At 41.3% G+C, this 72089-nt stretch overlaps 2 protein-coding genes across 2 annotated transcripts; both read right to left on the bottom strand.

The window, feature by feature from the left end:
• Positions 1-29397: 29397 nt before the first annotated feature.
• On the bottom strand, positions 29398-39393 carry LOC309552968 (olfactory receptor 10A3-like; the record flags this gene model as incomplete). Its single annotated transcript, XM_082253874.1, has 2 exons — positions 29398-30347; positions 39228-39393. The coding sequence occupies 2 exons, from the start codon at positions 39391-39393 to the stop codon at positions 29398-29400; spliced, it is 1116 nt and encodes a 371-aa protein (XP_082110000.1).
• An 8721-nt stretch (positions 39394-48114) lies between these two features.
• Positions 48115-49050, bottom strand: LOC309552967 (olfactory receptor 10A7-like; the record flags this gene model as incomplete). Its single annotated transcript, XM_082253873.1, has 1 exon — positions 48115-49050. The coding sequence occupies one exon, from the start codon at positions 49048-49050 to the stop codon at positions 48115-48117; it is 936 nt and encodes a 311-aa protein (XP_082109999.1).
• Between the last annotated feature and the right edge of the window lie 23039 nt (positions 49051-72089).

Genomic DNA, 72089 nt, shown 5'->3' with positions numbered 1-72089 from the left:
AGGCGGTCTTGTAAAATTCGCCTGTGAGGCCATCTGGACCCGGGGCCTTATTGGGAGCGAGTTGTTTTATAATGTCCCGAATCTCCTCAAGGGACACCGGTGCATTCAAGGCATCTAGTTGGGCAGGGGAAAGATTAGGAAGGGAGACATTGTCTAGGAAGAAACGAGCCTGTTCAACTTCGAAAGGGTCTGGGGAGTACAGGGATGCATAGAAGTCTCTCATTGTCCTTTTAACTTTGGTGGGGGTGGAAACAGTCTTGCCCGACGGGGCCTGGAGTGACGCAATCTGTGTAGGAGTTTAAGGTGCCCCACATAGCCTCGCCAGTAATTTACCTGCCTTGTTTCCAAATTTATGTAAGGTGGCAGAGAAGCGTGCACTCCTAATATTTTCCAACTTGTCTGCCCAAGTGTCAAAAGCCTGCTTGGCTAGGGACCATTCCTGTTGGTTTGCGGGAGAATCTGCGGACAACAACAATCTTTGAGCCAGGCGGAGACGCTCACTGGCCTGGTAATAGCTTTTAGATGCGTTTTTATTATATGCCGAGGCGTAGGATATAATTTTGCCACGCAGAAAAGCCTTGGCTGCCTCCCGAAACAAATTGGGTTGAGAAGCATGCAGAACATTTGCCTCTGAATACTCTGCCCATACCCTAGCCAAGTAGGCCTGAAAATCTGCATTATTGTATAAGTACCCCGGGAATCTCCACAAACTAGTGTCTGCTCGCTTGTCAGGGGGGTCTAAGGTCAGGGATACAGGGGCATGGTTGGAAATTACAATTTCATGGATCTCTGGGTCCTCAATTCTCCTCAGGACAGTGGCCGAAGCAAAGAAGTAATCTATCCTAGTAAACACATTGTGGGGGTGTGAATAAAAGGTAAATTCCCTGTCGGCGAGGTGATGCAGACGCCATACATCTATGAGTTGGAGGGATTCTACTAACTGAGCTAGAGGACTAGAAGTGGGCATACCGGGTTTATTCGGTGTAAGTTTAGACCGAGATTTATCCAGGAGGGGGTCCATAAGGGAGTTAAAATCGCCGCCTATGATGTGCGGAACCTGAGGGTATGTAAGCAAGTGAGAGGACAGGTCTTTATAAAAGGACTGGTCCGGGATGTTGGGAGCATATACATTTGTCAGTAGTATTTCGCTGTTGTTGATCTTCATGTGTGCTGAGACAAAGCGACCGCTAGTGTCGGTGGAGAGGGAAAGGATAGTGCAGGAAAGTCGCTGTGGATCAGGATCAGAACTCCGGCCTTTCGGCCCAAAGCTGCCGATCCCACCACCGTGCCCACCCACAACTTCTTCATCCGAAAGAAGTCATCTGAAGACAAATTGGATTCCTGTAGCAATGCAATGTCCTTTTTAAGCCTCTTGAGATGTCTCAATACCTTCATCCTTTTGATTGGGGACCGCAAGCCCCTGACATTCCATGACAAAATCCTCATGGAGGGTCCGTCAGATGAGGGTATGGAGCATGACAATACAGCTGCTCATGAGTGTATACGGCAGGAGTGTGTGCATGTATTATCACATATGTTATGGACATGTGCCTATAATTTGCTGAACACTGATACCACTGGGGAGCCGATTCCAACCATGGAATCGAATAGGTAGGAGGGGGAGAGGAGGGGGCAGACATGGAATGAGAGATTAAGGAGAGGGAAACGAAAAACAGAAAGGCATCTGGAAAAAAATACATCATGGACCTCACTTTTTTCCGAATGCTGTAACTGTGTTAGGCGACAAGTCCCTTGATACGGACGTCAGCAGGCCTGTTAACAGTACCAACCCAAATCACCTCTATAGAAAAAAATAAGAATAGAGGGGGGTAAGGAACCTCAAACCCCTACTCACAATAGGGGAAGGAAGCGCCCGGGTCCTCCACAGTGACAGCAGAAAACAGTATGAAAACTCATCAGCAATAACAAGTATTTGTATATAACTATAACCAACGAGCAGAACACAGACTAACAAAACATAATAGTGCAAAGAAAGATGGGTCAGAAGTAACTACCCCCAAAACCCACATCTTTCCGGTGACAACCTGAAATGGGCAAAAGCAATGCAGAAGAAAAAATACATTACGTGTCCACAGGGTCTCCTAGGAGGAGGTAGAAATTACAAATGGCGGTCCATGTCATGTCAACGATGCGGAAGAGAGCGACCTCCGCTAACTGCTTCAGAGTATTTTTGCCTTTTAGGAGATTCTTTACACGGGCTCCTTGGGATCAGGGAGCGTTGGGCTGAGGTCGACTTAGTGGACATGGGGTCAGACCCGTCCATACAGAGTGATCGTATGAAGCCTTCCGCCTCCGAGGGGTCTTGGAATGATAGTTGTTCACCTGAGGGTGCCCATAGCCGAAGGATTGCTGGGTATGCCAATGTAAATTTGATCTGGGATTGATGCAGTTGCGAGCACACTGCCTGGAATGCCTTTCGTTTCTTGGCCACTTCAACAGACTAATCCGCAAAAATCAGGACTTTTGTACCGTCTATCTGGAAAGATTTGGATTGCCTGAATTTTTGGAGAATCGCCGATTTATCGGCGTAGTTCAGGTATTTTGATATAATCTAGAGCGTTCTGAAGAGTGTATCCCCATACGATGGGCCTGTTCGATCACGCAGATTCCTGTCAGTCCCAAAGTCTCCGGGATCTGTTTGGAGCACAGGTCAGGGATCGCAGAGGGTGGCACAGTCTCCGGTATCCCAATAAAGCAGAGGTTACTCCTTCGTGCCCTGTTTTCCAAATCCTCCACTTTTTGGAGCAAGAATTGATTTGTCTTTTCTTGTGCCTGCTCAAATCCATGAGAGCTGTAGATTTCCTCCTCCACATTAGCCACATGATGTTCAACCTCCTGCAGCCTGTGGGAATGGTCGGTGAGCTGCTTTTTGATGTCCTGCATGCCTGCCGCCACTGCCGTTTTCACAGCTGCTGTTATGGTGGGGGATAACAGTGCCACCACAGTCTTTGCTATGCAATCCGACTGGGGGTCACCCAGAGAGGGCATTGCAGGAGCCGTGGAAGCCGCTGTATCCATGCGTCCGCCTCGTCCGCAGTGAGGGCCGAGACCGGGGCCTCGATTTGCGGCGGACCCGGCAGATTGTGCGGGCCGCCTTTCTCCAGAAATTTGTCCATGGCGATAGCAGGATGACACCAGGGGATCGCCCGGGGGTGGATGGACCAGTAGAGGACCCGAAAGAGGTGGGTTAGCAGGTTTTTTTAAGCCGTTTTAATGCCCGATCGAGGGAGCCGACGTGGAAGGTGACTACCGCATTTGGCGCCGGAACCGTAAGTGCTCCTGGTCTCTAGTACTGACTGGGAAATGGCAGGACCAATCGTATGCCTACTGTGATAGCCAATTACAGGGGTCACATGAATAGGCAGACTTTCCTGCCCCCCCCCCCAGGTGTAATAGTACAGTTAAAGGGAAGCTGTGGCTAGATGAGAAGGAGTTAATTACAGCAGTAAGTTCATTTTTTTAAGTGGCAGGGCAAGCGACTTGTAAACATGCCTTTTAGGATGTTGAAATAGAAAAGGCAATCAACATTTGGGATTGGGAATGACAAATCAAATTATAAAGAAAAATTCTCACTTCATTGTAATCATTCTTGCCTCCCCTGTATGTTTGACCTGAACACTGTCTCATCTTATAATAGCCCTCATGTTTATCTCTTGGGCTCATGATCAAGGTCAATAAAGCTAGAATGTTTATTCTTATCTTTTGTCAGTGAACAAAATTGCTAATTCTGCCAGGGCCAGTGACACCCCTTTTTAATGGCTCATGTAGATGTGTAAAGTAAGAAAATCAAATGCAAAGATCTTGGAAATAACTTTTTTAGATGATAAAATTAGCTGTAGATGTTCTGTCTCATTGGCCTCAAGACAACATTAGAATATATGTCTGGAAGGGCATAAACAAAATGTGTTTTTTTTTTATTAATAAATATATTATGTAGGAATAATAAACAATCATTCTGAATATATCTTTAATTGGGTCTCTGAAGATTTTATGATGCTAAATAAAATATAGAAGCTTTCTGGAGGATTCATTTTTTTATTATATAAACCAACTGTTCTAGCAGTACATTTTAATAAATTATTTTATAGAATGTGTGATAGTGTGAGCCATGGAGAACAAAAAAGGGGTAACATGTTATTCTTCTTCTTGACTCCTAATATATTTTTATGTTTTTAATTTTATTTTATTACTTGCTTTCTGTAATTGTGGTATTCATTGAACGTTGGCTATTGACTAAGCAGAGGTGTGTGAAACACGTCTGCTGAATTGCTCTTTAAGCTGGATATGCTGCCACCTTTGCTCTCTTTTGTCTCCACGCCATGGTTGCATACTCTGGCAGGCACCCAGAACTCTACAGACAGTTACCTGGTTCCACCTATGGTGGTGAAACTTTTGATTGTCTGCCTTGAGGGGTGCAAACCCTATTGCTGTCTCTTGGCTATTACATTCTTCATTATTATTATACTGAGATTTTAATTTGGGTATGTAATTTAATATTTTTACTTCAAGATAGCTTTTAGAAATCTGCTCTCCATACAGGGGAGGACTGGACCAGGGGGTAGGGGGGCAATTGCCCCCTGGGCCACCCTGATTCCCTGTAAAAATGCTCCACTACTTCTGCCACAGACATACCTAAATGATTCCTGGTGAAGAGAAGTAAAAATAAAAAGTTCCTGCTGCTGACCTACTGAGTGCAGGATGAAGACCAGGTCAGAGCGCAGGCAGCCCGACCCCCCCCCCCCCCATCCCAGCATGGATGGTGTAAACTGTGTCTGATCAGAAGCCAGTTCCATGCCCCACTGGAGACTCTCCTCCGGCCAGCCCTAACCAAGCTGTCCCAACTACCCCCAACCACCCCCAGATGGCAATGGTTGGGAACCAGGATGCGGCCAGTGGGTAGATAGTACCTGGGGTGGGGCTTCAGCCTGGAATGGGGGTCAGAAAGAGGCCGGGAAGAGGGAGAGGGGGAGGGGGGGGGCGAGTCACTGCACCATGGGCCTCTGGATTGTACTTGCCCCCTGGGCCGAAAGTTGCCAGTCAGCACCTGTTTCCATAGATGGGATGAGAGGATGTAAACTAAAGATATCTAGGTTCATTCTTAGTATGTCCACTCCTCCTGATAATTACAAAAAGAAAATAGTTAAATTCTACCTTAGATCATGCTTAGTTTAAGTACCTAATCACTTTCAGGTTTTAAAATTTACCAAAATCAAGTTGGGTACATAATTGGCAAATTAGGTAAGATAAAATAAAGGTAAAGCTTAGACAAATTGGCAACATTTTCTAGGTTTTGTTCAATAACAAAACATGAAACACTGCACAAAATTAATTAATTTAACAGCCCTCCCAGTAGATCTCTCCAAGTCCTGCTTCTACTGCCTGAAAATAATTTAGATTCTGTGTAGTTCACATAAACAGATAAGGCTCTTTGAAAAAGTTTGCTAGAATGAATTATTAACCTGATGACATCAATTTTTGTGCAAAATCTGTATAATGATCACATAAACACAATGAAAATGTTTTCTACTTTCAGTATTTTTGTACAGTAGAGGATAAAAACAACCAGACCTTCATTACTGAAGTCATTATTTTGGGATTCCAAATCTCAAAATTAGTTAACATTTGTATCTTCATTCTTCTCATTATGATTTACATTTTGACACTTTTCGGAAACCTTCTGATCTTCACACTGGTGGTCTACAGCAAGACACTCCAAACTCCCATGTACTTCTTTCTTGCCCAACTCTCCTTATGTGATATTATGATAGCCACAGATATTGCCCCAAACTTGCTTCATGTTTTACTCTACAAAGGTGCAACAATGTCCTTTAAATACTGTATTTTCCAATATTATATTTTTGCAATGATGGAAAGTTCAGAGTGTCTTCTTCTGACTGTTATGGCTTATGACCGGTATTTGGCCATCTGTAACCCTTTGCATTATTCTTATATAATGAATGAGTTGCTTTGCATAAAACTTACTATTTTTTCTTGGTTGCTCAGCATTTTTTCCAAGATTATTAGCACAATTACAATAGCCAGTCTTGATTTTTGTGGACCGAATATAATTGACCATTTCTTCTGTGATTTCTCTCCACTGTTGAAACTTTCCTGCTCAGATACATTCTGGGTTCATTTAGACATACTACTAAATAGTGTACCTTTTATTTTCTTACCATTCTTAACCATCATGATATCATATATTTATATAATTCTGAACATCTTAAAAATCCCATCCAATACTGAAGGCTTTTTCCACCTGCAGTTCTCACTTGATGGTGGTTTGTATATTTTATATAGCTCTAATTGTTATCTATGACCTTCCAACAAGTGGGCAGTCATTGACTGTAAATAAATTAGTTTCGTTGTCCTTTACAGTGGGAACACCGCTGATGAATCCAATTATATACAGCTTGAGAAACAGAGACATAAAGATTTCTTTTGCTAAGTTAATACACTGTTCTATTCACGTATAGGAGAGATGCCTTATTGACTATACCGTTTGGTTTTGATTTCCAATTTTCAAAACAGATGACAGATTTTTGGCATGCTTTATTAAGGCTCTTGCAAATATGTTACACATTGATAGCATGCAGATAACCAGTCGTATCCTAGCAGTACTTGCCTACAATATGCACAGGTATGGCATGCTTAGGCTGTAGAATTCACATTGTGAAAAATGATTAGCGAATTAGTTAAAGTAAGACTCCTCCCGAGTTATAATATTCAATAATATATTCCCTTAACCCAAACTTTTGAAAATGTATGGGAATTTGGATGGTTAGTTTTGAACCTTTAGAGAAATGTCAGGCAAGTCTTGTCCCTCAAGTTCCATGGGAGAGCAGTCATTGGTGTGGGGGCTTTTGAACAAAAGCAAATATATATATATATATATATATGTGTGTGTGTGTTTTTTCAGTAGTAAAAAGTGTGTTTTCATCAAGTAATAGGTCAACTTTGAGTGGAAGAGGTTGTAGCCCTAACTGTTCTAAATGCAGATTAAGAAGTCACAGGCATCTGTTTGTAAGCTTCCTTTATTTATAGAAAAAGACTACACTGTTTTAAAAGTTTTTAAAAATGTATCTGTGCACAAAAAACACTTCACATTGCCCACCTTACATTCCCCACAACCTCTTATCCATAGTCTTTGCCACTTTTTCTAACAAAATTAGAGAAACAGTCCTCACATATGGTTGGGCACCAGTTGGGGCACTTGCATACGGAAGGGAGAGTGCAGGGATGACAACACCATTTAATAATACATAAATAGTGCAGCTCTAAGGCCCCGTTCACATTGCCGCGATCCGACTTGGGGGGGCGACCTCCGAGGTCGCGGTGCGACCTCGGAGCGGCCGCCACGGACTTCATAACATTGAAGTCTATGGCGGTCGCCTCCGGGTCGCCCCAAAGAAGCTCCGGACCCTTTTTCTAAGTCGGAGCGACTTGTGTCGCTCCTATTAGAACGGGTCCGCAGCTTCCCTATGGAAGGCCTCACAGGTTGCCTTAGTGTGAACGGGGACTCAATATGTGAATGAAATGTGTACAAATTATGCATGAACGAATAAAGACAATTATTCAAAAACAAAGAAGAAAAAAGTCCAATAAGTCCATAAAGGTATAAAATGTGATTTGAGAGGGTGATGAATCCCACAAAAAAATGATGACTGGAACAAGTGATAAATCCCACACCAAAGGAATAAGGATATGCTCACCAGATGGCATGGACCAATAATGGTAAGTATCCTCGAACTGCTCCACATGGAATTGCCTAGGAGTCCCCACTTATGGAATTGTATGAAGGGATAAACCAAAAAGACACCATAGCGTAATACTGTATGGGCAATTTATTTGTAGATAAAAGAAATATACTTACAATTTGTCAGACGGTAAGAAGCATTCAGTGAAAATAGGCACTCATGATACTCCTAACGTGTTTCCTTAAAAATAACATCCTCAAAGGAATTAGCCTGGTGCCTGAATCAACATACAGTAAACCCCCCTCCATTGCGGGTGTTACGTTCCGAACCCAGCCGCGAAAAGTGAAATTCCGCGAAATAGAAAAACCCTATTAAAATGCATTGTAGGCATTTTTTTTTTACGGTCACTGTACGTGTAAAAGCATTTTAAGGTCTTTAAACACACTTTTAAAACAATAGAAACTCATTTAAACACATAAAATATACTAAGAGACAGAGCAAGAGCAATGGAAAACACAAAAATATTTCATTTTTAATGATTTATATAGTAAAATAACATTACAAAAAAAACGCGAATTACCGGGACCGCAAAAACTGAACCGCGATGGAGCGGGGGATTACTGTACCTTGTATTTATAATCTTTAAAGTCCGGGGAAACAGCTGATGGGGTTGTAAACTGATAGCACACAGCGCCATTTCAATATGGCGCCGGCGTGCGAGTCAAGCCTCTCTTTGGATGACCAAACCGGGGCAGCTGCGTCACTATAGGTTGCGCTAATCACAACACAGCTCTACCCGTGAGGATTTAACCGTCTCCCCGCGCGTCATCACAGACCGCGCCGGAAGTGACATTATCACATCATCAGAGATGGCCGCGATGATGCATTCAAGCCTCATTTTAGAAACCGGAAGTTCCAGAAGTAAACAACCGGACGCATCCACAGAAGATATGGACGGAACTCAGTGTCTGCACACTATGTTCTTTTACATTATGTGCATTATAGAAGATTGTAAGTGTTATATTGAAATATAAAAACAACCCTAGGAATTAAGGTGATCTCTCATAAGAATAATAAGGCAAAAAATTAAAAAATGCAAACATATGAATTAATCATATTGTAAGCACAATTAAAATTAGTATAAAAATATAAAATGGAGCAGGAACAAAAAATATTATAATAATGGTAAAAAGGATAAATTAGTTATAAACTAATTATACATTATTTAAAATTATTTAAAATTAAAGAGCAATCGACTAAGGGTGGAAAGCAATGAATGATATACTTTCAATATACATAGGACATGGTGACTGATATAGAGTGTCACAAAAAAGGAGAATAGAACCATAAATTCCGTAGAGGAACAACTACTAGAAAACAAAACAAAAGAATAAATTAGCAAAGAAACCAATGGGAATAATATTAAATAAGCAGGGGGGGGTAGGAAAAATAGAGGGGACATCAATGAACCTCACGAAGTGTTAATAAAGGCATTGATGTCCCACTCGACATTTAAGCCATACGGGATATATGTCTGTAAAGTATATATCCAGTAGGTCTCCAAACGGGAAACTCCACGTTTGCCAGACCCTCCCCTCCACGGAACTGTAAATTTGTCTATGATTTGAAACACAGTTTGTTTGATATATGGAGATGTCTACATGCTGGTGAAAAAGATTATTCCTTCTACCCCCCCCCCTCACCCCCCCCCCCCCAATAAGTCTTATTCCAGAATTGATGATATGTTTATTGTTGATCGCTTTACTCTGCCTTCTGTGACCTCCTCGACTATTGAAACCATCACCTGGTCAGATCACACCCCAATATCCATTCAATTTTCTGGGGATGGCCCCCCAAAGCTCCAGCTCTATGGCAACTTAATAATTACCTGCTGGCCAATCCCCAACATAGCTCAAAACTTGCTACAGAACTAAAACACTATTTTGAGATTAATGATAGCCCCGATGTGAGCAACTTTACCGTTTGGTCTGCTCATAAAGCCTTCATGAGAGGCATACTAATCAAACTGGGGGCCAACGAGAAAAAATGTAGCAATCATAAATTTGATGATCTGACCGGGGAGATCCAAATATTGGAGGAGGCCAACAAGCTAGATCCATTTACTGCCAGAGCGGCCACACTTCTTAAACTCCGTAATTAACTCTGAGAACTACTGTTATATGACAATGATCGGTCTATTAGATACTTCAAAACGGCCACTTACGCCCTGAGTAATAAACGTGGGGCCTACCTGGCCAAACGCCTAAAACAAGCACAAGAAGCCGCACTAAAATCCCAACTCCGCTTAAACTGCTCTCCAAAAGACCTGAGACTGGGACGGAGATTTGTCTTCCAACAAGACAATAATCCAAAACATAAAGCAAAATCTACAATGGAATGGTTCACAAATAAACATATCCAGGTGTTAGAATGGCCAAGTCAAAGTCCAGACCTGAATCCAATCGAGACTCTGTGGAAAGAACTGAAAACTGCTGTTCACAAACGCTCTCCATCCAACCTCACTGAGCTTGAGCTGTTTTGCAAGGAGGAATGGGCAAAAATTTCAGTCTCTCGATGTGCAAAACTGATAGAGACATACCCCAAGCGACTTACAGATGTAATCGCAGTAAAAGGTGGCGCTACAAAGTGTTAACTTAAGGGGGCTGAATAATTTTGCACACCCAATTTTTCAGTTTTTTATTTGTTAAAAATGTTTGAAATATCCAATAAATTTTGTTCCACTTCATGATTGTGTCCCACTTGTTGTTGATTCTTCACACAAAATTACAGTTTTATATCTTTATGTTTGAAGCCTGAAATGTGGCAAAAGGTTGAAAAGTTCAAGGGGGCCGAATACTTTCGCAAGGCACTGTATGCAACTAATCCAAGATGGAATTTACAAATCACAGATACAGCAAGACATATACCTCCTTTTTACTATGAACACCAATAAAGAATTATCCTCATTAAATTTCTGGAAATGTCTGCCAAACGATAATATTCTTCTTGGTATAATCTCACATCCAAATTAATATTTCAACTTGGCATTTAGACAAGAGATGATTCAGCAATACTTATGCAATACTTATGCGCATCAAGCTTGCCAAAACATTATAATGGGGATACACATGCCTTGTAATCTCCTTTAATATTAGAGGAGTATGTGATCTCAGCCAATAAAATAAAACCAGCTAATACATCAGGACCATATGCCTATACCCTAAAGCACTTTAAAATATGCCACTGAATCCTTTAAGTCCACCTTGGGTAAAAATAACCCTTCCATTGAATACCCTTAAAGTGCACAGAATGGTAATACTCGGGATGAGCAGTTGGTTCAGACAGAACTTTGACTATTTAGGCATTCGGGCATTTGACTGTTTGGGCATCCAGAGACCGTTCCTATGGGTACATTGGTGTGGTGGGTCCCTGGATCCCTGTTCTCCTTACATCTTGAGGACCTCTCTCCCCCTCATGTCAATACGCTGTTGCCCCATACTTGCACATTAGCTGTACGTAGTAGAGAACTGAGCAATGAAAGACCCCTTATTACTCAGTTCTCGGTCATAAGTGAGAGAGCTGCTGACCATTCTCTGCTCTGCCCCCCCCCCCCCCAGCACTCAAGAGTGGGAGCAGCTGGCTCAAGCCCTTAGTGCCATGCTGAGAGGTTGAGCCAGTTAGTGGTCAGGATTCTGGGCTGATCCAGACCATATGGTCAGGATCTTTTTAGAGCCTGGATCGGCACTCTGACGTCAGTTGACAGTGGGCTTTAGCCAGCTGTTGGCTGAAAATGTGTTACAGGAGTGCAGAACAGGTGCACTTCAGTGATCCACAGGTGAAGAAGGGCCAAAAATGCTTTGTTCCTACTTCTTCTCAAATTTCTGAAAGTGTGCCTTAACCACTTACAGACCGCCCACCATGTATTTATGTAGGTACTTTGACGTTAAATACTGGGTTTAAACTGCGGGCGGTTCGCTTTAACATAAGGGTGGTCCCAGTGGCACATTCGCCGTGGGATCACCTTTATGGGCGGCGGGGGAGGTTCCCCCCCCCCACCACTCCCGCCGCTTCCCAGACGTTTTCCCCGTCCGTAGCCCGGGAAAACGATCCAGTCCGCTGTCCCCTCAGGCAGGAAGTCAAGTGTGGGCAAGATGGCCCTCACTGGACTCTATGGCCTTGGAGGACCAGAGCGACGTCATACGCCACTTCCTAGCAACGGATTTAAAGAGTCAATTTTTTCATCTTTTTTAGTGTAGATGTGAGATGTGAGGTCTTTTTGACCCCAGATCTCACATTAAAGAGGTCCTGTCATGCTTATTTCTATTACAAAGGATGTTTACATTCCTTGTAATAGTAATAAAAGTGATAAAAAAAAACAAATAAATTAAATAGGAAAAAAAATTAAAGCACCCAGTCCCTGTCAGCTCGCGCACAGAAGCAAACGCATACGCAAGTCGCGCCCACATACAGTATGTAAACGGTGTTCAAACCACACATGTAAGGTATCACCACGATCGTTAGAGTCCTAGACCTCCTCTGTAACTCTAAACTGGCCACCTGTAGAAATTTTTAAAATGTCGCCTATGGGGATTTTTAAGTACCAATGTTTGTCGCCATTCCACGAGCGTGCGCAATTTTGAAGCATGACATGTTGGGTATCTATTTACTTGGTGTAACATTATCTTTCAAATTATAGAAAAAATTGGGCTAACTTTACTGTTTTCTTATTTTTTAATTAAAAAAGTGTATTTTTTCCAAAAGAAATTATGTTTGTAAGACCACTGCGCAAATACGGTATGATAAAAATATTGCAATGATCTCCATTTTATTCTCTAGGGTCTCTGCTAAAAAAAAAAAAAAAAAAATGTTTCGGGGTTCTAAATAATTTTATAGCAAAAAAAAAAAAAAAAGATTTTTACTTGTAAACAACAAGTGTCCGAAAAAGGCCTGGTTCAGAAGTGGTTAGGGGCAGCTCTTGCAACAGCATTGAGGACGGGATCTGTAGTTCGATATCAGTTTTTGCAGATGACACAAAATTGGGCAGGGCAATAACTGCACAGCATGAAGCAGATATCCTACAGAATGACCTGGACAAAATAACGGAGTGGGCAAAGACTTGGCAAATGAGGTTTAACGTGGAGAAGTGTAAGGTTTTGCACTTGGGGACTAGAAACATAAAGGCACAATACACATTAGGAGGGGAACCCTTGGGGGAATCAAAAATGGAGAAAGATCTGGGAGTCTTGGTTGATGATAGATTAGGCAACAGCATGCAATGTCAAGCGGCAACTGCCAAGGCCAGCAGAATATTAGCATGCATAAAGAAAGGGATGTATTCCAGAGATAAGACTATAATCCTTCCACTTTATAAAACTCTGGTCCGACTGCATCTGGAGTATTCTGTTCAGTTCTGGTCGCCAGTCCTCAGGAGGGATGTGTTGGAGCTGGAGAGAGTCCAGAGAAGGGCAACTAAACTAATTAGGGGATTGGAGGACCTTAATTATGAAGAACGTCTGCAATCGCTTGATTTATTCTCCCTGGAGAAGAGACGCCTGAGGGGGGACATGATAGCAATTTTTAAATATCTCAATGGGGATCTCAGCTTAGAAAATAAACTGTTCAGTCAAAGGGATTGCATGAGGACTCTAGGGCATACAATGCGATTAGAGGAGAAGCGTTTTAACCTCAGGCAACGTGGGGGGTTCTTTACTGTTGGGGCTACAAGATTGTGGAATTCTCTACCACAAGAGGTGGTTTCTGCGGGTAGTATGGTGGCTTTCAAAAGACTCTTGGACTTACATCTCAAGGATCAGAACATTCAGGGCTATGTGAGATGATTACAGCCACACACACCTACACAGTTTGAACTGGATGGACTATTGTCTTTATTCAACCTCACCTACTATGTAACTATGTAACTATGAGTTGTTCTGGAGTCCTAAAGATGGCACAATAACAAGGTGTCCCCTAGGCTCTGAAGGAAAAAATGCAGCCATTCAACACTTGCAGGGAGATGGGGAGATACTGGCTGATAAAAAGGAATACGCTCCTGGTTTAATCAGAATACAGCTTCAAACTAAACTTTACTTTTTTCTTGTTCATCCAAACACTGAATTTTTAACATGTCCAGCAGCAGTACTAGGAGTACACCTAGTGGTCTGTTTTCCTCCCGCTATTATACTGTATATGACAGCTTCCCCCTTCCACTGTCAGTGATTGTCAATGATTGTTATGGGAGCAATGAGTGACATAGCCCCAACCTATTCATTTCCTGGCTGGGAATCAAAGGAGGCATAACCGCCATATCTTTTTTTTAAGTCCATGATGCGCTTTTATCTAAAAGCATTCCTAGTGGCTGATTAGCCACTTCATTGCTTTTCCAGGTCCTATCCAGGCTCTCCATGCTATCATAGAGTTAACCGAGGGCCGTAAGGTCCCCTGACATCTCTGTAGGCTGAGAAACTGGAAAGATTTGTCAAAACTTCCCTTCCGGGTAGGCCATTTTTTTGGGGGAAAGCGTGAGATCTAGACCTTCTCTGTGCCTCTAAACTGGTAACCTGTAAAAGGCATCACCTATGGGGATTTTTAAGTATCATAGTCTGTCGCCGTTCCACATGCATGAACAATTTTAAAGTGTAACACATATTTATTGTGTTTTTTTTGCATTAGATATCATTAACCACTTGCCGACCACCCGCCGCATATATACTGCGGCAGGCTGGCTCGGTTGCGTGAATCGGCGTACCTGTATGGCGGATCGTGGGAGCGCTCCTAGGGGTGAATGTGGTGTGCACCCACCCCCACTAGGCAGCGGGGGTGCTGATCCATGGGGTCGGCGGCCGCAATTGCCGCCAGACACCCAAGATCGCTCCCAGCTGAGAGAGATCAACGGTCAGCTGTTGAACACAGCTGACCGTTGTCATCTCTGAAATGATCACAGAGCGCCTGTGATCCTTCTATATAGGATCACAGGTCTCTGTGTTCATTTCCCAAGTCCCTCCCCATACAGTTAGAAAACACTCCCCTAGGCGCACACTTAACCCTTTGATCACCCCTGGGTTAACCCCTTCCCTGCCAGTGTCATTATTACAGTAATAGTGCATATTTTAAGCACTGATTACTGTAGTTATGTCACTTGTCCCCCCAGAAGTGTAAAAAATGTCAGTTAGGGGTCTGATCTGTCCACCGCAATGTCGCATTCCCACTAAAAATCGCAGATCGCCACCATTACTCATACAAATATAAAAAAATAAATAAAAATTACATAAATCTTTCCCCTAGTTTTTAGACACAATAACTTTTGCGCAAACAAATCAAAATACGCTTTATAGGGATTTTTTTTTTTTACCAAAAATATGTAGCAGAACACAAATTGGCCTAAAAGGATGAAAACAAATATTTTTAAATTACATTTTTTTTTTTTGGGGGGGGATGTTATAAAGCAGTAAGTAAAAAAACAATATTTTTTTCAGATTTGTCGCTCTTTTTTTTGTTTATAGCGCAAAAAATAAATATCGCTCAGATGATCAAATGCCACCAAAAGAAAGTTCTATTTATGGGGAAAAAAAGGACATCAATTTTATTTAGGTACAGCGTCACATGACCGTGCAATTGTCCGTTAAAATAACGCAGTGCCGAATTGCAAAATATGGCCTGGTCATTTAGGGGGCAAATCCTTCCGGTCCAGAAGAGGTTAAAGTGTTTTTGTTCCTAAAAAACTGTTTTAAAAACTGCTGCACTACCCTGTGACATAAAGATTGGAACAACTTCCATTTTGTTCCCTAGGTCCTCTGTAAAAAAAAAATATATATATATTAATACAAGTTTTCTGTTGGCAGGCCACCTTACCCACGGCTGTGACAGTCACAGTCCCTGATGCAGAGGCTCCTATGGAGGCGAGTGCTAGTGGGGTGAACAGTGAGTCACAACCTGCTCCTCAGACCTCCACTGGAGAGAACTCTGCTCTCCAGACCACTGCTCCGGTCGTCAGACCAAAGGTGTTTATGCCCCGACCTACTGTGAGGGCCATCACAGAATGGACGGGCCCACCGATTAAAGGAGCCAATAAGGAAAATAAAAACAACAATAATAGGAATAGAAGGGGGGTGACTCGAGGAAACCTTCAACCAGTAGGTTTACCTACCCATAATCAGTATTCGGTCTTGGCAAATAGATCTAATGGGGGAATGATAACCCAGAACCGAGAACTCCCCAGAATCACTCTGGCCAGCCTTTTCTAGGGCGGGGCAGGGGGAGAGGGAGGCACCGGCCATACAATCGGAATCATCAACCCGACGGGCAATCCTACGGGGAAAATACTGAGGAGTACGGGCCGGACGAAGGCTACAGCGCAAAAAAACGAAGAAGGGACTGGTGAATGAAGGCATCTTTAACATCAGTAATGTGAGCCTGAATAAAAATGAACTCCATATCCTAGATCAAGGACTTAAATGTGCCCCGAAAAGGGTTATTAATAAGTTTAGTGTGTATGTGGACACACATAAATATATGAGGAAGTTGAATATTAAAAAAACATTTCCTAAACAACCCTATTACGTCCATTAGTAACACCAGGGGAGGTATGGTTGTCAACAGTGGATTACGCAATAAATCGGTATTAAATCCACCACCTCAGAGTAACCAGTGTCTGGATGTATTCAAAAACCTAGCGTTACGGGACCTTCAGGCTTTACAACCTGGATACGAAATAGAGAGGAAGTACAAACATATACAAGAGGGCCCAGAATCATTAGAGTCCAGAAAGGAGATCATCATACGCCCCGCAGATAAGGGAGGAGGTGTTGTAATTATGAACAAAACATTCTATCATAACCAAATACAGGCTATGTTAAGTGATGATCTCACTTATAATAAGTTATCAGGAGACCCTACCGCAAATTTTATGAAGGATTTGGTAATCCTAGTGGACCTGGGCTGGAGGGATGGAGTGTTAACTAAGAAGGAGAGGAAGTACTTACTCCCTAGTGCCTGCCACATTCCTATCTTATACACACTACCCAAAATTCACAAAAATCCAGAAAACCCACCTCCGAGGCCCATAGTGAAGGGGATTGGGTCAGTCAATGCCAGATTGGGCCAGTATCTGGACAAGTTCTTACAAACCAGTGTGATAAGAACTAATGCATTTCTTAAAGTATCCATGAAAAAGAGATGAATCCAGCCTTTCTAACCCTTGGAGATAATACTCCTTGCTGGGAAAGATGTGCAAATGCACTACAGGGGACTCCTCCTATATCCACTTGATGGTGGACACTGATTGAGTACAGGTGTGTGTGGGGGGGTGGGGAGGGTTGCTCAACCTCGATAGTCTGGTCAGACTTTCTTTTGCATTTGCGCGCTATTCTTTTTTAATATACATGTCTTTTGGTTCATAGCTGCAGCAGCTTTAGAAATACATGGGTATGCTCCCCCAAATTTTTTGCCTGTTTATTATGTATTCGGTCTGACCAGACTATCGAGGTTTAGCAACCCTCCCCACCCCCCCACACACACCTGTACTCAATCAGTGTCCACCATCAAGTGGATATAGGAGGAGTCCCCTGTAGTGCATTTGCACATCTTTCCCAGCAAGGAGTATTATCTCCAAGGGTTAGAAAGGCTGGATTCATCTCTTTTTCATGGATAGTGTAGGACCCACTGATAATGGGGTACTTTGACGCAGTAGTGGGCTTGAGCACGATATGGCCATATGGTGGGACCAAATCCCCATTTTTATTTATGCATTGTCTTCAGATTTGGTAGTAATTTCTTTTGCATTTGCGCGCTATTCTTTTTTAATATACATGTCTTTTGGTTCATAGCTGCAGCAGCTTTAGAAATACATGGGTATGCTCCCCCAAATTTTTTGCCTATTTCTTAAAGATACAGCTGACCTTCTCCTATCACTGGATGATGTGTTGTTGGGGGGCGACTCGTCGGCCTTCTTAGTGACGGCCGACATGTCGTCCCTCTACACCATCATCCAGCATGATGATGCCCTGCTGGCCCTGAATTGGGCTATGTGTCAGAGAGATGATCTGCCATGGGAGCAAAAGGTCTTTATAAGAAGAGCCCTGGATTTCTGCTTAGACCATAATTATTTTTGGTAAGGCAGCAATTTTTTCAGCCAGAAAACTGGCGTGGTGATGGGCGCCAAATTTGCCCCCAGTCTAGCCAATATTTTTATGGCAGAGTGGGAGGACAAATTTGTGTTCAATACCAACAGGCCAGAGCTGAGGTATTACCGTCGCTTCATAGATGACATCATCTTCATCTGGGAAGGATCTGAACAAAATCTCATGACCTTTATGCAACATCTGAACAACAACCAGAACAATATCAAACTGGAATACAACTATAGTCAGAGTGAAATCCACTTTTTAGATGTCACCATTAGGAGGGAGGGAAATTCCTTATCAACTAAGGTATTTTTTAAATTCACGGACAGAAATAGCTACCTTGCTATTCAGAGTGGACACCACCCCAACTGGCTTAAGAATATTCCCAGAGGCCAATTCTTACGCGTGACACGGAATTGTACATCTACTAATGACTACTGTGACCAAGCTAGAATTCTGAAGGAGCGTTTTGTGGCCAAGGGCTATGAGGAATTGGTGTTGGATAAGGAAATTACCAACATTTTGGAAGCACCAAGGCCTCTGAACCCTAGAACCAGAGACAGAGAACCAGAGAATGACCCCAAACAGTGGAGTTTCCTCTCTGACTTCTCTAACCACTACAAGAAGGTAGAGGGTATATTCAAACAGCACTGGCCAATATTGCTGATGGATAAAACCCTTGGCCCAGCTTTACCTAACAATCCATCCTTTATCTATTGCAGGGCCCCCAATTTTGGGGATCGGGTGGTTAAAAAGGTGATTGATCCACCTAAAATTGCCTTTTTTCCAGATCTGAAAGGGTCTTTCACATGTGGGAGGTGCAGGGCTTGTTCTCTTGCCCTGACCAACTTGAGAAGACGGGATTCCTTCTCTGTCCCTGCCATTGATAAGTCATTTAAGATTAAATCCCTTATTACGTGTGATACCACCCACGTCGTGTATGGGCTTATGTGCCCATGCAAATTGGTATACATAGGGAGAACCAAACGAATCTTAAAGATTCGTGTTGGGGAGCACATCACCAATATTATCAATGGTAAATGGGAACACAATGTGTCAGCTCACTTCAGACAACACCATCAGAGAGACCCAAGTGAACTAATGTTTTGGGGCATTGAACGAGTCACTCCATCCTGGCGAGGGGCTAATTGGGTCAGGGAACTTTCAAAATGCGAGACGAAATGGATCTTCCTGACCCAATCCCTTGCGCCTGTCGGTTTAAACATTGAACTAGACATTAACTGTTATATCAGTGACACCTAGTTTTAATTATTTATTCTGCGTTGAGACCGTTTTAACTCTATTCTGTCTGTTATATACCCCTGTATTTATGGCTTCAGGTATTTGCAGTGACATCTGCTATCTATCCAATTCCTTTTCAGGATATAGTATATGTTTTAATCTTTTGGTTTTAAAACATGTGATTTTAATTTTAAAATGCATTCTCTTTTATATTTTAATATGTCTCTTCTATATTTTAATGTGATTCATGTTAATATATGCTGTGCTGGTGTGCACAGGTTTATGCATTATTTGATATTGGTGTGTTATCGTAGCAATTTGCTCTGTGGATATATGGCACACTGCCGATCGAGTCATTGGCTGGTGGTTTAATCACTATCAGTAGGGCTCGGTCGAGCGTTTGTAACAGGTCACCCGATACCACAGCAATCTATATTGCAGACGTATGGTACACTGCCGATCGAGCCATTGAATGGTGGTTTAATCACTATCAGCAGGGCTCGCTCGAGCGCAGGCAACAGGTCACCCGTTCAGACTATACGCCTTGATGGGACGGTCCGGAATGTTGAGACCAATGGGTGGAGTTTCCATACGACTGGGTGTCTGCAAAGGAGGTGGGGGAGTAATTTCTGGGTGAACTCTCCATACTGTGTTTACCTTCCGGCGGAAGGCGGCATGAGGTCCTTCCGGTTGACCTGTTGGCTGTGCTATTGGTTGCGACGCTAACAATGCGGAGCATAAAAAGGGTTCGTTGTTCTGGCCGCGCCCCCAGTTGAAGTCAGGAAGTGACGAAACGCGTTGGAGCGTGGCCAGATGACGCACCTTATCGTGGATTACGGCAGCAAAAGGACTTCCGGGACTACCCGATCTGGCGTGGAGCCACATCTGAGTAGGAGTGGAGGCCCCGATACTGCCCTGTACTATGAGATGAGAGTGTTTTTACTGCATTAAAAGTGAGTGCTATGTATGATTATTTGGTTTGAATAAAATTTATCAGACATACTGCACTAGGGAAGATATCTCTTTTGTTTTCCATACATTTGGGAAAAATTGTAAAAAGAGGGCTACTGCACTGAAGTGGAAACCATCCCTTGCTCGTTTTTGACCTATCCTATGGTAACATGTGGATTTGTTACTGACATGCGAGGTGTGTTCATTTATGAGAGTAAGTGAGCATATGCATCCGGTGAGTGGGCATTTCTTACTTCCCCCTGCACTTGGTGGTGGACTTGTGGTGACCCTATCAGACTACACGAAGTTTCGGTGTATCTTTATATACCCAAGCACTGTAGTTAATAACACATGAGTCTTTCATGGTGATTGAAGATCTGGAAAGGGGATTGATGTTTACATTCACCTATCAATAGACCTATGGGGTCATTCGACTAAAGACTGTGAGGACTGATTTAACAACCGCACTGTCAGTTTGGTGGACATTTTTTAGATTGTTCCAGCGCTACTATCATTTCTTTACATATATATATACATATACATTATCTCACAAAAGTGAGTACACCCCTCACACTTTTGTAAATATTTTATTATATCTTTTCATGTGACAACACTGAAGAAATTACACTTTGCTACAATGTAAAGTAGTGAGTGTACAGCTTGTATAACAGTGTAAATTTACTGTCTCCTCAAAATAACTCAACACACAGCCATTAATGTCTAGCATGTCTAGCATTAATTTCCGCTGGCAACAAAATTGAGTACACCCCTAAGTGGAAATGTGCAATTTGGGCCCAAAGTGTCAATATTTTGTGTGGCCACCATTATTTTCCAGCACTGCCTTAACCCTCTTGGGCATGGAGTTCACCAGAGCTTCACAGGTTGCCATTGGAGTCCTCTTCCACTCCTCCATGAAGACATCACGGAGCTGGTGGATGTTAGAGACCTTGCGCTCCTCCACCTTCCATTTGAGGATGCCCCACAGATGCTCAAGAGGGTTTTGGTCTGAGGAAATGCTTGGCCAGTCGGTCACCTTTACCGTAAGCTTCTTTAGCAAGGCAGTGGTCATCTTGGAGGTGTGTTCAGGACCGTTATCATGTTGGAATACTGCCCTGCGGCCCAGTCCCTGAACGGAGGGGATCATGCTCTGCTTCATTATGTCACAGTACATGTTGGCATTCATGGTTACCTCAATAAGGGCCTAGAAATGGTAGAAATATTATCTATGTAGTATTCATAATTTTCATTCATTTTTGCAAATCTTTAATGGTTGAATAACACAAGGTGTAGGTAGTAAAGTTTATATTGCCATTAAGGTTTGCATTTTACTGAAATGTATCATGAGTTTGATAAATAGATGTCAACAAAATGGTTATGGAAGTAAGCAGGGATTTATCTTCAATGGAGCAGTGTTCATTGGCATGAGTGGCAGTAGAGATAAGCATTCACTTTATTCTTTTTATGGTACTCTTTAATCCTTTAGTCTTGAACAGGTGGGAATTAAGCTTGGGGTTACTAAGTTGTCATGGTTAGGGTTCAGGCTTGTAGGCCAGTGGCTATAGCAGTGAAAAGACTCATGCAGAAATGAGCAGATTCCATTGGTGTGTGATGCTGGCTTACCCGAAGAACAGGTTCTAAACACTAACTGATCTTAACCAGGGCTCCTGATGGTGAAGATGGGTTTTGCTGTCACAGTCCTTCGGATTGCCCCACCAGAAAGTGAGCAAGTCGGGGGTGCAATAGCAGAAGTAGCAGGTAGGGATCAAGTAGAAGCGCAGCTGGTAAACAAGCCAAAGGTCGGTAACAAGTTGCAGGTAGGTATCAATCAGAAGTGTAGTTGAGGAGCAAGCCAAAGGGTAGTAACAAATGGTTGCACATTGGGATCAAGCGGAAGCGTAGTCGGGGAATAAGCCAAAGTTTGGTAACAAATGATAATGAAGATAAGGATGGCAGCGGGAGTATAAGGAGCAAGATATTGGCTGGAGAAGAGCACAATAATCCTGATAAGAAGATGTGCAAAGGCATAGCTTAAACAGGAAGTTCATGGGAGGAGCAGGGGGTTCAAAGTTCATATCAGGAAAAGAGCTGTCCAGCATCTCAGGTGGCTCAGCAATAAGCAATAGAGCTGGATGTAGAAGAGGTCCTGGGTTCAGGTTCAGATATAGGTGAATGTTTTTGTTGCTTGTCATCTGTAGGGGGGGAAAAAAAGAGAAGCATTGGAGTATAATAATGGTGAGGTTGCCCCAACAAGTTCTTGGCACTTTCTTTCATTCTATTCCTCCTTTTTATAATTGTTGCATTAACCACTTAAGCCCCAGGGGATTTGGCTGCTCAAAGACCAGGGCCTATTTTGCGATTCAGCACTGCGTGAATTTAACGGACAATTGCGCGGTCATGCGACGCTGTACCCAAATGAAATTGACGTCATTTTTTTCCCAAAAACAGAGCTTTATTTTGGTGGTATTTGATCTCCTGTGCAATTTTTACTTTTTGCGCTATAAACAAAAAAAGAGTGACAATTTTGAAAAAATAACAATATTTTTCACATTTTTTTATATGAAATCCCCCCCCCCCCCCAAAATGTAAAAATCAAAATGTTTTAACATTTTAGGCCAATTTGTTTTCTGCTACATATTTTTGGTGAAAAAAATTGCAATAAGCGTATTTTGATTGGTTTGCGCAAAAGTTATTGCGTTTACTAACTATGGGAAAGATTTATGTCATTTTTATTGTAGTATAGTAATGGCGGCGATCTGCGATTTTTTTTTTTTTGCGGGACTGCGACCTTGCAGCGGACAGATCGGACCCTTGATTGACATTTTTGACACTTTTGGGAGTACCAGTGACATTACTACAGTAATCAGTGCTATACATATGCATTGGTACTGTAAAAATGACACTGGCAGGGAAGGGGTTAACTTTATTAGAGATCCAGGGGTTAAGTGTGTCCCTAGTGGCGTGCTTCTTACTGTAAAGGGGCGTGGCTTTTGATGTAACCACAGAGACATACGATCCTACATAGCAGGATCGTATGATCTCTGCAGTTACACCAGGGAGAATGACAGGCGGCTTTGTTTACATCAGCCTCCTGCCTTTCTCCCTCTCCAACAGGAGATCGCGAGTGGCCGGCGGACATCGGAGCCGCCGGTCACTCGCACGGGGATGGCAGTGAATGAGCGGTGGCGGGAGCGCCTCCGGCGGCGCCCTTGCCCCCTATTGGCTCGCTGGTGAGTGACGTACCGAAACGTCACTTTGCCCAGGGGGGGGGGCTGACCACCGCAGTATATGTACTTGCGGCGGTCGGCAAGTGGTTAATCTTATCATCCACTATATCATTATCTAAGTCAGAAATATCATGTGTAATAAATATTGGGGCTTTTGACAACCTTTTATTAACCACTTGCCGACCGCCACACGACTATTAACTGCGGCGGTCAGCTCCTCACAGGCAAAGTGACGTAGAAAAACTTTGCTAGCCTGTGAGACTCTAGGGAGCAAGCGCGCGCCGCCGGATGCGTGCTCCCGCTCCCGCACGGACCCCCCCGCGCGCGTGTCCGCCGGGCACTCGCGATTGTCCGTTACAGAGGGAGAAAGGCAGGTGGCTAATGTAAACAAAGCCTCCTGTCATTCTTCCCTGTGTAAGAATGGAGATCATATCGTTCTGCTATGTAGGACCGTTGATCTCTGTTCTTTCACCTCAAGCCACATCCAATCACAGTTAGAGGCACGCCCCTAGGGATACACTTAACCCCTCCCTCTCGAAAAAAGTTAACCCCTTCACTGCCAGTGTCATTTTTACAGTAACAGTGCATATGTATAGAACTGATTACTGTAGTAATGTCACTGGTAACCCCAAAAGTGTCAAAAATGTCAGTCAAGGGTCCGATCTGTCCGCCGCAATGTCGCAGTCCCGCAAAAAAAATCGCAGATCGCCGCCATTACTCGTTAAAAAAAACAACAAAAATGACAAAAATCTTTCCCTTAGTTAGTAAACGCAATAAATTTTGCGCAAACCAATCAAAATACGCTTATTGCGATTTTTTTACCAAACATATGTAGCATAAAACAAATTGGCCTAAAATGTTAAAAAAATTTGATTTTTACATTTTTTGGGGGGGGAATTTCATATAAAAAATTTGAAAAATATTGTTATTTTTGCAAAATTGACGCTCTTTTTTTGTTTTTAGAGCATGATCAAAAAAATTGCACAGGTGATCAAATACCACCAAAAGAAAGCTCTGTTTGTGGGAAAAAAAAGGACGTCAAATTCATTTAGGTACAGCATTGCACGACCGTGCAATTGTCCGTTAAAATCACGCAGTGCCGAATCGCAAAATAGGCCCTGGTCAGGAAGGGGGTAAAATCTTCCGGGGCTTAAGTGGTTAACAACACAGTTTACTCTCTTCAGAACTGACCTGTGTTATTGTCTTCAGCTGTTCTTGCCCAAATTGACTTCGGCATGATTAAATGTGTGACGTTAAAACTGGTTCACCATCTAATAAGCACTATTAATCTACTGTATAAATACTGTTAAGATGCTGTGTGTATATACAGTGCCTTGCGAAAGTATTCGGCCCCCTTGAACTTTGCGACCTTTTGCCACATTTCAGGCTTCAAACATAAGGATCTAAAACAGTAATTTTTTGTGAAGAATCAACAACAAGTGGGACACAATCATGAAGTGGAACGAAATGTCTTGGATATTTCAAACTTTGTTAACAAATAAAAAACTGAAAAATTGGGCGTGCAAAATTATTCAGCCCCTTTACTTTCAGTGCAGCAAACTCTCTCCAGAAGTTCAGTGAGGATCTCTGAATGATCCAATGTTGACCTAAATGACTAATGATGATAAATAGAATCCACCTGTGTGTAATCAAGTCTCCGTATAAATGCACCTGCACTGTGATAGTCTCAGAGGTCCGTTTAAAGCGCAGAGAGCATCATGAAGAACAAGGAACACACCAGGCAGGTCCGAGATACTGTTGTGGAGAAGTTTAAACCTGGATTTGGATACAAAAAGATTTCCCAAGCTTTAAACATCCCAAGGAGCACTGTGCAAGCAATAATATTGAAATGGAAGAAGTATCAGACCACTGAAAATCTACGAAGACCTGGCTGTCATTCTAAACTTTCAGCTCATACAAGGAGAAGACTGATCAGAGATGCAGCCAAGAGGCCCATGATCACTCTGGACGAACTGCAGAGATCTACAGCTGAGGTGGGAGACTCTGTCCATAGGACAACAATCAGTCGTATACTGCACAAATCTGGCCTTTATGGAAGAGTGGCAAGAAGAAAGCCATTTCTTAAAGATATCCATAAAAAGTGTCGTTTAAAGTTTGCCACAAGCCACCTGGGAGACACACCAAACATGTGGAAGAAGGTGCCCTGGTCAGATGAAACCAAAATCGAACTTTTTGGCAACAATGCAAAACGTTATGTTTGGCGTAAAAGCAGCACAGCTCATAACCCTGAACACACCATCCCCACTGTCAAACATGGTGGTGGCTGCATCATGGTTTGGGCCTGCTTTTCTTCAGCAGGGACAGGGAAGATGGTTAAAATTGATGGGAATATGGATGGAGCCAAATACAGGACCATTCTGGAAGAAAACCCGATGGAGTCTGCAAAAGACCTGAGACTGGGACAGAGATTTGTCTTCCAACAAGACAATAATCCAAAACATAAAGCAAAATCTACAATAGAATGGTTCACAAATAAACATATCCAGGTGTTAGAATGGCCAAGTCAAAGTCCAGACCTCAATCAAAATCCAAAGTCCAGACCTCAATCAGTGCAAGACCACTTCATGAAAGGGCTTTCCTCATCTTAGCTGGTGTCTTCCCTCCTCTATGACTCACCACATGCTCTGTGGGGGGTCTCTCTGGCTTTTTTTCTGTGAGTTTTGTTCCGTTGACAGCCTTCCATTGACAGAAAGCACAATCCAGATTTCTTCTGAGAATATCACTTGTAAAAAGAGGTTCGTAAGTCTCCTGAAGAAGCTATGCTATCAAGGCGAAACTATGCTATAATGGCGAAAACATGAGCTGACACCACCACAAGTGTTTCTTTGCATTCCCTTTATATCCTTTTAAATGTTTGTATATTGATCAAATAAAAAGTTTCATGTACTTTATACATTGAGTTTTTCTCTATCAATTGCGTCTAGACTCTAGACATATTTATATTTTTTCTTGCACCTATAAAGTCCCAAATATCCCTATCAACACTTTTGTATTTACCTTGAGGGGATGTGGTGCATTTTTCTGCTCTCCAGCAAAAGAAAACTTTAAAACGTAGGTTAAGCTAATTTATAAATGAAAGAAAAAACAATGCGTAACCGGCTGTGGTCAGTGGTAAGTTAGTGTACCTGTATGTGTAAATGGTAAGAAGATTAAGCTTTCATCTATATTCTTCAGTTTGGAGATCTCTCTATCATAAATTCACAAATTGTTTAGTTTAACAAACTTTATCTTTACATTTTGCTCATCAAATTGAATTTTATCAGAATATTTTAGTGGAACCTGAACTCTGTACTATAGCAAATGTAACTTTTTTTAAAACTATATTTATTTTTCATTGGAAATGTTACATCGGCATACAAGAAATGGTAGTAACATGGTTCTTGGGTAAATACAGTATCGTTATAGTGAAAAAAGGTATAACAATATGAAAGTTTAGTAGTGAAGACAGACCCCAAAAAGATATTCATAAGATTTTACACAGAGGAAGATATTGCTGGTGAACAGATAATATTAACTTTTCCCTCTCTATCAGAAATTGGTAGTGAGGGGGCTCTTTATATGAAAAAGAAAAATATGATTTTTACAACAAATTACAGTTGTACACATATAGCACAGACAGGGTGGGGTTGATTTACTAAAACTAGAGAGAATCTGGTGCAGCTCTGCAAAGAAACCAATCAGCTTTGAGTTTTTTATTTTTTTAAAGCTTAATTGAGCAAGCTAAAGTTAAAAGCTGGCTGGCTAACATCGTAAGCTGCACCAGATATTGAACTCTCCAGTTTTAGTAAATCAACCCCGGTGTGTCTTTCAACTAATAAGATGCCTAGGTTGTTATGTAGAGAGTCTATCATTATTGATAGGGTGATTCCTGAGTTTTAATTTTTTATGTGTGACAGGCTTATAGTTATAGTCCGGATATGTCTGAGAGTAAAGTCAGGATATCCTGAAGATGGGGTGCAATTGTGATAAAGAAACAATTTTGCTGCCTAAGTTCTAAGTGGTTTTGGAATGTAAAGATTGCAAGGTGGGCTCTGGTGAAGGCAATATCTAGAAGGTAATAGTCATTGAAAATTTGTATAGTTTCTTTTAGCATTGGGGAGGGGGGCGTCTGTTTTTCTATTTTCTTGCTAGTCTAGGAGTACATAGATTTGTGTAGGCCAGTCATCCAGTTTGACTCCCAATAAGCTCAGTTGCAGTTTGAGAACAAGAGTGACCTGGGTCCACCATATATGATATGATGGTCCATTATTACCACAGTTTCATCAGCAGCTTGGAGTGTGGTTTGGGTAGATAGAAGTGAGTCTGAAAGGAATATTTTCTGTGTTGACTCCCAATGTGAGATGCATTTATAGAATTATTGTGAGTTTATAAGTGCCGAGTACCACTGCTAGTGGTGAAATGAGAATTGTGGTAGATTTTCCCAGTAAACCATCAATGGTGTTTTGTCATGAGAGACCAGCATTTTGTAGGTATGTGAGATGCCTTTAGATCAATAAGTGTGATGATCATAGAAGCTCAGCAGATCCGTCCAGCAGGATTTGTTGACGATGTACAGCAGGAGAAGATATTTATAAAATTTGGATCAACTGATTTTAAATATAGGGTAGTTCTTTGAAATCATTCTTAGTGTATAGGTCTCCTACATATTTAAAGCCAGCTGAGACTCAGACTTGTAAAGCCAGTTCAGGGGAGATAAGCTCTACTCCACTCCTTTAGTCTCCGTGACTGCACTCTTCACTGGTTCTCATCCTACTTATCCTACCACACCTTTAGTATTACTTACAAGTCTACATCCTGCTCTCATCTTCCTTTCTCTGTCAGGGTCCCCCAAGGTTCTGTTCTTGAACCTCTTCTTCTCGATCTACAACTCCTGCCTGAGTCATTTGATAGCCTCCCATGCCTTCCAATACCATTTCTACGCTGATGACACCCATATCTATCTCTCTACCCCACAGATCACTCCATCAGTCTCCACTTGCAGCACTAATTTACTAAACAGACATTTCAGCCTAGATGTCACACCACTTCCTCAAATTCAATCTTTCCAAAACCAAGCTCATGATATTTCCTCCCCCATGTGCCTCTTCCCCCTGATGGAACAATTATCAACCTGTCCCTGCATTCCAAAGTGTTAAGAGTTATCCTGGACTCTGATCTATCATTTAGGCCCCAAGTCCAATCATTGTACAAATGTTGCTGTCTCAACCTCTGCAACATCTCCAAAATACTCCCAAACAGAAATGACAGACTTTTTTCATAAGTAGCATTAACGTATATGTAAACACTGGTAACTAACTTCTCTTTTAGTCTGTTAAATATGCAACCAATGACACAGAAAAGCTTCTAGTTCTCTCCCTGGGCCTTGACTACTGCAACTCCCTCCCCATTGGCTTGCCTTTACTTAGGTTATCCCCTCTTCAATCCACAATAATTGTTGCTGTCAATCCCTCCACTGAGTTATAGTCAAAACACTAACCACAACTTACAAAGCCACCCACAATTCTGCCCCCAGCTACATCACTAACCTAATCTCAAAATAACAACCAAATCATTCTCTTTGTTACTTCCAAGACCTTCTGCTCTCTAATTCCCTCATCACCTTCTCTCATGCTAACCTCCAGTACTTTTCCTGAGCCTCTCCCATATCTGACTATCCCCTGCTATGTCTGCTTTTAGACGCTCCCTAAAAACCTTTCTCTTCAGAGAAGCCTATCCTGCTGCTACCTAATAACTATACTTTTATATTCTCCATCAGCTCATCCCCCACAGCAATTACCTTTTGAATCACTTGATGCTCCCTCTTAGATTGTAAGCTCTAAGGAGGAGGGCTCTTTGATTTCTCCTGTATTGAATTGTATTGTAATTGTACTGTCTGCCCTCATGTTGTAAAGTGCTGCTCAAACTGTTGGTGCTATATAAATCTTGTATAATAATAATAATTGATTCAAGCGGTATGAAGTATAAGAGGCAATTTGGTATGCCTTTGCTGATCTGTAGAATGGAAGCCCAGACTTTTGCTGTTGCAAATCTAATTTATGTATACTCTGTGACTGTCTATATTTTGATAAGTTTGCAATCAAGCTTACATTTACTAAAATTATGGAAACAATGTAATCTCTACTATTAGCTCACAACCCGGTGTATAAGCTTAGCAAAGGCAATCTTAATGTCATGGTTCCTTAAGCTGTATATAATAGGATTAATCAGTGGTGTTCCCACTGTGTAGAGTAGTGACATGAATTTACTTACAGTCAATGACTGCCCACTAGTTGGAAGGTCATAAATAACAATTAATGTTACATAAAATATTAAGACCACCATCAAATGGGAACTGCAGGTGGAGAAAGCCTTCTGTTTACCAGTATTGGATGGGATTTTCAAAATGGCAAAAATAACAAAAATATATGATATCACAATCAATAGGAAAGGCAAGAAAAGAATAGGTACACTGAACAAAATAATCTCTAACTTAACTAAGAATGTATCAGAACAAGACATTTTTAATAGTGGTGAAACATCACAAAAGAAATGGTCAATTATATTCAGCCCACAAAAGTCAAGACCAGCTATTGTAATTGTGCTGACCATCATGGAACAAATGCTCACCAACCAAGACAAGATGGTCAGTTTTATGCAAAATGACTCATTAATTATATGACTATAATGAAGAGGGTTACAGATGGCCAAATACCGATCATAAGACATCACTGTCAGAAGAAGACACTCGGTACACTCAGCTATTACAAAAATATAATATTGGAAAATACAGTTTGCAAAGCTCATTGTTCCACCTATATGAAGTAAAATATAAAGAAAGTTTGGGGAAATATCTGTAGTTAGCATGATATCAGACAAGGAGAGTTGAGTGAGGAAGAAGTACATGGGAGTGTGGAGGGTTTTGTTGTAGAACACCAGTGTGATTAACAGGAGGTTTCCACCAAGAGTAAAAATGTAAACTATGAGGAGAAGAAAGAAAAGTAAAATGTTGATGTCTTTGGAGCTTTGGAATCCCAAAAAGATGACTTCTTTAATGATGGTCTGGTTGTTTTTATACTTTGCCTTAAAATAAAATACTGAAAATAGAAAACATGTTTCCTTGATAGTTATGTAATCTTTAAACAGAAATGACAGACTTTTTTCATAAGTAGCATTAACGTATATGTAAACACTGGTAACTAACTTCTCTTTTAGTCTGTTAAATATGCAATTGGAAGCTTTTTGTTATAACTGTTTTTTGAGTGTAGGAAAACCTGTTGATCTACTGTAGTTAAAAATTCCAAGCAATTGTGTTCTGTGCTCCATGAGTCCATTTAGCCCTTCCAGGTCTTATCTTCGGACTGCAAGTTAATTAGTGTCTATGCTTTTGAAATAAAGACAGAAAGGACAGAAAAGGACTGACACAACTCATAAAATGCTTTGTGTTGTCAGCCCATAATGGGGCATTAGGAGCTGGGAGTATAACTGGCATGTCAACTGGTATTTTTATTTACTGGCAGGGTATTTAAAAGGATAAAATATGAGCATGCAACACAAAGAACTACTACATATTTATTTAGTTTTTTGTTACCCTGACCTATGCCTTAAAGTGGTAATAAATCTGAAAACAAAAATATATTGCAGCTTACCAATTTTTAAATGTGATGGGCTTCACTAGTTTGTTTAGGCCTTTTTCCCTTTATTCTCACCTTGTAATCTTTATAGTGACATACTAAGGGTATCTCCACTCTGGATGGAGGAGCGGTGAACACACTTTTGGATGGCAGCATTGTCAATCTGGGGAGAAGGTAGTGTTAAATGCACCAGCATATTAAATGGGCTAAGCTAAAAAAAAAATGAAAACCGAACTCAGCTAACATTTTTTTTTTTTAATTTCAAAGCATTTTAAATAAATGTTACCATTAAAAAAGGTTTAAAGAGATCACAACAAAGGAAAACCCATACACTGAGGGGTATAACAGATAGCAACAAACAAAGCCATCTATGCAGTACCATCACAAAATAAAAAGCGTGTACAATACAATTAACATAAGTCACACTTTATACCAGTCCACCCAAGTTTTCCATGAATTAACAAAGGTAGCTTACCTTGGAGATCTTAAAGAATGTAAGTATTCAATTGAGTAGTTTGGATTTATGAGAGAGAGTACTTTTGACAGGTTAGGTGCCATTGTATTTCTCTAATGCCTTGCAATAATAATTTGTGCTGCAAGTAAAATATGCGTGACTACTATACAGTATGCATGGGGGAACTTGTCAATGTTTATATTGAGAAATTCCAAGGCTGGAGTGGGGGATACTAAAACTTCAATTTCATCAGAAATAATCTGGAAAATCTTTTGTCAGAAGCTTGTTAGATTTGGTCATAAAACATGCATTGGGTGGCCTGTTTGACTGCACCCCTGCCAGCACAAGGAAACATTGGAGGAAGAGAATTTAGCTAAATGATGGGGTATAATACCACCTGTATTAATCTTGTGCGCTAGTTCCCAATGATATACACAGGGGGTCACTTGGTATATGGATTGTAAAAACATCTTCCATTGTAAAGGGGTGCAGGTATCTAGAAGATCCACCTCTCATTTTGGAATTTAATTTGTTTTAGGAAATTACAGCTTGTCCTGTGAAAGATTATAAAATAAGGGGGTGCCTTTATGAGGTATAGCAGGAGCCATGTAAAATTGCCATGCTTTAGGGGGAATAGTAGCTCTCGGAGCAGGATGAGTTTCCAGAAACTGTAAGATATGGGTACAGGTAAAGTCCACACTTTTTGGCAGTCAAAACTTTTTCATCACATTCACCAGGCTTTTGGGTATGAGTCCACTGAAAAAATCACCTATTGATGTCATGCCCTGGAGGAGCAATTTTTGATCAGAGAGCATGAGGATTATAACTTTGAGAACTGAAATAGGGAAGGAGACATCTCTAGTGTGGGTATTATATACTGCGGTACTGTTAAGGGCTCTCCGTGCCATTAAAGAAGCCCAAGTTGTCAGAAGTGGCGTCCTCAACTCCCACTGTTTTCACAAATCAGCTAACTACAATGTATGAAGATTGGGTGCCGAAGTTTGTGCAAAATCTATATCTAACCAAAGTACCTCATCATTTACTGCAAGAAAATAACCTTTGATGCCCACAATTTCTACACCTCTATCTCTTTAATGCTTACTTAATTGATAACACAATCATTTCACCCTCTTGTAATCCTAGACATGCTTTCTGAAAAGCTTGGACAAGAATGTCATGTATGAGGTATTGACTGGTATGGGCAGGGTTCTAAACAGATTCAAGATTTGTGAAAGTATCATCATCTTAAAGGCGGCCAATCTACCTGCCTGTGTAACATTTTTTAAACAGTTACAGCAACAGTTTATTTTTTTTCTTTTGGGATAAAAGTTTTACATAAATGAGTAAAAGCTAACCTTTCTAAGCACACTGGTCAGTGTGAAATGGTTTGCCTCAACCCTCTAACTTCCAATTTTGTTGGACAGCTTGGTCTGTTAAAGGAAGTTGATAAATAATAGACTAAAGGCGAGTACACACGCACCGATTGTCGGCCATAAATGTTCGGCCAACGTCCGATCGGCCGATTATCGGCTTGTTAGTATGATGCTTCCGACAACCGACTGCGACTTTTCGGCCGAACAAAATCTGGTGTGCAGGCTTTAATTTTTTTGTTGGCCAACAAAGAACGGCCGATTGTTCGTCAGTCAGTACAGATTTCGGCCGACAAAAATGTGATGATCAAGACTGGGCATGCTCAGTGAAGAAAAAACACACGAAAAGTAGACCAGAACATGACATCACTTCTGCAGTTGGTTGTTGTTGGCCGACAAAATTCGTGTGCAGTCTTGAGCACTTTTCAACCAACAAAACAACACTGGACAAAAGACGGCCGAACGGTCGGCCGACAATCGGTACTTGTGTACGGGGCTTTACTAATATGATCAACATGTGAAAATAAAGGATACAAAAATCTAAGAAATATTGAGCTGCAATACAGTATAATATACTTTTATTTTGGGTGTATTACCACTTTAAGTATATTATGAGCCTTAAAAATCCACTAACTGATTAACTGATAACTAACTATCTGATATTAAAGCATATGTAAATCCTAAATCTTTTTTCAGTATGTTTGGTATGTCTTACTGTATACACTTTTGTTAAGCAAATATTAGAAAACTTTGCAAAATATATTACCTGAAGATCCTGCCATTATTGGATTTCTGGTTGCTGGCTTACAGTGCCAATCAACTGCCTTGTAATTAGCAGCAACTTTGTCTGGTGGCCATGCCTGCTCCTTCAGTTGGCCAAGTGGGCTTCCACTGATGCCACGTGCACACCTAATTGCAACCCAATCGGCAATCAAAACTGGCAGTTTGACAATGCTGCTGCTTTTTGGGAGGTAGTGGTTGTCAACCTGAGAAAGGAGCCCTGTTAGTAAAGGGATGTGCAGGTAGGAAACTTTGCAATGGGTTCACAAATATGTACAGCAAACTGTATGCAGTAAGGTACAGTATATTTCCAGAATTGTTCACCTTAGCCTCTGTATTCACATAACCAGACTATTTCTGGGAACAGAAAAGGAGAAGCGGGAAACCAATGATGTCACTTGGCTCAACCTAATTTTTATTTTTGGGAACATTTCATTTTCTAACACTGAAACAAATTAAGAAATTTCAACTAATCAGGATTTAGGGTAACACCACTTTTTTTTTTTTTTTTAACTAAATTAGTCTTTGTTGTTTTCTATATTTATTATTTGTTTACTGAAATTAGATTTACTGAACTGAAACCCCAGTTTTCATCTGAGCAGAAAATAAATCAGTGAACACTTCATCCCTACAATAAATGGCTCAGTTTAGGTTTGCTAATAATTTACCAGCCAATGCTAGATGCATAAAAAAATAGATATTGCATTATATAGAGAACAGATAGTAAAACAAATGTTACCCCTTTTTCCAAAGACAAATATTGTTCCATGGCTCACACTGTTTTATGTAATATTTTTTTCAGAATATTTATTTTATAAATATAACATCATGAACCATCAGTTTATATAATGAAGACTTGTATCACATTCAAAGCTTCTGAGAATTTGAATTGGGCCATAAAATCCTCAGAGACCCAGTTTAGGTAGTATTCAGAAACATGTGTTAACAGCTAGATGTTTATTGAAAGAAATAGCTCCATTCCAAAGCGGCAGCTCAACAAACTCTGGGATTTTTCAGGTGAATAGTCTCTAAGAAAAATAACTACCAACACTGAATTTTAGATGAACACCAAAGTTTATTCTTCTTGACTTAACCTACATACATATTGGTCATATTAAAAACATGCAAGTAGGTGATAAAAGCATTAAAGTGTCAAATAACACAAAAACAGAACCCCGTTGTTTGCTTACGCAACCCCAGCTTACTCATACATAAGACACATTCATCTACTTGGGGAAAGACCATAGCTTCAACCCCCCATACATGAAATGAGCATGTACAACAGCATAGATTTCAGTCTATAAAGCTATGGGAGAGTTCCAATATATCAATGTGTTTAGCAGAGAAGCTTCTTTAGGAAAGAAGATGCAGAGAATTGCTCCCGAAGATCAAACCTGCAAAATTGTGGAATATCGGAGAGTATAGACGACCTAAAATCACAACAGCCCTCTCCCCATCCATATCTATTGAGCGCCTGGATTTTGACAGGATCCATAGGGCACTAACCCATGATTTGCCAGATGGCACCCTCTACGTGACATAATCGTCCACATACATTTTTTTTGTATGAAAGAGCAACTTTTCTTGGCTGCCCCTACTAAAAGATCAGCTGCAGCTTCAAGGCCATATTTATCAAATCTTCTCTGACCTGGCTCCCCTCACTGTAGCGAAGCACCGAGCCATGAAACCTCAGCTACAGATCCTCCATAAACACCAGCTTAAATACACATGGCGATTTCCTTTTGTCCTTCAATCCTTCTACCGTGGCAAGCAACATAACTGCACCACTCCAAAGTCCCTGCAAAATCTATGTAAAGGTCTTCAACTGGCAACTGCAGGCCCGACTTCTGAGACTGTACTGCCACATACTCCAGCTCGACCACTGCTACATCTCTATAACCTTACTCCAGCTCGTACCCCATCTGGCCCACCATCTACATGTAAAGGAACTCCCTTTAAGCCATCATCCCAATGCTGAGGTGGCTCAGCCCTCTCTACACCGGGCTGAATAGCTCCTCAGGTTTGCTGGCTCTACATTGACCTATTCTGGTCTGTTAATAACATGGAACCCCCAATTTTACAACCTTAACTGGGTTCCTTGTTGGCCTAGGGCCTATTTGCTGATGCTCTGGCAGGAAACTAATCCTAGCTGTGTTACCAATTTTTCTTTTATTCATGTCTGGCTACACATGTTTTATCTTTCAGACCCTTTTATATGCAGTTTTTTTTATTTTGAGAGGCTTGAGAGATGTTTCCATCCACCTCCCTGACTTCCACCACAGGCACTGCCTCACTTCTTGCATGTATCCTGCCTAACAGTATTTTCATCAGTTTTTAATAAATGTGACACTTATCATTTGTGACTATTCATCGTGATATTTCATCTGTGACTCCTGTGCCCACCTGCAATTGTTTTGGGGAGCGCTTACATTCCCATCCATTTTTTGTGTTTCCTTGGATGGAGTGCAATCCTTTAAAACAAAGCTATACCTTCTTCTCTTACCCCCATAAATCCTTCTTAAGGATTAACCATATTTTTGTACCGGTGGCATTTTCCCCCCATCTTACTGCAAACCCATTTTCAGCCAATTTCCTCATCTAACCATTGCACAATAATTACCACCATATCATTCCTAATACCACAATCCACAGACAGTATATGATATATGATTGAGGCCCTGCTGTCTAATAGGTCATATTGCTTTGATATAAAATTTTCTCTAAAAAAACTATTTTTTGCATAATGCTATACCTGATATATTACCTGTCCCTTTATGGAAAGCTCACAAACCTGTTCTCAGGGGAACCTGTTTTAGGGTCTCCTCCCAGATTAATTGTGATAAAAAAAAACTTTGACCTGCAACAGCTTGAGTCTACAAAAAAAGGGAGAAAGATACCTGCTCTCAGAATTACATCAAGATAGCATAGGCAGCCAATAGGTAGATTACAAACCCATACACTGATAGTAATAAAATGGGAGCAGCGCCAAAATTAAATACATCTATAAAAAATATGCAAATATACAATAAACAGTATAGACAAAAGTCCCAAAGTCTTAGATGGAGTTGACGGAAGAGAGGGAGGAAACCAGTCCAGATCATCCAATCACCAGTGTGTAGTGGGGAAAGCGTATGATCACCCAAAAGTGACAGTCAAATCTGCTTACCAGAGAGTTTGACCCTCCTGTTACAGAGCGGTCAAAAAGCGCCAGAGCATTCCAGAAGCACTTGCCATAAAGGATTCCTCAGAGTTCCTCCGGTTTGTGATGACACCCAAACTTCTCCACTCACAGGACAATGCAGAAGGACAACACCAGCCTGAACCACTTAGAAAGCTCCAACCAGAAAGGTAATACCTCAGGAGGACAAAAGCAGGCCAATGGTGTTGTACGTAAAAACAAGCAACTTTATTAAAAAAGTAATGCACTTACATGGAAGTAGATTCAAACAACATGTGAATAAAAACCGCGGTATAAATAGAGCATGCTGCACATCAGAGTCTTGAGTCTGACTACCATGACCTTTTTCTCCAATTTCAATCCCACCCTTCAGACCAAAATAAACTTCTCTTGAAGAAGCCTTCTGAGCTAGATCTATCATCACGTATAAACTGAGCTAGATCTATTATCACCTAAATCGGCTGAGAAAACTCTTTGCAGGACTCGCCACCCAGTCTATGCCAAAGCTAATAAACCAGATACTTTTTGGCTCTTTGCCTTCGTCGGCCAGATCAGACTCACAAACCAATAAGACTCCAACTCTCAAAGGATGCATACTCTAGTAATCCTGTGAAAGTACTTTCTGAATTTCCAAAACGGCTCCTACACCTATAGGAAGCTAAACCTGCTTTCACTGCCGATCAGGCAGAGATTCTTTTCAATGACTTGGTCATGCCCAAACGTCCAGATACAAATTGTGAATCCTTGGAGTGATCAGTATTGGATGAGGAAGTCTTGAAGTTTATTAAATCCCTTAAGCCCCATAAGCGACCTGGCTTAGACGGTTTCCCGGCCACTTATTATTACAGAAAAATTTCTGATAGCCTCGTCCCTTTATGGGCAAATGCTTTTAACCCCTTATTACACCAACATGCTTTTGGGAGTGACACATTGACAGCTATAATTTCAATAATACCCAAACCTAATACAGACACCACAGTTTGGTAAAATTATAGGCCTATCTCACTACCTAATTCAGATATCAAAATATTGGTCAAGATATTAGCATGTAGATTAAACCCCATTATTGGGAACTTGGTCCAAAAGGCTCAAGTGGTATTCATCCCTTGCCAGCACGCCGTTGACAATTTTTGGAGGGTCATCCTCCTGCAACATATGGCTCGTTCTCACCCAATACCATGCATCTACTATCACTCGATATTAGAAAAGCATTCAACACAGTCTCTTGGGTATAGCTGCAGTTTATATCGCAGAAATTGGGATTTGGTCCAAATTGTATCCACTGGCTAGCTTCTTTATACACTCACCCTCAAGCATGTAGCAAATATTCTGGTTTCCGCTTGGAGCGTTTTTCAATAGGTCGAGGCACGTGACAGGGTTGTCCTCTCTCCCCTTTGATATTTTCTCTTGCCATTGATCCTTTTGCTATGTTAATTCATGCCAATCCAGATATCAAGGGTGTTGAAGTGGCCTTCACCCATCACAAGCTATGCCTGTTTGCAGATGAAGCCCTATTGTTTGCTACCTTTCTATATATTGTATAACTTTCCTAAATCTATTTAAGTTGCTAGACAGATTTGCTTTTGGTGTTGAAATTGGAAGTTAATCAACATAAATCGAAAGCACTCAATGTGTCTCTATTGAATGAAGAAGTGTCTTACCTCCAGGAACACTTTCCCTTTCAATTGGCCACCTCCCATCTATATCGTACAAACTACCTTCCTATGCTTTCCCATCCCACTTCTTTGATGGCTAGCTGCAGTTCGCTCTGTGTCTCTTGGCTCGGATATATCACAGCGGTGAAAATGACCCTTCTGCCCAACATTCTCTATCTATTTAGAGTTCTGCCCATTGTGATACCATCATACTTTTTCTGTGTCCTTCAAAGCTATGTACATAAATATATTTGGGGCCCCATTAAACCCAGGGTCCCCAAGTCATCACTTCTATGGAGTAAACTATATGGTGGTCACAGACTTAAGCCGGTATCGGTTTCTAATATTCTTTGAATATATTGCACGGTACATCGCACACGGGTCTATACAGTGCCTTGCAAAAGTATTTGGCCCCCTTGAACTTTGCGACCTTTTGCCACATTTCAGGCTTCAAACATAAAGATATAAAACTGTAATTTTTTGTGAAGAATCAACAACAAGTGGGACACAATCATGAAGTGGAACAAAATTTATTGGATATTTCAAATTTTTTAGGAAATAAAAACTGAAAAATTGGGCGTGCAAAATTATTCAGCCCCCTTAAGTTAATACTTTGTAGCGCCACCTTTTGCTGCGATTACAGCTGTAAGTCGCTTGGGGTATGTCTCTATCAGTTTTGCACATCGAGAGACTGAAATTTTTGCCCATTCCTCCTTGCAAAACAGCTCGAGCTCAGTGAGGTTGGATGGAGAGCGTTTGTGAACAGCAGTTTTCCTAACTAAAACTAACCCTATTACACAGCACTCCCTCCTTCTATGTGACACATTGAAGGGTCCCTTTAAACCATCATCTCCTCACTGCCTTCTAGTCTCTCTTTACTATCACTCTGCGTTTTACCCCGCTTACTCTGAACCAGCTTTGTTTCGGTTGTGGCACTCCCTAGGCTTAATACGTGTACTTGATCTTTTGACTGACTCTGGTCTAAAACTCTTTCATGTCTTCCACTAACAAGCCTGTCTTCCCCCATGGGAATATTTCCACTACCTCCAGAATTCCCACTTATTTGCCGCATATATACCACTACTACCTCATCCCTCACTAGCTTGTTCCTCTTCAAGGTATTTGTAATTCTGACCCACACATCCCAGGCCTTATTGCAAAATGTTATTCTCATCCTAACTCCCCTTTCCCAATGCTACCTTCCTATGCTTCTAAACGTGCCTCTGGCCTTGAGGTACAGTTGGAGCAGGAGGACAGGGATGACATCTGGGCAGTAACCAAGTCCTCATCTCAAAATATGGCAGTGGAGACCAACTATAAGGTCTTGCTTCAACCATAGTTGGTCCCGGCAAGAATTACAAACTTTCTACCTGGATATCCCTCTGTGTGTTATTGCGATTGCGGAGAGCCGGGTACGTTTGTTCATATTTGGTGGACAAGCCCGATCGTGCAGCTGTTTTGGGATGAAATTTTTAGGATGGCCTCAAAATTTTTTAACTAAAATTTAGAATCTGATCCAGCTGTTTCTCTCCTTAATCATTAAACTCTTGACCTTACTAGAGTGCAGACAAAACTGCTTCAGCAACTAATGACTGCCTCTAAACAGCTCTTTAAAGAAATCTGTTAACAACTATTTATTGTTTGTACATTATCAAATTATAAAAAAAAAAAAGAAAACATACAATCATACAGTACTATGCAAAAGTTTGAAAAAAATGTAAAGAATTGCAGTAAAGTAAAAATGCTTATATCTGTTTTTAATCGTTTACTTTTATCAATGTACAAAATGGAAAGTGAGTGAACAGAAGTTAAAACCTAAATCAAATCAACATTTGACTACATTCACTCAATTTCTTTAATGTCTTGCGCAATGACAAGCCAGTGACTAAATTTCAAGTAAAAAATCAAGACATTTAAAGACCAATGTGATAAAACATAAAAATTGTATAGCTTACAAATTCGGTATATCGTTATAACTAAAGTCCATAAGTCCTTAGTTGAGAGAGCTTGAGATTCTGGATTGTATTGCATGATGCGCTGAAACAAAGACACCCAAGCATAATGTTGAAGATCACTAAACAATTAAGCATGTTAATGGGGGATGTTTATATAGGTAAGTATAGAATAATACTTAGGAGGATGCAATCACTGTAATCATCCTCACCCAAGCCTTGCTCGATGGCCTGGTGGGCATTAAAGCGGAGTTCCGGGCACCAAAAACTATAATTTTTTTGTGCCCCTCCGCTAGGTAGACCTCACCTGAAAAGGAATTGGATAGTTATTTTCTTTTTTTTGTTTACTTACCTTGTAATTGAAGATCGAAGATACTCACCTCAGAGTACTTCCTCCCTCTGAGCCGCGGCTCCCCCGGTCACTTCCTGTCTCGCTATGATTCCTGGGAGCTGAACGTCATAGCTCCCAGGAATCAATGCGACGGCACCGGCCCCGCTCGTCATTTCCGGGCGGCGCCGCATTCCCCTGCTAAACAGCTTCTGGGCATGTGACGAGAGGGGCCGGTGCAGGCGCATTCTGGGACAAGAAGACGCGGAAGAAGACACAGAAGAGGACCGCGCCGGCTTCAGCTGCCCACAAGAGAGATGGAAACGCTGTGGAAGAAATTTTATAAGTAAGTATTTCTTCTAAATGGTAAGTGCGAACCCGGGACAGATCAGAGGCTAGCCATTGTGGAATGTGCTAGCCCTGACTGTCCCGGGGGTATGTTTAGTAAAAAATGACTTCTGTGCCCGGAACTCCGCTTTAAGAGTAAATACACATAAAAATAAATGCTTTGGTGAAAATAAGTAAATAGAAAGAAAAGGAGGACAAAAAGAGACAGAAGGAATATAATGAGAAGAGGGGTCCTACTGGATGTGCATTAGAGAGAGTCATTAAATTAAAAAAAAAACTTTTTTGTCAAATCTGGAAGGTTGGTTATATGCGATCCATGGTTGCCAGACCCTGAGAACTTTATTGCGTGTGTCCAAAGCAAAATCCGTCGGTTTCTCATTTACCATGATATGGTTCATAGGATTCTTAACAGCTTCAAAGCTGAGCACAGGAGTTGTCCAAGCCCTTACAATAGTCAAAGTCAATTTAGTTTCCGGAAAAAGATGCAAAGCCAATTGGCGTTCAGGATGAAGCAGCTCTGCAATCGGCATATAGAGAAGGGCCTCGTAAAGGGTCCCTTTTTATATTGGTGGGAAATATGTTACGCAAATGGATTTATACTCTGACCCATAATCTGCATACCTTAGGACAAGCCCACCAAATATGTGCCACGGTGCGTACGTACATATGTAAAACTTTTTTTTCTTTTTCCACAATACTTTTTATTGAATTTTTGACACAAGAAAATAATGTACAAACGTTTTCATAGTATTAGGACACATACACAATACATCAACTCAAGTAAGACCAGTACCTTTTCCAGGTAACAGGGAGTTGAAGGTAGATGTTAGAACCAAAGGTGCATTGATATCAGTAAGTGACAATAACTATAGTAAAACTTTGCAATTATTTATTTGGTGATGGTGGTGACCAGAGTTTTCTGAAATTTGAGGAATGTATTTGTACTGATAGCCAGAGCTTTTTCATATTCGTATATAAGGATGAGGTAGAAGGTTATTTCAGAAGGTTTGGGGGTATGGGTTGTGCGCCAAGATCTCGTTATAAGGATTTTTGCCGCTAGTAAGATAATGACCGTGATGGGTTGTAGGTCCCTAGGGATACGTTCTATGCCTAGGTTTAGCAGGGCCAGAGCTGGGTCTGGTTTACACATGTAAAACTTAAGTGATCATCAAACTTATCTAGCAAACTGTACTCTGATGAATGCATTGAACATCCACATATTCCTGATTTTGTGTTTTTTTGTTTGGTAAGGTGCATAAACAATGCATATGTAAAATTTTTTTACCTAACCATTACAAATGTAGCAGAATTCCTAGCCATTGTGCTAGATGTGGGTCCACCTGGGTTACCACTAACAACAACAGCACATTTAAGCATGTTCTCCAAGTGTGAGCACTGAGACAAAGACCAGTCCAGTATCTTTGGGTTTTTATATTTATTGAGAACTTGGATGGGAGAAGGGATGAGTGGGATACTCCTTTGGCTCAACTATACACAATTTTCATGCTGACAGAAGGAGAGACAGCCGTCATGCTCCTCCTGGGACTCTACTTCCCGCCAAAGACGCCCTGTCATGTGCCCCCCTCAAACTTATACCCCATCCCAGGATGCATTGCGGCAGATTCTGCCCTCTGGGATAGATATAAGCCATGGTGTGCTATTGGTCAGGTTTCCTCCACTGTTCAATAAGAGCCCTTATTGGACATAGTGGGGAGACTCCCCAAGCTCAACAGGCACACCTGGAAACACATGACAACCTAGATCAGTGATGGCGAACCTTGGCACCCCAGATGTTTTGGAACTACATTTCCCATGATGCTCCAATACACTGCAGAGTGCGTGAGCATCATGGGAAATGTAGTTTCAAAACATCTGGAGTGCCAAGGTTTGCCGTCACTGGCCTAGATGAACAATCAGGCCCCCCTGATAAGCAGACAGGGCCTCCCTTATGGTTTTCCTAGCACCTACCTAGGAGGGTGCTACACATAAAAAAGGAATAACCAGTTCAGTTCTGTACTACGCGCTCCCAAACAATGAATCATTAATCACAGATGATGGCTGCAGCAGCTTGTGCTCTGTTTTTTTTCTGTTTGTTCAACCAGTTTCAGGCTTCAAAGTGAAAGTAATGTGATGGCTCTATGTGACAATCACTTTCACAAAGTTCCCCCACCAGCGCACCCCCGGTATTAACCGGAGAGCCTGGAACCACAACCCCCAACTTCAGGATGGAGAGCAGAAGGAGACTGAGGCACATACATGCCTCAATATCACATTTAAATAAGGAAACAGGAAGTGACGATAATCCTCCATGTCCTGGTCGATACAGGCAGGAGACACATCTAACTGAGTGGATCTGTGCTTAGTTGGATTCTGTGAAGGACAGGGGAAACATTGGGGTCTATTAGACCCCTAATGCCTCCATAAAGAGTACCTGTCACCTAACAAAAGTATAAAAAAAGAAAAATCAGCGCTGAATCTCCAACCTCTAAACAGCAAGCAGTCACTTATAAACTGTGATACCAACTCTTAGCAAACATAAATAAATTAAGCAGCTCTAATATTAAATGAAAATAGCGCAAACTTTGGATATGGTGAAACATATGTAAAGGGAAAACGTGCAACAAATTAGTGCTTAACCACTTCAGCTCCGGAGGGATTTACTCCCTTAATGACCAGGCCATTTTTTGCGATACGGCACTGCGTTGCTTTAACTGACAATTGCGCGGTTGTGCCACGCTGTACCCAAATAAAATTTATGTCTTTTTTTCATCAAACAAATAAAGCTTTATTTTTGGTGGTATTTGATCACCTCTGTGGTTTTTATTTTTTGCGCTAAAAACAAAAAAAGACCGACAATTTTGAAAAAACAAAAAAAACAAAAAACAATATTTTTTACCTTACCAACTTTCCCAATAAAAAAAATTAAAAAAATCTAATTTTTTTTTATCAATTTAGGCTCATTTGTATTTTGCTACATATTTTTGGTAAGTTATAGCATCTACAAATCATGGGATGGACTTTTTATTTTTTTTATTGTTTTACTAGTAATGGCGGCGATCAGCGATTTTTAGTGGGACATTGTGGCAGACAAATCTGACACTAAAGCCCCGTACACACGTACCGATTGTCGGCCGTAAATATTCGGCCGACGACCGATTGGCCGATTGTAGGCTTGTTAGTATGATGCTTCCGACAGCCGACAGCGCATTTTCGGCCGAACAGAATCTGTCGTGCAGACTTTAAAATTTTTGTTGGCCGTCACCAGAACGGCCGATTGTTCGCCAGTCAGTACAGAATTCGGCCGACAGACAGCAGATTTGCAAGACTGGGCATGCTCAGAAAAGAAAAAAACACACGGAAAGTTAACCATCACATGACATCACTTCTGCAGTCGGCTGTTGTTGGCCGACAAAATTCGTGTGCAGTCTTTTGCACTTTTCAGCCGACAGGACAGCACCGGACAAAAGACGGCCGATCGTTCGGCTGACATTCGGCACGTGTGTACGGGGCTATAGTGACACTTTCTGGGGACCAGTGACATAAATTCAGTGATCAGTGCTAAAAAAAAATGCACTGTTACTGTGTAAATGACTATGGCAGGGAAGGGGTTAACACTAGGGGTTATTAAGGGGTTAAGTGTGCTCCTAGGGAATGTTTTCTAACTGTGTGGAGGATGGATGTGCTAGAGGAAAAGAGAGATCTGTGTTTCAGCCTAGCTGAAACACAAGATCTCTCTCTGCCTCTGTGACAGAACAGCCATCTGCCTTGTTTACATAGGCAGACGGCCGTTCTGCCATATTCCCCTGCACGATCGCGGGAGGCCAGCGGCCATCTCGGCCGCCGGACCTATTGATTGGCTTCTGCTGTGTCTGATCACAGAGGGAGCGGCGCTCCAGCAGTGCCCGCACGCCCGCGAGCCCCCCGTTCACAAAATTACGTACCTTTTACATGATTTTGCACAGCTGGGCCGCCCTGCCGCAGTATATATGCAGTGGGCAGTCCAGAAGTGGTTAATAAACAGTTATGCAAGTATCACGTGACATAAAATGATCAACTTTTTATTCTACAGGGCCTCAGAAAATATATAATGTTCTGGGGGTTTCAAGAAATGTTATTGCCAGAAATTAAGATTTTTACATACGGTATATATATATATATATATAAAAAATCCACGCTGAGGATATATTAACGAAATTTATTGGATATTTCAAACTTTGTTAACAAATAAAAAACTGAAAAATTGGGCGTGCAAAATTATTCAGCCCCTTTACTTTCAGTGCAGCAAACTCTCTCCAGAAGTTCAGTGAGGATCTCTGAATGATCCAATGTTGACCTAAATGACTAATGATGATAAATAGAATCCACCTGTGTGTAATCAAGTCTCCGTATAAATGCACCTGCACTGTGATAGTCTCAGAGGTCCATTTAAAGCGCAGAGAGCATCATGAAGAACAAGGAACACACCAGGCAGGTCCGAGATACTGTTGTGGAGAAGTTTAAAGCCGTATTTGGATACAAAAAGATATCCCAAACTTTTAACATCCCAAGGAGCAATGTGCAAGCGATAATATTGAAATGGAAGGAGTATCAGACCACTGCAAATCTACGAAGACCTGGCCGTCCCTCTTAACGTTCAGCTCATACAAGGAGAAGACTGATCAGAGATGCAGCCAAGAGGCCCATGATCACTCTAAATGAACTGCAGAGATCTACAGCTGAGGTGGGAGACTCTGTCCATAGGACAACAATCAGTCGTATACGACACAAATCTGGCCTTTATGGAAGAGTGGCAAGAAGAAAGCCATTTCTTAAAGATATCCATAAAAAGTGTTGTTTAAAGTTTGCCACAAGCCACCTGAGAGACACACCAAACATGTGGAAGAAGGTGCTCTGGTCAGATGAAACCAAAATCAAACTTTTTGGCAACAATGCAAAACGTTATGTTTAGCATAAAAGCAACACAGCTCATCACCCTGAACACACCATCCCCACTGTCAAACATGGTGGTGGCAGCATCATGGTTTGGGCCTGCTTTTCTTCAGCAGGGACAGGGAAGATGGTTAAAATTGATGGGAAGATGGATGGAGCCAAATACAGGACCATTCTGGAAGAAAACCTGATGGAGTCTGCAAAAGACCTGAGACTGGGACAGAGATTTGTCTTCCAACAAGACAATGATCCAAAACATAAAGCAAAATCTACAATGGAATGGTTCACAAATAAACATATCCAGGTGTTAGAATGGCCAAGTCAAAGTCCAGACCTGAATCCAATCGAGAAAACTGCTGTTCACAAACGCTCTCCATCCAACCTCACTGAGCTCGAGCTGTTTTGCAAGGAGGAATGGGCAAAAATTTCAGTCTCTCGATGTGCAAAACTGATAGAGACATACCCCAAGCGACTTATAGATGTAATTGCAGCAAAAGGTGGCGCTACAAAGTATTAACTTAAGGGGGCTGAATAATTTTGCACGCCCAATTTTTCAGTTTTTTATTTGTTAAAAAAGTTTGAAATATCCAATAAATTTTGTTCCACTTCATGATTGTGTCCCACTTGTTAATTCTTCACAAAAAAAATTACAGTTTTATATCTTTATGTTTGAAGCCTGAAATGTGGCAAAAGGTTGCAAAGTTCAAGGGGGCTGAATACTTTTGCAAGGCACTGTATAGTCCCTCAAGGGGGTATATAGAAAATATAAAGATGGGGTGAAGGTGTATGGCGCTGCCCACAATACAAATAAATCAAAGTGTCTAGTACTAACACATATGACAAATCACTTAGAAATAAAGCGACAGTATTGGTAAATAATATGCTCAGAAATATCAAGGTGCAATGAAAAATCAATTGTGACACAATGTGCATCAATTGTTGAGATAAAGTGAAAAAAATGCCACTACATGGTGATCCTATAATTCACAACAATAAATCCAATGTATAACTGGCAAAAAATTGAGGTGACATGTGCAAAGTGACTCCATGCAATTTAAAACATAGTCTATAAAGGTGAACAAAAAATGTAAAAATCAGGTAAAATTCTGGTGTTCTCCAAATGTAACTGGTGCAGGTGAAGAAACTCTTGTGGTCCCTTCACTAAAAGGACCCCACTCAACAGGTATAGGTACCCCTACAGGGGTGGTAAACGTTGCTAGTCTCAAGGGGATGTATCTCATCCAATAATGGACATCAGTAGCAGTGGATGGTGTACCTGAATAAAGTATCCAGGACGTATGGAAAGAAGAAAAGGGCTCACATAGTGAAGTACTATTAAAATCAATCCATTTATTTCAAGAATAAACTTACTTACAAGAATAGCAGTAAAAAAGGTAGTATCCAAGCCATTGGTTACAAATTTGCAGGTGGATAGCATGCTTCTGGAACACTGTGTGTTCCAACAACCGAAAATGCGTTCCAATCCAGCGGAAATGACGCGATGACGCTCTATGCGTTTCGTCAATGTGGGCTGCTGAACACCAGAATTTTACCTGATTTTTACATGCCTTTGCTTGCTTAGCAGCCCTCTAAAGGCCACAACTCAGCATCAAAATTCACCTCTTGTTGACTTTAATGCAATTAACGGCAAAGTTTAATTTTGGATATCTTTTGATGAATCAACATAACTCTTTTTTTGACAATCTATTAATTGCTCCTTGCCATAAGTACACTGTACACTGTACATGCATCCCCCTGCATATCACAAGCACATACTAAATACTGTAAGTATATAAATGGTTGTCTGCATACTATCAATGTGATGGCATATGTACAAACAGGTTTAGTAAATCAGGTCTAAAGTCTGTCACCTTTTTTGAAGATTGGCAATCAGAATCAATATAAGCAATCATTAAGTATGAATTCATGGTCAGCTATCTTGTAAATGAAGTCATCAGTAGAGATTTGTAGCAGGTTAGCCTTTAGGTATAGCCTGAAGAAGAAGCCACCATGCTTTAAAACAGGGGTCTTCAAACGATGGCCCTCCAGTTGTTCAGGAACTACAATTCCCATCATGCCTTGTCATGTCTGTAAATGTCAGAGTTTTACAAAGCCTCATGGGATGTGTAGTTCCGCAACAGCTGGAGGGCCGTAGTTTGAGGATCCCTGCTTTAAAAGCTTCCACTATGATATTTATTTATCTAATAAAGGGCATCACCTTAAATGCAAACTTCTGCTAAAAATTAACAAAACTGTTTCTTAACTTAACAAAAGCAATCTTTATGTCTTTGTTCCTCAAGCTGTATATGATTGGATTCATCAGTGGTGTCCCCACTGTATAGATCAGCGATAGTAATTTGCTTATAGTCAATGACTGTCCATTTGTTGGAAGGTCATAAATAACAATTAGTGTTATATAAAATATACAAACCACCGTCAAGTGGGAGCTACAGGTGGAGAAAGCCTTCTGTTTTCCAGTAGCTGATGGGATTTTCAAGATGGTAAAAATAATATAAGTGTATGATATTATAATAATTAGGAATGGTAAGAACAGTAAAGGAACACTATTCAATATCATGTCTAACTGAACCCAGAATGTATCTGAGCAGGAAAGCTGTAACACTGGTGACACATCACAGAAGAAATGGTCAATTATATTTGGCCCACAGAAATCAAGATAAGCTATTTTAATTGCAGCAATCAACATGGTCAAAATGCTAAACAACCAGGAAATCATGGTCAAAATTATGCAAAGCAACTCATTCATGATAGAAGTGTAATGCAAAGGGTTACATATGGCCAAATATCGGTCGTAAGACATTACTGTCAAAAGAAGACACTCAGTAGATTCTATTACATCAAAAATATATTGCTGGAAAATGCAGCCTGTAAAAGACATTGTTCCACCCTCATGAAGTAATGTATACAGCAAGTATGGGGCAATGTTTGTGGTTAGAAGAATATCAGATAAGGAGAGCTGGGTGAGGAAGAAGTACATTGGAATATGGAGAGTTTTATTGAAGTAGACCAGTAGGATGATCAAGAGGTTTCCAAAAAGTGTCAAAACATAAACAATAAGTAGAAGAATGAAAAGAACAATGCTGGTTTCTTTAGAACTTTGGAATCCCAAGAGGATGACTTCGGTAATGGCTGTCTGGTTTTTGTTATACATTGCCTAAAAAATGCTTAAATAAATAAAACATGTTTCTTGGTAGTTATTTAAGTTGATTAAAGAGTTAGGCAATAATTACAGTTTAGGATTGAACTGCTTCTTCTCCAGTTTCAATGAATGGCCATATCTTTTTAACATTCCTAGCGGTATTCCCGAGCGTGACTCGGGGTTAGATTTTAGAGCCAAAAGCGGTAACCCCGAGCCACACTCGGGGTACCGCTAGGAAGATCGCTGGTTCCTGGTAGAGGTTTTACTTACCTTTTCTCCGGGATCCAGCGAAGAATGCGGGCGGTATGCGGCGGCGGAGCCTCCTCCCGATCGTCTGCGAGCCCTGGCTTCCGTCTCCGGCGACGTGACGTCCGCCGGGGGGTGGAACCGGCGGCAAATTCAAATGTAAAACACACCAAACACACTGATACCATTCAAAATAAAAAAAATTCACATTACATTGCCCCCCAGTGCCCTTTCCTGCAGTTTTACAGTACTTTTTATGTAAATATATGCATATATATACATTATATATACGTATATATATATATATATATATATATATATATATATATATACACACGTGTATGTATATATATATATATATATATATATATATATATATATATATATACGTAATTCTTGTGAATGAGAAGCCCAAACCAACTGTATACATTATATATATATATATATATATAATATATGTATACATAATATATGTATACATGCATATATATATATATAATATATATAATAAATGTATACAGTTGGTTTGGGCTGCTCATTCACAAGAATTACATGCAAAATAATCGTACCGCTTTCAGCACCTAAAATCCAAAAGAATCATACCGCCAGGGAGGTTAAACTCCCTGCAACTTATTGCAAGTATTGGTATATTGCTATCATATCACCTCTCAAGAGTCTCTTTTCCAGGGAGAATAGGTTTAATGTTTGTAGTCGTTCCTCATAACTGAGGTCCTCCAGTCCCTTTATTAGCTTTGTCAACCTTCTCTGGACTCTCTCACTTTTCAGCACATCCTTGCTGAGGATTGGTGACCAGAATTGGATGGCATACTCAAGATGCGACCTGACCAGAGTCTTGTTAAGTGGTAGACTTATTTTTTTATCTCTTGAGTAATGCCCTTTTTAATGCATACTAATATTTGGTTTGCTTTGCTTGCAGCAGCTTGGCATCGCATACCATTGCTAAGCCTGTGATCTACTAGGACTCCTAGGTCTTTTTCTATTTTGGATTCCACAAATGGTTCTCCCCATAGCGAGTAACTTGCATTTGTATTTTTAGCCCTGAAATATATTACTTTACATTTTTCAACATTGCACCTCATTTGCCCACCCCAAGGTCCTCCTGTAAGGTTTCAACATCCTGCTGTGAAATTATTGCCTTGCTTTGCTTCGTATCATAAACAAACACTGGGATTGAACTATTTATGCCAACCTCTATATAATTTATGAATTATTTAAACTGAATTGTTTAGGCTTACTTTACACTTGCAGTTTGGGGTTGGTAAAAAAAGGCAGTTGTGCTTCAGCCCCCCCAAGCTGCAAAGGCAGCCGTATGGGGGTAGACACATGGAGTGTGGGAAAAATGATCCACCCGCCACATTTGGCAAGGCATACTACTCACTGAACACAACCCATTCAAGTGACAATGTCTTACAACCTGCCAAATACCCTCTGAAAAGTGGTCCACCATGGGTCAATCCACAGAGGGCTACCGCATGTCTAAATGAGACCTTAGAGTTAACTAGAGTTTTGTATGCTCGGGGAAACTCATGTCAGTGTTTATGCTGCTCATAGAAGATCCACACACCTGCATTACAGTTATTGTTACTGATATCCTTAGATTTTGTGTGCATACATAGGTTGTATGGACTAAAATGTGACCCCTTTATTTGGTAACCCTCATAGAATGTACTGCAACATGTATGTTACACACATAATTAAAAAAATAGACTGATTTACTAAGGAATACATTTTTACATTAGCTTTCTTCTTATTTCAAATATACAGCCTGATGTGGGGAATTATATTTAATCCATGCAATCTTACCTTTTTTTTTTTAATTACCAGAAGTGGACATACTTAAAATCACCTGAGATAGTTACAGTGTTTATTCTTAAAGTATAACTAAACCCAAGAAACAAAATGTATAATATTGCAACTAAACAGTTATCATACACAGTATGTTGGCTTCTTTACATTTTCTAAGGCTAAGGACATTTTCGCCATGTAAGGAAAATGTCTTTTAATTCAAAAGCAGACAAGGATGGATTGGCCTACAGCCATAGGGTAACTGTGTAGAAAAGATACACCTCATGATATTTTTAGAAATGCCAGAAAGTGTCCTTGTCACTAATTGTGAGTTGAACTAAGCACATTAACCACTTTACCACTGGAGGATTTTGCTGTCTTACGTCTGGGCCACTTTTTTGCGATTCGGCGCTGTGCAAATTTAACTGACAATTGCGCGGTCATGCAAAGCCGTACCCAAACGAAATTTACGTCCTTTTTTTCCCACAAACAGAGCTTTCTTTTGGTGGTATTTAATCACCTGTGCGATTTTTACTTTTTGCGCTATAAACAAAAAAAGAGCAACAATTTTGAAAAAATAGCAATATTTTTCACATTTTTTTATATGAAATCCCCCCCCCCCCCCCAAAGATGTAAAAATCTAATTTTTTTATCATTTTAGGCCAATTTGTTTTCTGCTACATGTTTTTGGTAAAAAAAAAATCACAATAAGAATATTTTGATTGGTTTACGCAAAAGTTATTGCGTTTACTAACTAAGGGAAAGATTTATGTCATTTTTGGTGTTTTTTTTTTTAACGAGTAATGGCGGCGATCTGCAATTTTTTTTGCGGGACTGCGACATTGCAGCGGACAGATCGGACACTTGACTGACATTTTTGACACTTTTGGGGGTACCAGTGACATGACTACAGCAATCACTGCTATACATATGCACTGTTACTCTAAAAATGACACTGGCAGGGAAGGGGCTAATTTTTATTTTGTATTTGTATGCCTGGTGCTTACTAATGTGTGTGGGGGGAGGTGACTACGTGACACAAGGACAGATCCAGGGTTCAGCTATGCTGAACCCTGCAATCTGACCCTGCCTGTCACTTAGGAGATCCGCCCGCTTTGTTTACACAAGCGGGCGGATCTCCACACTCGATTCCCCGACGATCGGGGAAGAGCGGCGGTGATCACCGCCGCTCCTCCCCTGGCCCGACTCCCGCTGTGACTGAATACAGCGGGAGCGAGCCTCCGGCGGCGCGCGTGCCCCGCCAAGAGAGGGGAATGTCTGGCGATGTAGGTCTACGTCGTCAGACGTTATCAAGCCACTTTGCCGCAGTAGCAGCTCAGTGAGCAGCGGTAAAGTGGTTAAAAGAAGATCAAATGTTTTCACTGAAAGTTGCTAATCTTCTTATACCTCATATCATGGAGATAAACATAGGTAATGCCAGCCATGGTACCCTCCACTGATACATGGGAAGCATAGCCACCTAGGGAAATGATTTCCACCCAGGAACAGAGTTTTACAGGATAAAAGAAAACAAATGAAGTAACCATATACAAAGTCTGGTGAGCTGCAATATATTGCATTTTTGTTTTTCAATTTAATTATGCTTTTAGAAAATTGTGCAATTTAACTGCTCTTGTGTTTATATGTAACAATAAGATTGTTTTTAACAATGAAATTTTTTTATTGAAATGTTTTGAAAAAAACAAGGATAATAGTACATAATAACACGTTGTGACAAGTATATGAATAGTTTACAGTTACAAATAGAGCCATTAAACAGTTAAACAGAATGTTTAAAGCGGAGTTCCGGGCACAAAAACAATATTTTTTTTTGTGCCCCTCCGCTAGTTCGAGATCACCTGAAAAGGAATTGGATAGTTATTTTTTTTTTTTTTTGTTTACTCACCTTTTAATTGAAGATCGTAAATACTCACCTCAGAGTACTTCCTCCCTCGGAGCCGTGGCTCACCCCGTCACTTCCTGTCTCGCTATGATTCCTGGGAGCTGAACGTCATCGCTCCCAGGAATCAATGCGACGGCACCGGCCCCGCTCGTCACTTCCGGGTGACGCCGCATTCCCCTGCTAAACAATGCGGCGTCGCCCGGAAGGACTGGAAGGGTGGAGGAATGCGGCGCCGCACCGGAAGTGACGAGAGGGGCCGGTGCAGGCGCATTCTGGGACAAGAAGACGCGGAAGAAGACACAGAAGAGGACCGCGCCGGCTTCAGCTGCCCACAAGAGAGATGGAAACGCTGTGGAAGAAATTTTATAAGTAAATATTTCTTCTAAAAGGTAAGTGCGAACCGGGACAGATCAGAGGCTAGCCATTGTGGAATGTGCTAGCCCTGACTGTCCCGGGGGTATGTTTATTAAAAAATGACTTCTGTGCCCGGAACTCCGCTTTAAGGCATATTTATGTTATGAATAAAAGGTAACACGTGCTCTGTAAATTTGTATGTGTGTTTCAAATTATAACAGGTATTCTAGTAATGGTGTGTACACATTTTTTAACTGGTGTCAGTGTATTATATATCTTGTAGAGATGTTTGAACAGGTAAAGTAAGAGTAGGGTAAAGTAAGGAAAAGAAGAGAAAAGAAAAAGGAAAAAGAGGAAAGATGACAGAGTAGTGATGAGATTAGGTCTCCGTCCAAGTAATTCAATTTGGTCGGTGTATATATCTGAATCATTTATTTCAGCTGTTAATAATCCTGTCATACTCCTTGGAGTAAGGCATAAATAAGGTACAACGCCCACATATAAATCACAATTGATGGGAATGTTAATTTGATAGAAAGTCCCACAAATGCAGATGATAGTGTAACCCACACCCTCCAAATCTGGTTAAATTTGTCAGTGGCTCTGTTTGCTGTTGCTCTGATCTCTTCCAAAGCATAGAGATTTTCTACGGAGCTAAGCCATTTTGAACAATTCAGGTGATATGGGAAGCGTAATAATAATTTTTGAAATTTGGGAACCCCCTTCCACCATTTTTCTTGGGTTGTGTAAGCAACTGGAGATTGAGGTGTGGATTTTCGAGGCCCACAAAAACCTCCTGAGCATTTATTGTAAGGCCTGAAAAAAAACTGAAATGGGTATTGGTAAGGTCTGAAATAGATACAACACTCTGGGTAAATTGTAATTTTTTTATTAAAGCTGGCCTACCGAACCAAGAAAAGTATTTCAAGGTCCATTTTTCAAGGTCTTTGTTTATGTTTTGGAGTAGGGGTTTGAAATTTGTAGTGTACAAGGATTTCAGATTTGGTGTGAGCCATACACCTAAATATTTGAGCGCTTTCTCATCCCATTTAAAAGAACAGTTAGTTAGAACAGTTAAAAGAACCAAGCTGGTAGGTCAACTCTCAAACAATTTTCAGTTAATGCAAAGAGTGAGCTTCTACTCCTTACCCATCAACAGAGTATGTGATGGGTATGTGAGATATAAATGTAAATGTCTCTGATTGATAATTCAATGGAGAGTAACAAAAGGTAGGTTGTCCAACCAGAAAAGGTGGGCAAAAACTACCAGTGGAGGTAGTGGGAGAAGATGAGTATGGAAACTGTTTTGAAATAAACTATACAGTGCCTTGCAAAAGTATTTGGCCCCCTTGAACTTTTTGACCTTTTGCCACATTTCAGGCTTCAAACATAAAGATATAAAACTGTAATTTTTTTTTGAAGAAACAACAACAAGTGGGACAAAATCATGAAGTGGAACAAAATGTATTGGATATTTCAAACTTTTTTAACAAATAAAAAACTGAAAAATTGGGCGTGCAAAATTATTCAGCCCCCTTAAGTTAATACTTTGTAGCCCCACCTTGTGCTGCGATTACAGCTGTAATTCGCTTGGGGTATGTCTCTATCAGTTTTGCACATCGAAATACTGAAATTTTTGCCCATTCCTCCTTGCAAAACAGCTCGAGCTCAGTGAGGTTGGATGGAGAGCATTTGTGAACAGCAGTTTTCAGTTCTTTCCACAGATTCTCGATTGGATTCAGGTCTGGACTTTGACTTGGCCATTCTAACACCTGGATATGTTTATTTGTGAACCATTCCATTGTAGATTTTGCTTTATGTTTTGGATCATTGTCTTGTTGGAAGACAAATCTCCGTCCCAGTCTCAGGTCTTTTGCAGACTCCATCAGGTTTTCTTCCAGAATGGTCCTGTATTTGGCTCCATCCATCTTCCCATCAAATTTAACCATCTTCCCTGTCCCTGCTGAAGAAAAGCAGGCCCAAACCATGATGCTGCCACCACCATGTTTGACAGTGGAGATCCTCACTGAACTTCTGGAGAGAGTTTGCTGCACTGAAAGTAAAGGGGCTGAATAATTTTGTACTCTCAATTTTTCAGTTTTTTATTTGTTAAAAAAGTTTGAAATATCCAATAAATTTCGTTCCACTTCATGATTGTGTCCCACTTGTTGTTGATTCTTCAAAAAAAATTACAGTTTTATATCTTTATTTTTGAAGCCTGAAATGTGGCAAAAGGTCAAAAAGTTCAAGGGGGCCAAATACTTTCGCAAGGCACTGTGTGTATTACCGTACTGACACTGTCAAAGGATCACCTTATCACCTCCCGCAGCCTCTGCATATAATGTATCCCAAAGGGGATATATGCCTATGTGTAAATTCCAACCTGTGAGTTATATGTTCATTAATCAAAGTAAGAGTATAGGCAAATAAACGAATGGGTAGTAGCGTATGGCTAATAAAATATCATAAAAAGACATAGTATAACTAGATAACAGAATAGCCTAGTGGCATCGTAAGCAATCTGAATTTAGTTTAGCTTCTGATAAGGAAAATATATAGCAGTGCTTTGTAATTTACTTTAACAGTATTTTAGCAGACGAAAAACTATGAAAGCAAACATAGTGTTGTTAATGTGATATGGACCTCTAATATCCTAGAATCACCCAGCGACAGTCCAAACAATTGAGTCCCGTACTTGGGACAGGTGGCATATCTTCAGTAATGAGGTTATCCCTCAGAATAGGTCAATTCTATCAGCCCTTGAACAAGGCATTTAAAACAGAGTCTATCAGGATTTTGTTCCATCGTCTAGTTTAGTGCATTGATCTAACGGTAGACTGGACTGTTGGTTTTAAATTTGCCATTCTGAGAGCTAGTTATTCATAACAGGTAATGTAGAACCATCTTAACCTCTTTGTAGATAGCATTGTAGAGAGAAATCTCAGTATTTGATAATGTTAAGATGAAATTCTATAGCGGGAACAAAGGTTCTTTGGGAGGCATCCATTTGTGTTTAAGGGATTGTATAGACTGTCAATTGAAGTCTTGCCAGTAGATGGCTCTATAGAAAAGTACAAACCAAAAGTCCAGGTAAAATGGAAGGCTAAATATGTAAGTTCCACTGGGCCTTCTGAGTAAAGGACTTGGATATTAAAGAGTTCCAAAAGAAGTCTCTATAATCCATATCGGTAGTAGCATAAGTTCTATCTTAACTCTCCAAGTGGGGTCAGGGCTTGACCGAAGTAAGAATTATTTGTTGAAAGTTATCTAATCTGATTCAGGTGTTATCTCTGTATCTGGATCCTTTGGCCACATACAGAGAGCTGCCTGGATTTGGGCCTGCACGTTTCCCAAATGTTGTTTTCTTGGAAGTGGGAGATATGGTCAGGGATGATTGAGGAGTATGTGGAGAAGAAGCAGCCTGGATTGGAAAACTCTTTATATCATTCTGGCAAGTCAATCAGTAGTATATTATATATAGTGCAATAAATCATAAATATCAGAGCTGGGCTGGGCTATTAAGTTAACCTTCTTAGCGGTATTCCCGAGCGTGGCTCGGGGTTAAATTTCAGAGCCAAAAGCGGTAACCCCGAGCCACACTCGGGGTACCACCAGAAGCATCGCTGGATCCTGTAAGCAGGGTTACTTACCTTGTCACCGGGATCCAGCGATGTGTCCCGGCAGTGTCTGTGGAGAAGAAGCAGCCTGGATTGGGAAACTCTTTATACCATTCTGGCAAGTCAATCAGTAGTATATTGAGTTGTTCGCAAAAGGTTTTGCCTTCTATCTCTATTGTCTAAATCCTCCATGTATCTGTTAATGAGGATAAGGTGTGTAGCATTTGAGGAAACAACAGTCTCCAAGAGCTCTACAGCCCTGTCTCTTTTGGTGTCTGCTCTTTCAGTGTCACAGATTCATTCAGTTAATATTAAATTGTTTGCCTTCAGTTCTGTGATTGCCATAGAAAAGGTCTGCTGCAATCGTGTTCATTTCTGATAGCTGCAGGGGATGACCAGTGTGCTCAGGCTCTCTCACCAGGTCTTCTGTGGCCCACATGGAATCCTCACTCTGTTCACCCTCGTATCAGGACGGCGCCATCTTAGATGCTGTCCTGCTGTGGGTTTGGGACTGAAAAATATCAGGAATGCTTTGGGTTCCCGGGGTAGAAGATGATCTATGTTGTCGGGGACCTGGTGTAGCTTTATTCAGTCTGCCCAAACCAAATTTTCCAAGCTGGAAGTGGTGAAAATGGCCACAGGTGTCTGGAACTCCTCTATGCAGCTGCCATTCCTGTAGAGCGCCAAGCCCCCCCCCCCCGAGTTTATATGTAAACAATAAATGGTGTACCAAAGCAGCAACTCAACCATGAGACTCTTTACACAATAAGTGCAATAAATCATAAATATCAGAGCTGGGCTGGGCTATTAAGTTAACTTTCTTAGCGGTATTCCCGAGCGTGGCTCGGGGTTAAATTTCAGAGCCAAAAGAGGGAAACCCCGAGCCACACTCGGGGTACCACCAGAAGCATCGCTGGATCCTGTAAGCAGGGTTACTTACCTTGTCACCGGGATCCAGCGATGTGTCCCGGCGGTGTCTTGCGGCGGATCTTCCTCCCGATCGTCTCCGTGCCCCGGCTTCCGTCTCCTGCGACGTGACGTTTGCAGGGGGGTGGAACCGGCGGAAAATTCAAATGTAAAAAACACACTGATACTGTTCAAAATAAAAAAATCATATTAGTTTGCCCCCAGTGCCCTTTCCTGCAGTTTTACTGTACTTTATATATATATATATATATGTATGTATATGTATATGTATATGTATATGTATATGTATATATATATATATATATATATATATATATATATTGTAAGCTGGGGAACAGGTAGCAGGTGCAAAGCTCCCTGGGATGAGCACTCTTTCAGGCACAGATACCAAATCCAGTGGTAGTGACAAAACAGTGCGGTGTTTATTGGTGCTATATACAAGTTTATAAACAGGTGCTGTACAGTGCTTTAAGGAAAACAAGCAGGAATAATAATAATAAACAAACACACAATGCAGTCCCTAACTAACACAGACTGAGCAAGCCTACAGCTTGTCAGCTTCCAAAGACACACACTGACAGTGTTACCAACCTTCTGCTCTCCTAGACAAACATTGTCTAATTTCCCAGGCTGAGAGAGAGCACTGCTGTCTGTCTCAGGTGTTAAATTGGCCTGGTGAAGAGGACCAAGATCCGAACTGGATCATGGCTCAGAGATCCCTAAATGTATAGGAAAGATGCCTGGGTGATGTATAAACCCCGAACAGGACTTTTCCTGGCTCTCTCTGGGACACTCTGCTACATATCCCCCCCCCCCCTGTTTCAACCCCAGGGTTGGAACACCTGTGGCCAAACAGGAGTGAACACGGGACAGGGCATCTACATTCCCCATCTCAACACCTGGCCTGTGTTTTACAGTGAAAGAGTAATCTTGTAGAGCCAAAAACCACCGGTTCACCCATCTATTAGTCTCCTTCTTTTGGGCCATCCATTTCAGAGGAGCATGGTCAGTTATTAAATCAAACTGGCGCCCTAACAGATAGTACCGTAGCGCGTCTAAGGCCCACTTTATGGCTAAACATTCCTTTTCAATGACTGCATACTTTCTCTTGTGTTCATTAAGCTTTCTGCTCAGGTACACTACAGGGTGTTCTTCCCCATTGTGTACCTGTGACAATACGGCCCCAATACCTACATCAGATGCATCCGTCTGAACCAAGAAATCCTTGGAGAAATCAGGGGAGTACAACACTGGCTGTGCACAAAGAGCCTTCTTTAAGACTTGGAAAGACTCCTCTGCTATTGGGGACCATTTCACCATTAGTGATTCTTTCCCTTTCGTAAGGTCGGTCAGTGGGGCAGCTAGAGTTGCAACATTCTGGATAAACCTCCTATAGTACCCTGCAATTCCAAGAAAGGCTCTGACCTGCTTCTTGTTTGCAGGACGTGGCCATTCTTGGATGGCTTCTACTTTGTTTAACTGAGGTTTAATTACTCCACGACCAATAGTGTAGCCCAAATACCTGGCTTCCTCTAAACCAATGGCACATCTTTTTGGGTTTGCTGTAAAACCTTCCTTGAAGAGGGAATCCAGAACAGCCTGTACACGGGGCAAGTGAGACTCCCAGTCAGTGCTATGTACCACTATATCATCCAGATAGGCAGCTGCATACTGTCGGTGAGGTCTTAGGGTCCTGTCCATGGCCCTCTGAATTGTCGCAGGGGCATTTTGCAACCCAAAAGGCATTTTTTTATACTGAAATGAAGCCTCAGGGGTAACAAACGCAGTCTTTTCTTTGGCGCTACCAGTCAGGGGTATTTGCCAATATCCTTTGGTCAAGTCCAAAGTAGTTAGATAGCGGGCTTTGCCAAGTCTGTCTATAAGTTCGTCCACTCTGGGCATTGGGTACGTGTCAAACTTTGTCACTGCATTGAGTTTTCTGAAGTCGTTACAGAATCTCCAAGTACCATCAGGTTTTGGGACTAAAGCGATGGAGCTAGACCAGTCACTATTGGATTCCTCAATGACATCTAGCTCCAGCATCCTTTTTACTTCATCACTAATGTCTCTTCTCCTCGCTTCGGGAATTCGGTATGGTTTTAGCTTGACACGGACCCCAGGTTCAGTAACAATATCATGCTGAACTGCTGAAGTCGTACCAGGTAACTCCGAAAAATTTCTCTCTATTCCTTATCAGGAACTCTCTAGCTTCTTGTTTTTGGTAATAAGACAGGGTGTCTGGAACCGTGACCTCAGGGACCAGAGGGGACTCAGTACCCCTAGATGTCACCGGGACGGACCTCGCAGTTAAGGCCAGCCTATCCTTCCAGGGTTTAACAGATTAATATGGTAAATCTGCTCTGGCTTCCTTTTTCCTGATTGATGCACTTTATAATTGACCTCCCCAACTCTTTCCAATACTTCGAAGGGACCCTGCCACTTAGCTAGGAACTTGCTCTCGACAGTGGGAACTAACACCAGGACCCTGTCACCAGGTGAGAAAACACGGAGTCTGGCTCCCCTGTTGTATATTCTCTATTGCGCTGCCTGGGCCTGCAGTAAGTGTTCCTTTACCATAGGCATGATCGCTGCAATCCTGTCCTGCATTTGAGCGATATGCTCAATGACACTTTTGTGGTGGGTCTGCTCCCCCTCCCAGGTTTCCTTGGCTATGTCTAAGAGTCCCCGAGGGTGTCTCCCATAAAGTAATTCGAACGGAGAGTATCCCGTAGATGACTGGGGTACTTCCCTGATGGCGAACATCAAGTACGGAATCAAGAAGTCCCAGTTTTTTCCATCTTTGTCCATAACCTTTTTTAACATACTCTTTAATGTTTTATTGAAGTGTTCTACAAGGCCATCAGTTTGAGGGTGGTATACGGAGGTTCGCAACTGGGTCACCTTAAATAACTTGCACAACTCTTTAGTTATTTGTGACATAAATGGAGTGCCCTGGTCCATAAGGATCTCCTTAGGGACCCCAACGCGACTGAACACCATGAACAACTCTTTAGCAATGTTCTTAGCGGAGGCAGTGCGTAAGGGAACTGCCTCGGGGTAACGGGTAGCATAATCCATGATTACAAGAATGTGTTGATGACCTCGGGCAGACTTGGGGAGTGGACCCACGAGGTCCATAGCGATCCTCTCAAAGGGCACTTCAATAATGGGTAAGGGCACTAAAGGACTACGGAAGTGGGGTAGTGGGGCTGACATCTGACATACAGGACAAGATTGCCAATAATTGTCAATATCTTTCTGTATCCCAGGCCAGTAAAACCTGCGTAACACCCTTTCAGTGTTTTTTTCAACCCCTAAATGACCTCCTAGTAAGTGTCCATGAGCCAATTCCAGCACCACTCGTCTGTAAGGCTTAGGGACCACCAACTGTTCAACAATTTCATCGTTCTTTTTATATACACGATACAATAAATCCTCATTGCTGCTGAAAAAAGGAAAACAGGGCCTGTCCCCTGGTTCGCCAGGTACATCATTAACCATTAGTACATTCTCCCAGGCCCTGGCAAGGGTAGGGTCTTTTCTCTGCTCAGTACCAAAGTTTTCCTTGTGTACATTAAGATCAGCAAACTCCAATGTACCCTCCGGGTCAGCAGAAGATTGTCCACCTTGACTGACTGTGGGGACTTCCTCAGGCTCCTCCAGTTCTCCTGCCATAACAGAGACAGGAAAATCCGGGGAACCTTGAGAGGGATCCCTTAAACCCACATTGTCGGTGATGGCCAGGGGTTCTGGCTCCACCACGGAGTCAGTTACTGTGACCGAGTCGGGACGATCCCACAGTTCCCAAAACTTAGGGAAGTCTCTACCAATGATGGCCTCATGCACTAAGTGGGGTACAAGTCCAACCGGATGGGTCACCGTACCTAAATCAGTGTCAAAGCGAACAGTAGCTATAGGATACTCCCGAGTATCACCATGTACACAGATCACAGCAACTTTTTTTGCATTTAAATTCACATTTTCAACCATTTCTGCTTTAACCAAAGTCACCAGACTTGCCGAGTCCAGCAAGGCTGCAATAGGCTTATCATTAACAGTCATTTGGCATATGTGTTTTCCTACACCTGGTGCAGGAGCGCATGAAACAGCAGCAAACATAGACTGCCTTCTAAGAGACATGTCACACTAGATGGGTTCATCTGTCAACGGACAGTTTGCTGCAACATGCCCCAGTTCCTGGCAACGGAAACACCTGATGTTACCCCAGTTAAGTTTGCTGACAGGCAGTGGCTTCCCTTGTTTGGGACGCCAAACTTCAGCTCTGGCACCAAAAGTCTTCCCCCGTCTCCTTGCCATGCTGACCACCCACTTCCCCTGGAACAGTCTTACAGGTTGCCTGGGGAGACCGTGGCTTTGGGTGGAAAGTCCGTGCGGCTGTAGGGGTGGTGACCAGGTTCTCTGCAGCATAGTACCTCTCAACAAGCTCCACCAGGTTGTCCGCCGACTTGGGGTCTCCTTGACTCACCCACTTCTGCAAAGGAGTTGGCAATGACCTCAGGAACCGATCCATGACTACACGCTCCACTATTTGTGGCCCAGACAAGGACTCCGGCTGTAGCCATTTTTGCGCCAGGTGGATTAGGTCAAACATCTGTGATCTTGGGGGCCTCTCATCTCGGAAGGACCAGCTGTTGACCCGCTGGGCTCGAACGGCCAAGTTGACACCGAGACGCGCCAGGATTTCCTGCTTGACCTTTTCATACTCTCCTGCATCCACGGACTCCAAATCATAATAGGCCTTCTGCGATTCCCCAGTAAGTAAGGGAGCGATCAATCCTGCCCACTGGGTTTTGGGCCAGCCTTCCCTCTCAGCGGTTCTCTCAAACGTAACCAGAAAGGCCTCTGGGTCATCATCAGCAGGCATTTTGGACAGGAAGCGACCAACATGGATGGCTGAGGAGCGGTCTCTAACTGTTTCTGTTTTCACAGCAGACTCCTGTGCAAGTGTCTGCATCACCTCAACCAGCACCTTTCTGTCTGCTTCTGCAGCACTTGCCAGTTTTTCAAACATCAACTGGGTTTGATTTTGTACAGCACCAATCTGTTGTTGAATCAAAGAGTTTGCTTGCTGCGTTTGTTCCTGTACAATACCAATCTGTTGCTGAATCAAAGAGTTTGCTTGCTGTTGTGCAGCGTTTGCTTGCTTCGTTTGTTCTTGTACAACACTAATTTGTTGTTTAAACAAAGAGTTCGCTTGCTGTTGTGCAGCATTTGCTTGCTTCGTTTGTTCTTGTACAACACCAATTTGTTGTTTAAACAAAGAGTTCGCTTGCTGCTGTGCAGCGTTCGATAACACCAACTGTTTGAGGATTTCCTCCATGTTTAGTCACTCCAGGTACTGGCCCTTTAAGTAGTAACTTACTACCAGTGCCTGCATCCTCCACCATATGTAAGCTGGGGAACAGGTAGCAGGTGCAAAGCTCCCTGGGATGAGCACTCTTTCAGGCACAGATACCAAATCCAGTGGTAGTGACAAACAGTGCGGTGTTTATTGGTGCTATATACAAGTTTATAAACAGGTGCTGTACAGTGCTTTAAAAAAACAAGCAGGAATAATAATAATAAACAAAAGCCTAGCCGTGTCCCGGCGCTTACTACACACAATGCAGTCCCTAATTAACACAGACTGAGCAAGCCTACAGCTTGTCAGCTTCCAAAGACACACACTGACAGTGTTACCAACCTTCCGCTCTCCTAGACAAACATTGTCTAATTTCCCAGGCTGAGAGAGAGCACTGCTGTCTGTCTCAGGTGTTAAATTGGCCTGGTGAAGAGGACCAAGATCCGAACTGGATCATGGCTCAGAGATCCCTAAAGGTATAGGAGAGATGCCTGGGTGATGTATAAACCCCGAACAGGACTTTTCCTGGCTCTCTCTGGGACACTCTGCTACAATATATATATATATATATATATATATATACACGTAATTCTTGTGAATGAGCAGCCCAAACCAACTGTATACATTTATTATATATATATGTATACATATATTATATATATATATATATATATATATATATATACATATTTATTATTACATACGGTATGATTCTTTTGGATTTTAGGTGCTGAAAGCGGTACCATTATTTTGCATGTAATTCTTGTGAATTAGCAGCCCAAACCAACTGTACACATTATATATATATATATATATATATATATATATATATATATATATATAATATGTATACATATATATATATATGTATACATATATATATATATATATATATATATATATATATATATATATATATATATATATATATAATAAATGTATACAGTTGGTTTGGGCTGAAAATCCCACCTAAAATCGAAAAGCATCATACCACCCGGGAGGTTAAATAAACATCTGTGTGTAATTCGCTATCCAAAATTTGCATACAATAAATAAATGAACAGATATTGAATTATTGTAAATCCAAGGAGTACATATGATGCAACAAAAAAAGTGTAAAAGTCCACATGAATAGGCAGACATTTCTTCATAGATTTGCATCCGTCACCAATAACATGTATGTCATCCTCGTGCAAAGCCTCCACCGCAAATAGTAAGAATGCACACTTACCCAATATGAGTGACCTTCTATCACTAGAAAGGTCCAAAAAGTTCTGATCCTAATCGATAAAACATCTGTGTGTGATCAAATTATCATAGCACCAAACAAAAAAGAATCTTTACATTGGCTCTATGATCATTTCCAATTATGTAAGGATTTCAAATTTTAATAAAGCATTTTAGAAGGTTTTACACTATTGGCACATTCTGTTTCTATGCTTCTACCCATGGTCTATGGGGAGGATGTTTTGGTGGAGAACCCCTATTCCTTACAGTACCTCCTACGGAGAGTGTTTTGAATTTGAGCCTAGGAAAACTGTGTTTGATTGATTAAGATCACTGCCTTTTGGACCTTTCTAGTGATAGAAGGTCACTCATATTGGGTAAATGTGCATTCTTACTATCTGAAGTGGAGGTTTTGCATGAGGATGACATACATGTTATTGGTGATGGATACAAATCTGTGAACTTTCTGAGAAACAGTTTCTGCTCATTCACATGGACTTTTATATTTTTTTGCTGCACCACATTTACTTCTTGGGTTTACCTCAATTGAATATCTGTTTATTTATCTATTGTATGCACTTTTTTGATAGTGAATCACACACACAGATGTTCTACTAAATTTTTAATAGCGGAGCTCTGAAATTTATGAAATATGCTTTTAGAATTAATAATTCTGTTCAATGTTGCGATGTAGAGGATGGCATACATACTGTATCTCATTCTCATTGTTTGCTGGTGTTGCAAAGCTAAGCAGGGCAATAACTTCAAAGCAGGATTAAGAATCTTCAGGAAGACCACAATAGAATACCGGGGTGGAAATTAGGTTTAGTGTTGAGTAATGCACTTGGGGATCAAAAATATGAATGCAAGTGACTTGCTAGGAGGAGAAACATTGGAGGCAATCAAGGATAGAAAAAGATCTGGGGGTCCTAGTAGATGACAGTCTCAGCAATAGCATGCAATGCCAAGTTGCAGCAAGCAAAGCAAGCAGACTATTACATGCATTAAAAGGGTATTTACTCCAGAGATAAAATAATAACCCTGACACTTTATAAAACCCTGGTTCGGCCAAAGCTTGAGCATGCCATCCAGTTCTAGTCACCAGTCCTCAGGAAGGATGTGCTGGAACTGGAGAGAGTCCAGAGAAGGGTGATAAAGCTAATAAGGGGCTTGGAGAACCTCAGTTACAAGGAATGACTAATAACTTTAAACTTAGTATCCCTGGAGTGACTCTTGAGAGGAGATATGATAGCGATAATCAAATACCTCAATGGTGATTACAGCATAGGGAGGAAATTATTCAGTTTTAGGGAGCTTAAGAAGAAACGCAGCCACTCTTTTAAATTGGAGGAGAAGTGGTTCAACCTTAAACTGCATAGGGGGTTCTTTACTACCAGAGCAGCAATGATGTGGAACTCCCTCCCACAATCAGTGGTGACAGAAGGAAGGGTTGATAGTTTCCAAAAACTCTTAGATGGGCATCTTAGCAAAGTCAAATACAGGGATATGGAAAATGAAATTAACATAAACACACACAACCACACACATACACACACCTACACAGGTTGAATTAAATGGACTGGCATCTTTATTTAACCTTACCAACTATGTAACTATTTATTTATGAAAAGTAGCTTTCAAAAAAATAAAAAAATCTAGAAAAAAATAAAAAAATCAATCAATGGAATCAAAAGCTCAGAAGAATATGTATTAAATACATTTCTTGTTTAGCTTACATGTCCCAAAAATAATAAGGAAATAAAGCAAGTGAATTAATACAAAAACTCATACCTATTTATTTTTATATGCCATACTAAAAAAAAAAAAAAAAAGTCAACTTAATTTTTACCTTTGTGTTCTTGTTGCTATTATTTTTAATAGAATGCCACGTACTGTTAGGATGATCAGTTTATATAATAAAGAAATGCATCCTCCTGAAATCTGCTGATAATTTTATTATTACCATATAATCTTCAGAGGCCCAATTAGAAAGATATTCAGAAGCAGCTGGGTATTTCTTGTTACATAATCATATTATTTAGAAAATAAACAAAAATTTACTGTCTGTTCATTCATAACATTTATTTTAGATATTTTAAAGTCACAAAAATGTTCACAAGTTTATAATACTTGGAAATCGTTGTGCCAAAATGTTGGAACGACCGCTGTATCTTTTTTTCCCAACTATTACAATGGAATGTTATTAAACCTGACATGTTTTAAATTATTTTCAAATAATATTTTTCATGAACAATTATAAAAGGTAAGTATTGGCCTGCAGATGACTTTGCAAGCCTATTACCAGATTTCCAATTTGTTAATGCCAAATGGGTCCAATAAAATCACCAACTGTGTGCCTTCTCATTTATTCACCTTTCCTTCCCCAATAACCTCAGCTCATCACATGTGAAACCCAAAATAAACTCATATGGTGCAGTCTTTTAAAAAAAAATGTGAACAAACATATCTTTATTATGCTCACATGTGAATATACCAACATCAGTGCACCACCAGCAACATGCCATATACCTTCAACAACGTCAATGGATGAAATTCAGCAGGAAGTGACATCAGATGCCAAAAGCACCCAGGAGGCAATTTTGCATGTTGGATGTCTGTAAACTTTATTACATGTAAGCATATTGGTGGTGACAATAGTTTTATGGGATTTTCTGCACTATCAGCTCGTTTTGCTTTCTCTGTGTCCTTTAACTGTTGATCTGTGGGGAAGCTGAATATTGTGAAGATGGGGAGAGAAGCTTAGATTGCCATACCCTGTGCCTTAAGCCCCCGTTCACACTGGGGCGACCTGTGAGGCGACCTGGTCGCCTCACAGGTCGCCTCCCATAGGGAAGCTGCGGACCCGTTCTGATAGGAGCGACACAAGTCGCTCCGACTCAGAAAAAGGGTCCGGAGCTTCTTTGGGGCGACCAGGAGGCGACTGCCATAGACTTCAATGTTACGAAGTCCGTGGCGGCCGCTCCGAGGTAGCGGCGCGCTGCTCGCACCTCGACCTCGGAGGTCGCGGTGCGAAGTAGCGTCGCCCCAGTGTGAATGGGGGCTTAAGGATCTATTTTGATAAGATTTTCAGGACATATAAAAGTGGCAGACGTGTGGAAATCACGAATTTGCACTTTATTGCTGGTATTACCATTAAGCACTGAGAAGATTTAAAGAGGGATCTAAGATTACCATATTTTGTGCCTTAACCACTTCAGCCCTGGAAGATTTTACCCCCTTCCTGATCAGTTCCTATTTTGCGATTCGGCACTGCGTTACTTTAACGGACAATTGCGCGGTCGTTCAACGCTGTACTCAAACAAAATTTACATAATTTTTTCCCCACAAATAGAGCTTTCTTTTGCTGGTATGTGATCACCTGTGCAATTTTTATTTTTTGCGCTATAAACAAAAAAAGAGCGGCAATTTTGAAAAGAAAACAATATTTTTCACATTCTGCTATATGACATTCCCCCCCAAAAAAAATGTAAAATCTTGTGGGATTGCAACATTGTAGCGGACAGATCGGACCCCTGGCTTACATTTTTGACACTTTTGGGGGTATCAGTGACATTACTAAAGTAATCAGTGCTAAAAATATGCACTGTTACTGTAATAATGACACTGGCAAGGAAGGGATTAACAGTATAGGTGATCGATGGGTTAAATGTGACCCTAGGGGAGTAATTCTAACTGTGGGGGGCTCGGCTTCTGAGATGACCATAGAGACATGTGATCCTATATAGCAGGATCACATGGGCTCTGTGATCACCCCTTCTCTCTCTCGCAATCGGAGCCGCCTGACACATGCATCAGCTTCCCCCCTGACGAGCGGGGGCAGGAGTGCGCCGCTGGCGGTGCGCGCTCGCCATCTAAACTCCCGAGAGCGAGCGCTATACGTGTACAGCGAAATCTGCAGCGGGCGGTCATAAAGGAGTTAAAGAACCTACCTCCAGTAAGGGATTAGTACAATTAAGCTAGCATGTGATGTAGGAATTACAGGTCTGCACCTTATTATTGATTGAAAAGTGAACATGATTCATTTATTAATATGGTTTGCAGTGTTAATCTTTACAGTACTACACTATACATTACACACCTCCAAGAGGAGGAACACCAAAGGTTGTTGATCTGCTGACCTACCTGGAATTGAATGATATGCAGTTTTAATTTGATAATTTGTTAAGAGGCTGCACAAGTGGTGGTTGGTGCACTTTATCACTGGTGGTGCATTAATGATGGTATATTAGCATGTGAGCACAGTATAGATATGTTTGTTTCCATTTTTATTAAAAAAAGACTACTCTATACGAGTTTCTTTTGGGTTTTGCATGTGACTCGCAGTTGGTGAGTTTAAAAGTTTATTGGACCCATTTGACATCAGTGGATTGGAAATCCGATAAGAGGCCTGTTAAGTCATCTGCAGGATAATACTGACCTTTTATAATTGTTCCTGAAGTGCTGGACATTCTCTTGAATTTTTGAACTGAGTACGCCAGGGTGCATTTGTGGTCTTTTCAGCTGGTTGGGGAGACTCTAGGAGGCACTTGTGTGCTGATGAACTCTTTAAAGATATTCTCCCATGGTCCCCTAAAGCAACCAGATAAATCAGCAGTCTTCAATGTTATTACTTATTAACATTAATAATCAGGTATATTTGTTGCATTTATAAACACACCCAGGATTTTTTTTTTTTTTTAAAGAATCTACAGAGTTGTCTAGAAATAGCTCTTAGTGTTAGGAAGCCTCTCTATATGTAGCGGTCCTACTAATGCATTGTGCATGTAATAGATAAAAATGTGACAAGGAGTGTGGTAAACCAATTTTAACTTCAAACATCAAATCATGTACTGTTGAACTTAAGAATTAAAAAATAATTATGCATGAGACCCAAATGGAAAACATCAGACTAGTTATACAGTGGTGGATTCCACTAATGCAGGAACTATAAAGAGGAGGTAAAAAAAAAAAAATACCATGGCAGGCAAACTTGTCTGTAAAGACAGGGTCAATCTCCCCCCTTATGGTGCTCCCCTGCTTCTCTTCTTTCATCCTACAAGTGACAAGTAGGGATGATCAAACTTTTGAAAAGTTCTGTTCGACCAGAACACCCGAACTTCTCAAAAGTTCGGCCCGGATTTCAGAACCCCATTGAAATCAATGGGACCCGAACTTCGGTAATCAAAAAACACCATTTTGAAGCACTAAAACCCAATAAATGCCCCTAAAAAGTGCCTAGGGTTCTGGGTAGTTTTGAGCGAACACAGACTGTATTATTCGTGTTCGTACCGAATAATTGGATTTTTGTTACCCGAACACGGACCCGAAAACTTTACTGTATGTTCAGGTAAAAATTCGTGTTCGGTCATTTTATTTCCGGGTTTGTATGTATTGGCGCGCTTTTAATGGCGGGCTTTCAACAGCCAATCAACAAGCATTTAACTGGTGTGCCTTAAGCCATCCCAGCCATGCCTACAAATGTATTAGTAGCTGTGATTGGCCATCTGAAGCATGTGACCAAGTCTTTATAAGTTCGAGACCGAGCGCCGCTGCGTCATTCAGCTGTAGTACAGGGACAGAGCACACATCATACATGCTGGCTGCTGATTAGGGACAGACAGGCAAAAATCATATTGTGTCCGAAAAGAATTGAGGGACGGTCAGAGTGCTGCAGGCAGGGCGAGATATTAGGGCATTTTAGGGAGAGGCTGGAGATAGGCAGGGTCAGTGTTCTACAATCGATTTTGCTGTGTGCGGGGGGTTTGCAGTGCCGGCAGTGACCGATCTTATCGATCCTTTTAGGGAGAATCTGGAGATAGGCAGGTGTCAGTGGTCCACATCGATTTTGCTGTGTGTGGGGTGGTGTGAAAACAATCTTTTTGCCCGCTGAGGAGGAGGGAGAAAAAAGCATTTTTTATCAGTCAGTTGTGTGCAGCATTTTTCCTTCAGTGCTGCTGTGCTGACTGTGATAATACACTGCTGTGTTCACATGTGCTATTATTGAGTGATTTATACACTTTTTTCTATTCCACTATTCAATATACACCCTTGGGTTAAAAAAATTAAATTGTGGCATAGTCTGTACTAATCTAGTTAAAAATTACAAACTTAAAAGGGGAATTTTCTTTTTTTTTTTCCCTCCATAGCCTGCAGCAGAGCTGACTGATATAAAACACTGCTGTTCACATGTGCTATTGATAAATCACCAATTTGATATCATATTTTCTATTCCGCTATTCAATCTACACCTTTGGGTAAAAACAATTAATATGCGGGATAGTCTGTGTCGGTACGTGTGAGCTTAACCTTTCCAATTTTTGGGGCGTATCTCATACTGCCGAGGATTTGAGGGTGCTTCAGTGTGCCTCCTGCCTGTTCCGAACTACTCCTACTCCTCATCCTGCCTTTGGGGGTACAAAAAAAAGTAATTAGGGCCTAGTCTGGGTCTCTACGTGTGAGATACATACACCTTTTGATATCATATTTTCTATTCCGCTATTCAATCTACACCTTTGGGTAAAAACAATTAAATTGCAGGATAGTCTGTATCGGTACGTGTGAGATACACCTTTCCAATTTTTGGGGCGCATCTCATACTGCAGAGGATTGCAGGGTGCTTCAGTGTGCCTCCTGCCTGTTCCGAACTCCTCCTACTCCTCATCCTGCCTTTGGGGGTACAAAAAATAGTAATTTGGGCCTAGTCTGGGTCTCTACGTGTGAGATACATACACCTTTTGATATCATATTTTCTATTCCGCTATTTAATCTACACCTTTGGGTAAAAACAATTAAATTGCGGGATAGTCTGTATCGGTACGTGTGAGATACACCTTTCCAATTTTTGGGGCGCATCTCATACTGCAGAGGATTGCAGGGTGCTTCAGTGTGCCTCCTGCCTGTTCCGAACTCCTCCTACTCCTCATCCTACCTTTGGGGGTACAAAAAATAGTAATCGGGGCCTAGTCTGATTCTGTACGTGTGAGATACATACACCTTTTGATAATATTTTCTATTCTGCTATTTAATCTACACCTTCGGGGTAAAAACAATTAAATTGCGGGATAGTCTGTGTCGGTATGTGTGAGATACATACACCTTTAGATATCATATTTTCTATTCCGCTATGCAATCTACACCTTTGGGGTAAAAACAATTAACCACTTAACATCTAACCACGTAGATCTACGTCGGCTGACTTTGCCTGGTTATACCGGGATGATGCCTCTAGCTAGAGGCATCTTCCCGGTACCGTTGTTTGAAGCCGACGGTCGGCTTTCCGTCGGTAACGACGGTAACGACCCCCCCCCCCTCCCGCCGCCTTCCGTGGCTTTGCTCGGGGCTCCCGGTGTGACGTCCGCCGGCTGGATGGAGTCCCGATGAATGCCGGAAACGGCATCGATCGGGTCTCCGGTGACGTAACCCGGAGGCGGCGTCCATGACGTCACTTCCGGGTTACTGTGCTGCAAAAGGCGGCAGATTTGAAAAACGGCTGTATGCAAAAATTCCGTTTTCGGCGTTTTGCATACAGGGAAGTGTAGTGGAGGGGTTTGGGGTCTTTTAGACCCTCGATCCCTCCATAAAGTGTACCTGTCACTACATAATGGTGTCA

Source organism: Pelophylax lessonae (assembly GCF_965119305.1).
Source record: "Pelophylax lessonae genome assembly, chromosome: 4".
Classification (NCBI taxonomy): domain Eukaryota; kingdom Metazoa; phylum Chordata; class Amphibia; order Anura; family Ranidae; genus Pelophylax; species Pelophylax lessonae.
The sequence above is the reverse complement of the archived record's forward strand: the minus strand, read 5'-3'. Positions and strand labels throughout refer to the sequence as shown.